The sequence below is a fragment of the Artibeus jamaicensis genome, unplaced genomic scaffold (assembly GCF_021234435.1).
Source record: "Artibeus jamaicensis isolate MK-2021 breed Jamaican fruit bat unplaced genomic scaffold, CSHL_Jam_final scaffold_474, whole genome shotgun sequence".
In the NCBI taxonomy this organism is placed as follows: Eukaryota; Metazoa; Chordata; class Mammalia; order Chiroptera; family Phyllostomidae; genus Artibeus; species Artibeus jamaicensis.
The window spans coordinates 26,434,908-26,506,996 of NW_026522046.1; the positions used below are offsets into that span (position 1 = coordinate 26,434,908).

The 72,089-nt window shown below is 39.8% G+C and overlaps 1 long non-coding RNA gene across 1 annotated transcript; it reads right to left on the reverse strand.

Annotated features, from left to right (window-relative positions):
* Window positions 1-8,689: 8,689 nt before the first annotated feature.
* Window positions 8,690-41,690, reverse strand: LOC128626273 (uncharacterized). The gene is made up of 3 exons (XR_008390193.1): window positions 41,606-41,690; window positions 12,744-12,912; window positions 8,690-10,969 (listed from the first exon to the last, which is right to left on the reverse strand). It is a non-coding gene; the product is annotated as an uncharacterized LOC128626273 (long non-coding RNA).
* Window positions 41,691-72,089: the final 30,399 nt, after the last annotated feature.

Here is a 72,089-nt window from a genome sequence, read left to right on the forward strand (position 1 = left end):
TGTACAGATGGAGCCAGAGAAGAGCACATTTTAATATTTTAGGATCAAGAGTATTTCAGACTCCCTTGCAGCAAGAGGTACCATGTGACACAGTTCTGGCCAATGAGAAATAAGCAGAGAGGTGCTGAGAAGGCTCAGGAGAAGTGTTTGCCTTCCAGAGCAAAGGGTAGCATTACATTTAGTGTGGTCCTTCGTTGCTTTGAACGGGGATATGAGGGCTGGGGGGGAGGTAGCTGCTACCTTGGAGCCATGGAGGACAGTCCAAGAGAAACACAGAGACTGGTTTTGATATCACTGAGCTGTAAACAAGTGCCCAAACCCACCTACTTCTGGACTTCTCTTTATGTGAGAAAAAGAACCCCATGTTCAGTTGTCTGTTATTCACAGCAAAATGTATCCCTAATTGCAATACCAAGTAATAATAAGAATAGCTGTATTTGTTGAACACTTAGTACAATCATAGTTTCAAATTATTTATCTGTAGTGATATCAATCCTTACAACAACTCTATGTGGAAGGTGGTATTATTATTGCCATTCCCTGTTTACAGATGAGAAATAGAAATTCACTTACTTAAACTTCAAATGGCCAGCAAGAGTCAGAGTCAAGATTCGAACCCAGGAAATCCCATGTTAGAGTTTGCCCTTCACCACTGTAAGTAATGCCAAGTGAAGGAGCTTGGACTTCATTTTGAGGGTGGTGAGGGGGTCTGGCAGGCAGAATAATGATCACCTAAAAAATGCCCATGAGCCTGTGCCATACATGCTTCAGATGGAATGAAAGTTACTAATCAGCTGACCTTAAGATGGGGAAGTTATCCTGGATCATCCAAATGGGTGCATGTAATCAATCATAAGGGTCCTGAAAAGTGGAATAGGGAAGCAGCAGAGGAGGTCAGCATGGGGCAGAGAAGGGCTCAGCCTGCTGTTGCTGAAGATAGAGGAAGGGCCTACCAGTCAACGAGTGGAGATGGCTTCTAGGAGGCAGAAAAGGTGAGGGAATGCCTTCTTCTCTAGAGCCTCCAAAAAGGGTTACCACCTTGCCGACACTTTGATCTTAGCCCAGTGAGACCCTTGTCAGATCTAACCTTCAGAACCATAAGATAATAAATTTCTACTGGTTTACACCATAACATTTGTGGTAATTTGGTGGTGCAGATAGCAAACTCATACAGGTGGCATTGAAGGATTTTCCTTAGAGTCTGGGCGTGATAGAATTTGCTGTCTTCGTGAGATCCCTGTGATGGTCCTGTACAGTCTGTGTTATTGAAGGGAAGGCTGAAGGCAGAGAGATGAATTAGGAGGCATTGTGAGGGCAAAAGCAACAGAGGGTCAGGTCTACCCAAAGGCAGTGGGTGTGGTTTTGTTTGCTTGTTTTTCAAGTCACTTTTGGAATAAATAGTGTGAAGCTGAAGAGAAGGAACCAGAGATGAACACAATTAAAGACTTAGAATGAAGAGGAAATGCTTGTTGGAAGTAGGTGTCAGAGGAAGAAGGAGGAGTGATGGATGTTGGCCTGTGGGGTGGGAGAGGTATGTTTGTAGGGAGAATGTCACACTGTTTGTGGTGATATTCATGAGCAAAATGGTAGCTATGGTGGTGAGGATGACAATGGTGGGGATGGAAGTGTTTAGGCACAAAAGAAGTATGATCCTGGCTTGATGGCTTCCCTGTCAACTAAAGGAGGGGGGTTTATCAACTAAAAGAGAGTGAGATCAGGTTCAAAATAGCCCCTGTGCAGAATGGAATGGGGCAGGGGGAGTCCAGGTGAGGTTAAAACCTTACCCTTTATGGCACAGTTTTGAAGGTTGTGTTGTATAAATCGTCCCCATCTTGTCTTCAGCAGCCTAGGAGTAGGAGCAGAAATGGGCATTTTAAGGAATGGGGATTTGGAAGAGTGAAGGAGTGAGACTTTTTACTTCTCTTCTTCGGGGGGGGGGATTTTTATGTGGAACAGAAGGAAAGACCATCTCATCCTGTCTGAGGCTGATTGTATGGATTTCCAACAAGCACACCCACGCACAGTTCTTTACAAAACCTCCTTCCCATGTCATATCTAGACCTTCCCTTCAGGTCAGCGTCCTTGTCTTGCGTTAAGATGGATATCTCCAGGGTGACACAGGAAGTCAGATTTCTCACAGCCTTTGTATGAGTGAGGCAGCTCCTTCCCTAGGAAGAATGCAACTGGCAAGGAGTAAGGGGGAAGACTGTAGTGAGTTAGTTGGAAGGAGGGGCTTCAGGGAATAGAAGAGTGAATTGCTGGAGCTCTGAAGGTGAATGGTATCCTAGCCACTTATGCCCAACTTCTGGGCTCCCAGTGGGGTGCCTGGGTTGGGTAGGCATAAGGGGATGGTGAAATTTCCCCCCCATAGATCACCTGGATGTTCCGTACTCTGTCAAGGTTTGCTTACATTTTGAAGCATGTGTATGTGCGGTCCTTGTGGAGGCAAAGGGGAGAAGCCACAGTGGGTGCAGGGAAGGCACACACTTCCTCTGGCCTGAGAGGAGATGTCCCTAGCTTGTCATGGCACCAGAGAGAAAGGAGGAGCAGGACCATCTGATGTAAGGCAAAGGGCGGGCGGGGGGATGGGGGCACAGAAGACATGGCGTTCAATCCAAGAAGTTCCTGGAGGGCTGGTAAACCTCTTTGGGAGGGCTATCCTAAAAAGAATGTGCAGCTTGCTAGGTTTAGAGTTCTGTTTAATATCAAAGGAAACCTTTCTCATCTTTTAAAAAAACTTTAAAAAGAGAGCCTGTAATCCCCAATGCCTCAGATTTATGTTTTCCAAATGTGGACCTCTATTTCTCCATGTGCTCAATATCTTTTTAATGGACTACAAATATTTGAAATGTGTAAACACCATGGGAGGATGAGTAGTTGAAGTTTATAGGGATGTGGCTGGATTAGGAGAACTAGGGTGTCATTACGGAAGGGGGAAGCTTGCGGCGAGATGTCCCAACCGTCTAAATTAGGGCAGGCCCAGTAGAAACAAACACTCTTGCATTTGAACCTGCCCAGCAGTCACCTGGACCGGGGCAGGCAGCATCTTTCTTATTGGAGGCATACTGTCTTTGGACTTGGTCCTTTTTCTATGGAGAGAGGAGATTGTGTTGCCCTTCCTTCTCTACTGACCTACTTTCCAGGGGAAGTAGGGTCAAGTGTGTCTGGGAAACATTCCCCTGGTGATTCTAGATACTCTCCTCTGCTTCCACCCCAGTCCTTCCCCGGTGGAAATTAACAGGTTCAAAGCCAAATACTGACATGATCAGAAGGAGTGCTCATTCTAAATTCAGTGATATGTTTTCAGTCAGAAGAATCTCTGGAGTCTTCTGTGTGGTTTTCCTTAGCAGACTCCCTCGGCTGGACTGGCCTCCACTGGAGCTCTTCCGCTTCCCCAGGTGCAGAATGGGATGAGGATATCCTGCCCGATGTTTTGGTGAAGATTAAGTGAGATACTCATGTAGGTAAATCACTTGCACATGGAGAGTCTTCAATAAATGTCAACTTCCTTCCTCATAATAGCATCAGTTGAAAATGGATTATTTCCTACTTTTCCTAATGCTTACTGCTGTTTTCATGAATGTATGTATACATTCGATAATTTAGAACCCGAGTGGAGGCCCATGAGTCTCTGCTGTGAGTGTTTTGTTTGCTTGCTTTTGCCTCCTTGGTAAGTGCTAGGATGTATAATGGTGAGGATGTATTACCCCCCACCCTTTTTCACTGAATCATCCCAGCCAAGTCTCTTAACTGCTTCATACCTCCTTTTCCTTGTTACAAAGTGTGCAGGGTGGGGGATAATAAACCTGCCTCACAGGGTTGTTCTGAGGATTAAATGAGTTTACATATGTAAAACAGGCAGATCAGGGCCTGGCACCAAGTAAGGCCTATAAAGATGATTGCTGTTATTTTTTCGTTTAATACATATAAGGCATTTATAACCATGTTCAGTAAATGTTAGAGATTGTTTTTTATTACTATAGGATCTATAAAACATGGTCAAAGATGGCTGATCCATGAACCTAAGTTCTAGCTGTTTGAAAATAACTTCAGACTCAGAATGATTTCTTGGACCAGAACTAACAGTTATTAGCAGTGGTTGAGGTGGCAATAAAAGTCCGTCTGTGGCGGGTGGTGGCTTGGCTGGCCGGGACTCTAAGGCCTCACCCAAGGGTCCCCTTAGCAGATGGTTACCTGTTTTTTTAAATACCACAAACTGTATTTGCTCCTGGGTGATCAGTGGACCCCGCTGTGCCCACAGACACAAATAAAATTAAATAGATTGGTTGAAATGTTTAAAATTTGGGCTATTTCATAGAAAACTCTGGATTTTCTGCCCTCAAACAGTTGGGGGATCTACAGCTCTGGGCTTGCTCTCCTGCACGGCACCTTCTGCTGTGCAGAGCTGTCCGTGTCAGACTGTTCATTCCCTTTCAGCCACGGTCCCCACCGGCCCCTGGGTGTTACATCTGGCCCACTTCACTCATCTGTCCTATTGCCTGATCTCAGTAGGCCTCTGAATTTGCAAGTCCTCCTCTTAACTAACATAAGAGAACCATCGCTGAGATGTAGGGCAGGTAGTACCTTTCCACCATGTTAGAAAAAGGTACGTATTTTCATCATGATGTGGAAAGAGATTCTGTTCTTGCAGCCTTGATTTATGACATGTTTCCTCAACCTACAAATGGGGCAGTTCTTATACACTATCATCATGTTTCTAAGTAGTGTTAATTCCTACCCCCCAGGTGGGCCACACCGATGTCCATCCCCTGTTACTGCCAGAAAATGTTCACCAAAAGTGGGAACCATCAGGAAGTGGTATCAAAGGCAGTAGCCTAAATCAGTATGGTATTTCCAGAGTTACACAAAATGTTTGAACACAGATATTTTCAGTAATTATGGCTTTGTAATATAATTCTTCTGGAAGTAATAGTTTTGAATACCAGAGGACTTGAAATCCAACTGTGAGGACATCTTTAGAAGTTGAACATTTGAGAACTCGGGTACCAAGTTTCCATTTCCAAAATTAGAAGCAGAAGAAATGATGGGACTGAGCTTTAGGGCATCCAGGAAGACCGGGGATATATTTTAAATCTCACATGCAGTTGTGTGTGCTCCCACCAAACCATCTCTCTGGCCCGGGCACCTCCTTTTGAGGAAAGCCTTGGGATAACAGGACGTGTTCAGACTACAGTTGTTTTGAAGGAAATGTCCTATAATTTAGGTCCGAGACTCACAGGTGTGTGTCAAGTGTGCCTGGGTGGAAGATGTGTTTTTCAGAAGTAGAGGACCTTCGATCAGTGTCAGAATGGAAACAATTCTCCACTTGCCAACAAGGCAGACGGTTCAGGAGCTGCGTGTTTTCTGGAGCCTTTCTGGACCAAGCAGCAGACCACCATGGTCAGGGGGCAGCGTCACGCAATGCCAATCGCAGGACATGTTTTTTTATCAGCAGAGCTGTATGTTAATGTAACTGTCACATTAGATATTTGCCGCTATGACTCAGTTAATGACTGTCATAAAAGTGTGGCAGTATCTGGCATTTTAAGTGTTTGTGGTGCCTAATGTACACTTTGCAATTGTCAATAGACCACACACATTTAGAACTAATCACATGCAAACTGTGATCATGGGTTTATTTTGTACAACTATCCAAGCTGTGATCAGCACTTGTAATCACAAAGCAAAGAAAAAACAGGCAGTGACAGCAACACCTTCATCTTGAAAGCAGATTCTTGTTCCAAAGTATTGGAAAGTGTTTAAGTGTTTTTCAATAGAAAGGGAATATAATTAGTCAGAAGCAGATTTAACTATGAAATAGTCTGAATCTGGCCTCTACATGTTTTTTTTTCTTTGATGTTTTATTCAGTCCAGTAAATACGCCAAACGGATCATTTTCTGAAGCACTATACCCTGAACATCCAGAGAAGTGGCCGTCTGTCTTTCTGAGTCTCGGCGGTGCATTGTTTTTCATTTGTGATTTTGGGTTGAAGCGGAGTTATACATTAGTTAAAACATAAAGCTGATAATCTTTGTCCCTCTCATCCCAGCAATGCCTCTATTTGTGCTGCCGTCCTGAGCCTTTTCCAAAGGCACCCTCCATGTCTGAAGGGAGAAATCAGAGATTTCTGGAATGTGGTTATAGACCAGGAAGTCTTAATCTGGATTCGATGGATTTCCTAGGGTCCATGGATGGGGTTGGAGGCAAGAGGAGAAAGAGCAGCGCACTTCCCCTAAAAATGCATGTAAGACTTTACAGGCATGTATTTTTTTTCCCCTGGGGAGATTTTCCAGAGCTTTTTTTTTTTGAGCCTGAGAAGGAATATTAAGTATCACAAATTTACAGCTTGCTTAGACTGCAAGGGACCACATGGTGTCTGCAGTCTTCAGTGTGCTGAGGCAAAAAGGCTTGTGACAACTGAGTAGGACTCCCTGAGGCAGTAGGTGCTCATTTGTAGAAAGTCCAGAACAACCTGCCTGCTGGGGTCCTTCTGAGAATGTTGGAATGGACTCGATTCCCCTCCTCTCAAGCCCGATGTGTGGACCCCACCGTGTGTGCGACAGGAGATGCAGCTGTGACAGCCACAGCAGCAGCCCCTACGGCAGCCGCTGACCACCTCCTGACCACCCCCTTTTCTGTCTGGCATCCGGCCTGGGAGACCAGAACTTTCCTGGCTGGGTGGAAAACCTCTTTCCCTTCCAGTGGGAGTTGTATAGCTGATTGGGCCGAATTACTTCTGGGGCTCAGGCAGGTGGAAAAAAGGACATAGGTCCAGGAGGGGACTTTGATACAGACTGCTGCGGCTGGCCAGGCAACCGGTAGAGGACTGAGCAAGGCTCTGAATCTCTTGCGTGTCCTAGAATCCTCATTCTTTTCTTCCCACATCTCTTCTCTTTCTGCTCACCGCCTCCTGCAGAGGCTGCGGAGTTAAATGCAAATTCTCCAAACCTGTTAATGCCGTCCTTCCCCCTCTCTGCTGTCCTTTTCCTGTTTCTTTAAATACCTGTTCCCTCTGTCTTTGTCTTCTTTCCCTCTGTTTCCTATTTCTGTTTTTTCTTATCAATGCCTGGAGTTTGGCGTCTCCTTGTCTTTTGGTTCTCCTTGTCTTCTTGTCGCCAAATGCAGTTCTTTGTTTCTGATGCATTCTCTCCCCCCACCCCACCCCATCTCTCTCCTTCACTCTTTTTGTGTTTTTCTTTCATGAGAAGAAGCAGATACAATGGGAGACTTGAGGGTCTTTGCTCTTTTAAAAGTGGTCTGAAATTTAGAGCATAAGCACCCTTATTTAATTTAACATTGTGTCTAAAGAGATGGCTTTCTGTCTACGGAGACCCCGGGGTAGAGCAGACACGGCCCCCTCAGGAGACAGAGCCCAGCCAGCCTCTGCCCTGGTCAGCTCCCACCAGAGCTCTGGCTTGGGACCGTTCTGGTAGCGCACTGGTTTTCGGAGCCATCACTGGGAACCCAGAGGTGGGCTTGGTTGCTTGTCTGCCTTCATACAAGTCAAAGAGTAACAGTCTTTGGAGCCTGGACTCTTCTATCCGCATTTCTACTGAAACATAATTGTAACCCAGAAAGATCTGCGAGAGATGTAGCTTTCTGGCTCAGTCTAGTTTCTAACTAGATTTTTGGCTAAACTCAAGCTCATCTCCTCATCTAAGTGCCTCTTGCTTAGGCTTTGTTCCTCAGACAGGTCTCACAGTGTGTGTGTGTGTGTGTGTGTGTGTGTGTGTGTGTGGCTTTGCTTCTTGTCTTCTGCCCCACTTGATTTATTGAGACCCTTCTCATTCTGTACTGCCACCTCCTCCATGAAGCCGCCTTAAATCCTCTACCAGGATGAGTGTCTTCCTCCGGCCCTGTGCTCTCACAGACCCTTACCTGTGTTTCTGACATGCGGTTGTCACAGACTGCTGTGCATTTTAGCTAGGCACGTACCTCAGGAGACAGAAACGTGAGGGGAGGAACAACATCTTTTTTTAAATCTTTGCCATGCCTAGGACCATGCTTTAGTAAATGGTTATTGAATTGACTTGCAGAGTGGTCAGTGAGGACATTTACCAATAACTCTCCACTTGTTTTTTCATGTTTAATAAAGATTCCCTTTGGTAAGCTTATCCACGTTCACAACACTGACTACAGTGGGTCCACTTTGCATTACAGGTTTCAGTCTCCCCATGAGCCCTGTAATGGGGTGGGTCACTCCCCCCTCGAGGACGCTGCATTCTCATCATGCAACCAGCCCCCTAGTCCTGGTCACTGGTCTCTAAGCCCCTGCCCCGTCCACTTTATTCTGAGATTTCTTGCGGGAACAGAAAGTGCGGGAGGCATATTCTGAGGCCTGCACTTTCCCGCAGCCACCGTGCCGTCCATGATGCTCAGCCACGCTGCCTCCTGCCAGGGCTCTGCGATGGGCCACGGGGCATTTCGCTCCGTTTCTTTTCTGGGGCAGCAGAACCCCCCAGTGCCTTTGTCCCCCACGCTGCGGCTGGGTGCCTCGTGCTCTCTCTGGCTGAGACAGGGTCCTGACCATCTACTTGGGAAGATCACAGTCCTTGTTTGCATGCAGCTCCCACCCTCAGCCTGCTCTGGGGCAGAAGCCTGCTTTGATCTGCACGCAGGCCTGGAAGGTTACGGCCCTAATTAATTCATGCATAACAATCTGAATTTCCTTTTCATTTGCAGTAAAGCATATTCATTTCAAAACTTTCACAATGCTGGCATTCTTAAAATTCCAATTGAATCTTATTTTCACAAGTACGATCAGGGTGATCCATGGATAACACTGAAACAAAAAGATAATGAAAAAAATGTTTCTTTTAAATTACAGAAAACTGTCTCTGTTAGAAGACTAGCTCCTGTCATATAAGCCAGTTGGTGAAAGACGGATACCATATGATCTCACCTATGAGGGGAATCGAATGAACGATAAACTAATGAACAAAATAGAACCAGAGGCACAAAAACATGGAACAGGCTGACAGTGACCAGAGGAGAAGTGGGTGGGGGACAATGGTGGAAAAAAGGGGAAGGGACTAGACAAAGAGCATGTGTGGATGACCCACGGACACAGACAACAGTGAGAGAACTGACTGTGGGAGTGGGGGGTGGGGTGGGATGGGTGCAGAGGAGGGCAAAGGGGGAAAAATTGGGACAACTGTAATAGAATAACAATAAAAATGAGTTAAAAAGTTATAATAAGCAGCGGAGTGTCAACCACTTCTTCATCAGAATCTGGTTTTTGTTATGTGAATGAACCAGTTTATTAATCCAACCCCGTCGATGGAAATGTCATAAAATTGGAAGAAAAATAAAGAGTGTGAGCGAGATCATGGATATGAAAGCACTTTGTAAACAGCGACGTGCTTTATAAATGTGACATATTGTTATAGCTTGACTTCTGCAGTTCCCTTCCCCACGGTTAGAAAATATTAGAGGTCCCTTGACTCCTGTCAGACTCCTTTTTAATGAATTTTAAGCCTTATTCCTAAAGGCAGGGCAGTGATACTGGCAGGAAAAGTGCTTAATAATTTGTTTATGGTAAAATGTGATCCTAATTAGTAGATCTCATTAGTTTCAATAAGGCATCACTCCAGCTCCTTCCCTCACCCCTCCAGTCACTCAGCCAGCACGTCCCAGTGCCTTTGCCGACAAGGTCTATCTCTTACCTGTGTGTTCGGTCCCACCGCCACCACCTGAGCGTGGGGCCTCTCATGCCACACCTGGGCAGTGGCCGCTCACACCCGTCCCCAAGCCACCTTCCACAGATCCAGAGGGTTCTTTGAGAAACAACTCATGTCATGTCACCCAACAGTGGGTTCCTCATCATGGTCCGCAAGACTCCACAAGGCGTGAAGGAGCCCTGTTTGCTTTCCACTTCTTGTACCAGCTCTGTCTCCCACGCTGGCCTTATTTTTCAGTCCCTCAAATACCCGAAGCTTCTTCCTGCCTCTGGCGTGGCCGCTGCTGACCCTGCTGCCTGGAACACTTCCGCCCCAGAACTCGTGGGCTGGGGGCGCATCTGTGGGGTTGCAGCTCAAGCGCTCCTTCCCTAGGAGCCTCCGCCATCTCTAGCCTCCTTACTTTCTCTTGGCTCTAACTTTCTGGCATCATCTCATTTACGTAATCACTTATTTATTGATCTCTTCCTGCTCAAAGATAAGTTTGGTGAGGGCAGAACTCTCTCTCTGTTGTTCTCTGCTGTTTCTGCAGAGCTTAGTCCCGGGCTTGGCACAGAAGGGGCTCTCATCTGTTTGCCGGGTAAATTCCTGCTAACTAAAGGCAGGAGTTACTGACTGAGAAGAAGAAGAGGAGGAAATGTTCCAATATGGTGATTTGGTTTTATGTTGACAGCATGCTAGAACAACTTGTAAAATTCAATGCCATGGAGGCAAATAGTCAAAATGACATTGTCACGAATTGCTGGTTAATTCCATTACAGAAGTAACTCGTTGAGAAAATAACAGTGGGTGATACAGAATTCAATAGCTAGCTATGTCTTTTGGTTAAATTAGCCATAAGTGCTTATGGGGCTTATGAGGCTTGAAAGGCTTTTTGGTCAAATTTTACAAATTAAAAACAAAAAACAACTATAGACTACAGATCATAGATTTTTACAGGAAATAATTGTTTCCAGGGTTATTCCTCATGTCCATTTTGAAATGCATGAGATTATAATTTCATTCTTTCCATATGTCTTATGCATTTATTCTAGTGTGTATCATCTCATGGTAGAATGTGCTCATACTACAAATGTATTTCATGCTCCTCCTGCATGCCAGGCCCTCCCTTTGCCACTGCACAGCATGAGGGACCGTGGCAGGTAAAATCCCTGCTCCAGGGATGGTCGGCTAATGGTTTCCCCTCCAGGGACCCAGGCACTGCCTCCTTCATGGGGTTTCAAGGAAGCCAGAAAGTGACAGCAGGTTGGCCTCGTGGTTCCAAGAAAAGCCCATATCTTGATTCTCGTATCTGTGACAAAGAAAGGCAGATGAGGTTAAAGGATCTTAAAATGAACTTCAGAGTTAGGCCATAAGAACACTTAGGCTCCCAGTAAAAGCCTGCCAAGAAGTGAGAGAAAGTTTTGGCGAATTCAGAGTCTTTTCAGACTCACTGGTCTCCGCGGGCAAAACCAGACCGGGGCTTGTCATTCTTGGTACCTTGTCACTGATAAGGCCACGCCTAATTGGAAGATAAATGAGCTGATGGAGTTTGGGATTAGATGGCAAATAACTGGAACTAAATTTTGTTTTGTTGGATTTCAAAATGGCTCAGGAACAATTGGACCAAATTTTCCCCCAAATTAACATCGGTAAAAAAGATTAAGTTTAAAAAAAAAAAAAGACCCTCCAGGGCAGTGTTGTATCCTGATTTTTGCTCGAACCAAACTTTTCCCAGTTTTTCCATCCTTAGTTGACAAAGACATAAACTTGAGGGTGTTGGCAGGTTTTGAAGCCTTTAAGATTATTGCGAAATCTGAGTTCCAAGTTTTAGAAATGTTTAAAGAAGGGGCTTTTTTTCTCGACATTTCTAATTTCAGCTAAGTATTGAAATATACCACCCATATAATAATTATGGGTCATAGAATTTCAGAGCTGGAAGGAACCCCAGAGACAATTTAGTCTAGTGCTTGCACTTCTACGGAGGTAAAAGCTCAGACCCGAGGAGGCAAGTGGGCTCGCTTTAGGTTGTACAGGAGCCTTACTGCGCCGAGCTGGAGCCTGAGTTCCCTTCGTCTTAGGGAAATGCCTGTTACTGGACAGGTCCTGCCTCACTTTCTTATTTATGAAGCTCTATAAAGTTCCTGGAATTTTGGCCTGCTAAAAATACGAGATTTTGATGGTCAGACAATTTAACAGTTAGTCTTACAATCATAGTCTCACTTTTTCCTCTGGGATGAGGCAGTTCAGAGGTAACAGGGTCTGAGGATGCTTGGAGTGGAATGTAAAGAAGATTTAAGGGGTTGGAACCAGACAGAATCAGTTCATGGCGTGAACACATTGCGGTTGGAAACCTACTTTTCCCCTCTGATGTTTCTGCTGATGGCAACTCTATTCTTGAGTTTTGAAGCCCACACTCTCCCCCATTGCCTCATGGGAGGCAGCTGACAGCCCAAAGCTGAGATGGCCAAATGAGTAAAATATCTTTGTGAACTTCTGCTTTCCTGAGAAGGGTGTGTCCTTCCAGGCTACCTTAGTTTCTGATTTCATTGCCTGTTCCTCACAGCTAGGAGCTACCTCGCACTGAACCACATGAATGGAAAGTAGAGAAAGTGCTTTCCACTGCAGCGGGGCTGCCTCAGGCCTCTGGGGTGAGGTGGGGTGTTGGTCATCAGCTTTCTTTGACTGCCAAAGCCAAGCCACACAAATACAAAGGAGGACCCTGCGAGCCTTTACTGCAAATTGACATGTTCTTTCTCCTTTGTCTTTTTTTTTCAATACAGGAAGGGACCCCACCCCTTATATGGTAACTGTGTCCAGACAGGGAGGGATATGGATATAAATGAGAATTTAAAAGGTACTAAGTGAGGAGGAATTTTGGCAGGAAAGAATCGGGACGTGTCGCCTGAGTGGTGATGGTGTGACTCAGCCCTTTGAAAATACTTAGGAGTTACCTAGTTGCAACCAGAGTTTTGTGTTTTATTTTTTAACTGCTCTTTAGAAAGCTGTCTTAAGTGTTTGAGGTACATGGTCACGTCTGCTTCACTCACCCCCAATGTGCATGCCCATCCCGGGCACATACACACCTTACAGTGGTGTTTCCTGAGGCTGTGGGCACCTCAGCATGTGCAAGTGAAGGAGAAAGTGAGCGAGTCGGCAGTTGGAAGGCAGCTCTGGAGGGAGCAAGTAACATCGGTGATCCGCAGGCCGTATCCCCTTCCAGGCTGCTGCTCCCAGCTCCTTTTGGAGCTGTGCCTGGGGAAAAAAGTATATTTGAATTTTCCTTGGAGACACTGTTAAACTGTATTTTATTAATTAGTGTCCACTTAAATTTGAGTCAATACCCAGAGAAATTAGTCTGGCTTTTAAATCAGGAAAATACATAATAGGGATAAAATATACTGATGATAAAATATAAAAATAATAGGTATGAAGTTTACTGTCAAAATTGCTTACATTTATTGGCTTTTATACATGCCTTACATATATACATTCCAGAATACTTCATTAGTTGGATTCTTTTTAAGACAACACATAGATTTACCACATCCAAAACATTCTGACGACTATGGAACCATTCATATTTAAAAGTACTTACTAAGTACTAATAACTGATAATACCAACAATATTGAGTTCACTCGACTTAAGTGAAGAACCACAAGTGAAGTTCCTATTTTCCATAAAGTTTATCTGGCAGACATTTTCTGCTTTGTGTTCAGGAGAGCAAGCAGAGCCTTTTGGTGTCAGAGTTTAGCTGGATAATCCACATTGCATCTGTGGAATTGGTCAAGGTCAGAGAATTTCTCTTCCTTTCCTGTGGCTTAGGAACTAAGTTGTTGATATAGTTATTCTCTCTGGCATCTAGATGATGAATTTTGCACAGACCCACATCAAGGGAAAAAAGAGGCCCTTTCTATGTTAGATTTGCAGAATGACTTCAGATGTTTTGACTGGATAGCTGCAAAAAAGAATGAAAACAGTACAAGTCATGATCTCCATTGCTGCCTTCCAAAACCCTCTGGGCTCTGTTATGGTTAGTTATCTATTGAAATGCCACACTGTGGCCCTTATCCAGAGTAGATTGGTTTTATTATTCCTCTTATGATCTTATTAATGTTTTGTTGACTTGTTTTATATTTTAGGAGATGTCTGTCATCAGCACCTTCTATCTAAAGTAGAAAGAGTTGGTATGGATGATTTTTTTTAATGAGAATTTTTTATGTAAACATTCTACATAGAAATGCATGCACATAACCACATGCAAAGAGTTTTGAGTTGGTTTCTTGCACATTCTTCTTCACTGACTATGGAAGCCATCGAATTGTCTTAGGACCCTTGCCCCATGGGATGGCCACGGCACCAACAGATCCTTTTGACGACAAATGTTATAGTTTCTGAAAGCTGAGCTACTGTCAATTCTCTCCACTCAGATACTGTGGGAAGATCACCTGTTGGATTGTTGGGAGAAGTTTACAGGGTAGGATAGAAGATAATTTTGCTTCTTGCTGATGTCTCTCATCTCTACTTGGTTACAGTGAAGTTGTATACTTGAGAAAGCCAACATTGGTGCGCACATGCATTCTGGGAGTCACCTTCAATTTTTCCAGAGAGTCTGCTCTGTGGTATTAATTTTAGTTGTGTCCAGAGATATATTTGAAGATCGATGTTACTCAGATTTTTCAGATTGGGTGGTGATGGCCAGAGTGGTCATGAGTCGGGTAGGATGTGCCTGTATGAACCAACATCACTGACTTGGAGAGCCACAAAGAACCCTTCTCCAGAATTTCTACTTTTACTTGACATTTAAGTGTACTTGCCCATGTTGTACAGTGGTGGGGTCCTTAGATGGCTCATTTGTGCCTCACCTTACCCTACCAAATGACCACCAAAGAATTGGCTGTGACGGCCCAACCTTTTCTTACAGCCCCCTGGCTTCTTTGTGCACACTCAGAAAGTGGGCAGTACCCAGCAGTCTGCTTCTGTCCTCATCTCATGGACCCTTTATTGGTGAAATGATCTTCCTGCTGTTCTTTACCAGTATCACTCACATGCACATTATCATAATGTATTCATATGTGGTTGTCCTATTTAGGTCTGAGGATAAGACCTCACCCTGTGAGTAAAGAACAGCATGTTCTCTGAAGGAGGTGGTCAGCTTAAGTTTCAGTCCCAGGGAGGAGACCTAGCCTGAGACAGGACTCCAGAGCAATGGACAATGCCCTTCCTGTAGTTTTCTCTCTTGGGCTTTGTCTCTTAGGAGCTGAGATGTTTTGGAATGTGCTCTGGATGGTGGGTACAAAGATGGCACCCACCAAGAGGAACCAGACCCAGGACTGGGGTAGGATAGGCCCCACATCCAGGAGAACGAGCTGTATTTTACAAGTTGGATGGATGATCTAGTTACATGTTTCCATCTTAACCTCTTTCCCTTAATTTGTGTAAAGCCTTTAGGGCTTTCTTACATGTACTGGCCTGGTCTCAGTTGGACATCAAGGGGAAGATTTGGGCTATACCGAGTCTGGAGTGTTAGAGGGGGCAGTGCTTTTTAGGCTGACTGGGACTGTGGCAGCAGCAGGAATCAGAGAGAAATACCCAAGATGGAAGGCAGGGCAGGGGGTGAATCTGAGCATCAGGGCTGCGATACTGCTCCACTGATGAAAGAAATTCTGTCCCCCGCACCCATGTTAGAGGACTGGGGAGTGGTTTCTTCAGGAAAGAAAACACTGACAGCTCTTTGGTACTTTGTTTCTAGAGTGTTTTTGGTGGTGTTGTAATTGTTGAATATCTTCCTGGTTTATTTATTTGTTTCAAAAATAAGTTGAGCAACAACTGTCTCAACTAACAGAGGCCAGGACATCTTGTTTGAAACAAATAGTCTGTATCGACCTCTACAGATAAAGCGACTGCTTGGCTCTATACGATCATCATAAGCAGGTATTTTTCTTTCTTATAGACAAAATTAAGGAAGCAGGTGTTACGTTGTTTGGAGACTGAACAGTTCATATGGAATGAAGCAAATGTCAGCTGAAATAATGAAGTTGCAGGCCCTTTGAATAGTTAACTGATCTTTTCCCCAGCATCTATAAATATGACATCAACACAAGACCACCCCTTTGCAGCCCAGCAGTATGTGAAAAGCTACCAATGATGACGAATGTTTAAGCCAACCAAAATGATTTGTTAACATGCTTCTATCTGTGGTTTGAACTGAATCCATCACTTAAGACAACTTAAAGTAATCCAGCTGCACAGCGCCACCTGTAGGAAAACTCCGTGTGGGTGACACAGGACTCCGCCACACTGGCAGTTTCCTTTCCAGAAACCTGATATTTATTTTTCTTAACTTCTGAATTGAATGACTATAGCATGTTATAAACTGTTTTCTTTCTTTTTTTTTAGAACTTAAGGACAAAAAATGCTTTCTAGTCATAGCATCGTGACTCATAGTTTTGGGGCTGAATATGTCTCAAGTGTTCTTAATTGATTTTAAAAGAAAACAACCCATTATTACCAACACATTTTCTAAAGCTTCGGTGAGACATTACATTTGACATTTTCACAACACTAGAAACTCTAAGGCGACAGAACCATTTCTGCCTTCTCCACAGGTGGAGTCCTTGCACCTAGCTCAGTGCTTTGTGCAGAGCAAGTCCTCAGTAGACGTTTGTTGAATGAATGAGTACACAGTCTCTTCGTCCACTCCTCTGTTAGGGTATGCCTTATTAGTGGTTTCAGTTCAGATGCCCTTCCATTGTGGAGACTTCCCCAGACCCCCTAAGACAGAACAACCAAGTACTGGTTGATCCCTTTCATAGTGACCAGGTCCCCCTCCCCCCACCAAATTTCTTCTTATATTGATTAATTTGTAGTTTATTTCTTTAATGTGTGTCTAATCCATTTGATAGAAAGCTCTGTGAGGATGAAGCTCAGGCTGTTTTGTTCTACACTCTAGCCAAGTGCCTGGCGCAGAGTGGTGCTCAGTCAATGGTAGACAGTTGGGTGGGCGAGTCCGTGTCACCTGCCCACCTGCACATTCCACAGTGCCAGCTCTGTGCTGGCCCTCTTCCAGCCTTGGGCAGTAAAGAACAGTTAAGGAGACTGCAGGGAATGGCCACTACACCTCTTATCTCAGCAAATTGTTAGAGACTGAGTGGCTACAAAGAGTAGGTTTTATTGTACAGCCAGGTTATATGCCAGGGTTTCCAGATTTGGGATAGAGGACTCCTCTATTTCAATGTGTTACAATAGGGCATTAGATAGGCTCTGGATGCAACTCTGGCTCTACTAACAAACCCTGGGCAGATTATAACAACCTTTCTGAAACTCTTTTTCTAATACGTAAATTTAAGACACAAGTCGGTCCTCCTTCATGTGGTTATTTAGAAGATTAAACAAGACAATGTATGTAAAGAACATAGTTTAGTGCTTGGCACAGAACAAAGAATAAGTACTCAATAAAAGTTATTATTAAATTAATAATAGCATTTGAAGTCCATCAGTGGGCAAGCAGTGTCCCAGGACTCGATTAGGTGGTAATTAAATGTATTCAACAATGTCTTGTGCTCAACTTCAGTGAAAGGAGTTATTGCTCTGCTTTTAATGGCTATAACATTCTACTCAGCTAAATAATGGAATCAGATGAATTCCCTACAGTAAAAGCTGGATTTAGTAAGATCTGGAAGGTTATGGCATAAGGTTTACTATCACTGCAGATTAAAACATTTCTGTGCCCCCAATAGTACTGTTATTTGATAGTGTATGATGGCTGGTCTTCTAAAATTTTCTTAATAAGAAAAATTAACCAGGTAAAATAGGAGTTTTTAAAGAAATCTATATCTATAACCTCAGCAAATTGTGCTATATAAACAATATCCCATGGTAAAAAAAACAATTATGTAAATACCCTTTAAAAAATCTTTTGTCAAAAGCATATTACAAATGTACTAGACTTTTTCCTTACTGGAAAATATACTCTTTGAATATAAATGTTTAAAAATGTTTAGTCTCATTGACATGGCACAATTATATATAACAATTGTGTATATATATGTATATTACGATTTAGATAATTTTCAGTGACAGGTGAGACCTAAATTACAGGAACAGGAAACCCAATTATTTCAACTTAAATAATCTTGCTAACCAAAGTCAGTTATTTCCAGGGAACAAAGGCAATGGCTTTTTAAATTTTCTTACTTACCAGTATATTAATAGTTTTGTTATCATGTCGTGTTAAATTACATCGGAGTTATTCTACATCATAAAGACTGTGAAAGCTAGACATCCATTTCTTTATCAAATACATTTACTTTGCTTAATCCCTTACTATGTGTTTATGTAAAAATCTGTAGAGACTTTTATTCCACAACAGTCAGCCTACAATTTTCTCATCACTCTTCAATTTGGACCAAAAAAAAAAAATACTATTCAGAACAAAGTTCTCCCATTCCAGACTTCACGGACATGTGGATGGTATACTGTGGAATAGTTTTCCTCTGTGCTACACTTGTCCTTGAGTTTTTGACAGGATAAAGGCATTAGTTAGCCACTAATCTCTTGTATTTGTCATCTCCTTCTTATTTAAGGGCTTGTCAGAGTATGTGTTTAAGAGCAGAGGGCTTGGGGGCCAGAATCCTGAGGTATGTTGGAGAAACCACCTCACCACGCTCTTCCCTTACATCTCTGGGATATCCAATAAGAAGGGGTCTCCAGGGGAGACAGAAGGTAGCGATACCAACAGTTGCCTTCATTGTTACTGGATTTGCTGCTACCCACACCCTGTCTTTTTGAAAAGGGCCATAAACATAAGACAGATGCAAGAGTGGCAGTAAAATATTGCAGTTTTAGATTGGAAAGAAGTCCTTGATTGAACTTGTGTTTTCACTTGAGGTCCATAATATGATGCAAATACGACCCTTAATGATTATATATTAATGTGCTTTCTAAAACACCTCAATGTTGGGTAAGTTTGTGTTTGCCTATCTCTCTCAGAGCACCAGCCCCCCTCTTGGTCTCTCTATTGGTCACACACACACCATTTCCCAGTGGAACGCCCATTTAAAAAACAAATCAAACACAGAAAAAACAACATAGTGCTTTTCAGATATTTCTCCATTTCTCCTCTCCTCATCACAACAAAACCCATGGAAGGAGTTGTCTCCATTTCTTCAAAACTCTTTTCCTGAGCAACCTGCTGCGTCCTGGCTTTCATCCTTTACATTGACCCTTATCAGGGTCACCAGGAATTTGTATCTGGCCCAAAGCTATTGGTCAATTTCCCATTCTCACCTTATTCTCCTTGTTAGTAGCACTTGACCTTACTGAACACACTCTTCTTTTTAAACACACCTTTTTAGTGACATCATTCTCCTAGTATTTTCTGCCTCAGGCAAAGACCTACCTCTTGCCTATTCCCCTAGCTCCTCTTTTTCTTTCTTTCTTTCTTTTTTTTTTTTTTTTTTTTACCAGCAGAAAGCCCAGGGCTCCAACCACAGCCATTTCCTCTAGCTGCACTTGCTCCCAGTTCCAGGGCATTAAAACCTCCATACACTACATGTCTCAAATGTGTGTCTCCAGTCCAGCTCTAAACTATTGATTCAACTGTCTTCTCAACATCTGAGAGGTACAAAGAGGGGGCAGACATATGGACCAAGTGACATTTCCCTCTCCATACATATAGGAGGGGTTAGTTAAGTTCTTTTGTGAAGCCATGAAGGGAACCAATGCAGGTAAATTCTTGACATGTAACCATTGTACTGTAGTCTCAAATCTAAGGACAAATATCAGGACCAAGAAACTTTAAATAGTTGTAAACATATATTTATATTGAAATTTGATATATTTATATCAAGTACCACTTAGGTACTTGGTAATCTCACATGCTCCCAACACCTCCAAAAGCTTTGTCTTAAACTGACAATTTACTCCTAGAACTCATAGTCCTCCCCTAGAACACACTTGCATCTCACCTGTAACTCCAACTGAGGAACTTTCACATACTTCTCAGACGAATATTGGAGGGTCCTCAAACTCTATGTACCTAAAGTAGCCATTAACCCGACTCTTCCAGCTTCCAAACCACGCACCATGATTTCCCCTCTTTTGTTCATAGAGAGGTGAAAATAGCAAATGTTGATATCCCCCTAAAACACTCCTCTCAAACGGCCCATTTTTATATGTCGAGAATTTTAAACACATGTGAGAATCAAACGTTAGACTTATAGAGAAAGGTCAAATTCTTTATCCCTTTTCTTATTTCCAGTGATTATTCTGGCATCACAATAATGTTAAAAGCATCTGGGATTCAGTGCTTTAAAGGAACACACTCTTCCAGATTCAGACATAGTGTTCCAAATGGTGCCTGTTCACAGTTTTCTACATTCTTTTTTTTCTATCCCATGACCACCCAAAAAAGAACACTTGGCCTGTAAAAGTGATAGGCAGAGTCCCTTCTACCTTTCCTTACTCTGCAGCTTTGTTGATGGAAAAACTTCTCTCCCTCCTCTCACGCCTCCTTAACTCACTCTTCCTCAGAGGGACAGAAATGCCTAATCTGACTGGAGAGAGCCTAGCATTCACTGGGTCACCTTTTACTAGTGGGTGATGTCACTGTGCTCCCAGTGGGCACGTGCCCTTCCTGCCCTTGGGGGTTATGAACTTCTTCCTGGCAACATGCTTAGGCAGGGCCAAGGTCTTAGTTTCCACTCTTTGTCCCCATTTTCTGAAGACCTGCAGGCCCAGCCGTTTTTGATTCGGAGAAGGAGGACGTGGAATGCTCAATACTGGCCTCAGGCCTCAGCTCTGCTCCTGGAAACGAGTTTACCAGAAACCTTGCTTTGAGGGCATTATCGATACTTGCCCAGATTAATAGTACTTCCTGTTTCATGTAGCTGTCAGGCCTTGGGCGTCTATACTACTAGGAAGAACCCCTGGAAAGAAGAGGAGTGAAGGGCCATAAACTCCTAACATGAAAATTGAAGCAATCTAAAAATTAAAAGCAGCATTTAAGGTGTATCTGTTTTCTATTATTGCTATAACAAATTTCCACAGAGTTAGTGGGGTCCAACCATGCCCATTTGTTGATCCACAGTTCTGTGGGTCAGTGGGGTTCACCTGATCCTCTTCTTAAAATCTCACAGGCTGGGTGGGGTCAAGGTCTCGGCAGGGTTGCTTTTCTCTAGAGAGGCTCTGAGGCCCAATCTCCAAGCTCTTTAAATTTGTTGGCAGAATTCAGTTTCCTGTGGTTGTAGGACTGAGGTGCCTGCTCCCTTGCTTGCTGTGGTCCGGTGGTGGTCTTCGCATCTAGAATCCACCCACATTCCTCATCTCATGGCCTTTGTCTTTCACCTTCAAAGCAACAATGGCAGATAGAATCATTCTCTACTACTAATCCCTCTAACCTGCTTTTTGCCTCATATTTCCTCTGCTGAATTGTTCTGCCTTCTTCTTCTTAAAGAACTTGGGTGACTAAATTGGGCCCAACTGAATGATCCAGGTTAGTTGCCCTATTTTAAGTTCAGTCGATTAGTAACCTTAATTCCACCTGCAAAGTCCCTTCACAGCAGTACCTAGAGTAGCATTTGGTCGAATAACCAGGGGACAGATAGCGTGGGGGTGGGGGACGTCTTTAAAATTATTCTTGCCACATAATATATCCACTTTTCAATTCCAACTCTCACACTCTCAGTTCTGGCTAAATTTTCACTTTTGCCCCAAATGTCAAGGTGTCAGATTTTACTCATGAAAATCCTTCTGTCTGAGAGTCAGCTACTCTGTAGTACTGTGCATGCACTATGGGGCAAGTCCCTAAACTTCTCTGAGTTTCAGTCTTTTCAGATAAAATATAATACCCTTCTCTGCAATACTGTTCCAAGCATGAGATGAGAATTTATTAAGTGAATAAATTCTGTAAGCTTCAAAATGCAAGTATCCATTGTATTATCTTATGTTCTAAATATATTTTTAAAAAATAGAATAAAATGTTTTTAAAATGACAGCTAAGAACAAAAGCTGACTGTTAATTCTAAGCTACTATATAAGTACATATATAGTGTGTATATATATATGTGTGTGTGTATATATACACATACACACACACACACACTAGTAGTATATAGTCATATATATACACACACATACATTGTTGTGATACAGTGATTTCTAAACCTAGTTCCAACTGAAGTCAGAAAACACAGACAGGCTAGAGAGTCTATTTGTTAGCTGGATGACCTTGGTCAAAATATTTAGTTTCTCCAGCTTTTTTTTTTATCTGTGAAATTAATGTGTTTAACAAAAGAACCCCCAACAGCCAATTCAACTCTGAATTCTGTGCTTCTATTTTATACTCTTTCTTCAAGATGCAGTAAGAATCAGGATTGCAAGAACCGATCTATTTATAGCCAGCTCTTCACAAGATGACTATAACATGCCCAGGACAAGCTCATAACACTGGGACTAGTGCTCTCTTCTAGGAAACCTGAAATATGTCTGCAAATCCTGGTGAGCTTTCAGTCCTTTATCATTATAATCAAGCACTTCTTTGGTACCCAGTGCCTAAATATTAGGCTACTGAATAGTTTTCATTGGAAAATTGATAATATTTAATTGACTACATGCTATTATGTTTTAGAAAAATACTAAATATATTGCACTAATCAAAAATTATTCTTAAATTTTTATTTCCAAAAGAAAAGTCAAGCATAAACATAAAATCTGGTGTGATATCTGTGAACTTTTAAGAGTTCTCCAATTTTAAAAAATTTGTACATTGAGCAATAAATTATAAATTTTACCTTTTCTCTCCCTAAGAATTCTGTTTCTGTTTCAAACAAAGTGAGGAGGTTAATGTAGGTGCCCAGTTAGTGCCTTGAGACTCACTAATGAATGCTTGCAGTTTGCTGAGAGTTCATCTATGCTACATCCTGGATCTGAAATAAAGACTACTTTTATAAATTAAAGCTTTCCATTTTAAAAAGGACATATTTTCCTCAAGCTCCTTTTTGGTGGGTTTCCCAACAATAGGACACTCATTTCTGTTGCAGTGCTGGTGCAGAACTTTAGAAAAAGCAGAGAGTGAATTTTTGAGTCCCTCTTCACTTGATAGGCAGGTTGGAGAGTACCACTCCCTGCAGGGGCCCTGCTAGAAGCAGGAAAATGACAGGGTTGGCTGAGTGTGGGCACAAGTCCTTGTCACATTTGAGTTAGTGTTTCTTAACGGGGGAGAAATGAGTTATTTTGACCATACTTGGTGGTCAACCAGCCCTCACTTAAAGAAAATCGTTTTCTTTGCCATGGTAATCTCCCAGGTTGTTGTAGCTGGCTGAAATGGAAATTTTACAAGATGAATGTGGCGTGCGGCGTGTTTGGCTCTAATCAGTTGCATGTGTGTGACGGGCTGGGCGCAGGGTCTGAGTGGAAACGGTAAATGGACTGAAGCGCTGAGCAAGGCAGGAGTGTGGGTGGGTTTCACAGTCCACCTGCAGTGTTTTTATCCAGAAGTTGGCAGTTTTAACCTGAGAATGTTCGTTAGACAACTGCAGAGAGAAGAAAAGACTAGAGGGAAGCTGGGACTGTAAACAAAGGAGAAAGAAAGAGATGCAAAAGTAGCTGCAATGACAAAAAAAAAAGTGTACCTTGAATTTGTTCTTGGAGTTGCCAAGAAAAAAATGAAGAGGAGGAAAGAGATGAATAGGGTAAGATGAACACTCGTTAATTTGTTTAGCATTTATTCAACAAACTGAGTCATATTTGCTTTGTCTCAGTACTGAGCTAGTTGCTGGGGATATAATAATGAACACAGCAGACTCCTTGCCCTTGAGCTTGAAGTCCACTGGGAAGGCCAGTGTCAAAAGTGCATTCAGGTACTACTTGCATGCGGATGGAGCCTTGCTCAGAAAGAAAGGAATTCAGCTGACGGGGGCGGGGGGCCTCCAAGTCCTCCCACGTTCATGTGAGCAATGGGTGCGCCCCTGTTAAGCACACAGCACTCCTTAGGCTGCTTCACTGGGGTTCTCAGCTGCAGAAGCCATGCGTTTGAGGAGTCACTTCAATTTCCACCGTTTTAAAGACTCTTGGCGAATCACAGTTCACAGATAATTCTGCTAGGCAGACTTGTGTGTGTTGGGTAAAGAACAATTACAGTGACATATGACATCATCCTTAGTGATGTCATATGTGGAATTGGAACACTTTTATGGGGTAGTCAAAGTATTTAGTCCCTTGATGTAAGAATGAGTGAGAGCAAAGCAGGACAAAATCGGGAAGGTTTGCTGAGTTGCTTTCTGTCCGTCTGTGGCACTCTGCAAACACTGTCCTTCAAACGCCTCTCCTGAGTGCTGTGTGGTGCCTCCCTCCTGGATCAGACACCGTTTTCTGTTTTATTTGTCCTGTATCTCAGTTCCAAGCAGGAAACATCAAATGAACTTACTCAACCTGGGTTATCACTAGCAGTGAACTAGGAGTAAATGCTCCCTTTACCAGCCAATTACTGGTGCCTCTGTGGCCCCAGTGTCTTAGTGATGGACATTACTTAGTGACGGGAGACTTTAGACACTCAGCCAGGTCCGCAAAAGACAGGGGCTTTGGGCCCCACTCAATTCTTTGCCTACACTAAGAATGCACAAAGTTTTGGATGTGTCTATGACTGGTGAGAGGGTGGAGACATTTGGGGGGAAATTCCGGCGAAGCTTCTCCTTCTCTAGCCATGAAAAAAATCAGAACTTGAATCTTTTGAGTCAAAATTCTCACAACTTAGAACCAAATTCTGACTTGAATTAAAACACGGTTTTTATTCTAAATCTGGGTAAATGCACCTCATATGTGATCATTTTGTCAGTTCCTCTCACATCAAAAAGTGTAGCTCTTGAGACCAAGCTCTGGATGAAGAGTGCTTTGAGTCTGAAACCCACCCCTCATTCCTTTCTTTTGATTATTTCGCCTTTAGCCTCTCCAGGAACCATCGAATGGTGCCAAACACCTGCAGCCCCCTCACTGGGCTCCCAGTGGTGGACTCAGTGGAGGGTGGCTAAAGGAATCCCAAGGTTATACTCCAGTCACTCATTGCTCAGGAAATAAAGTTTTGCTTATTTATTGTCTTTTATCTTTAGTCTTTGTTTCAAATAAAAATAGAGGAAATTGGAATTTGAAATGTGTACTCCTTAACATGTAATTTATAAATATATTTATCTACATGTATATGTTTAATGTTTAAAGATTATTTTACCTATTACTTATAGCATATTTTGCTATTTTCAAGGTCCTTTATATACAATTGTCTCATTCAACCCTCAAAACAGCTGTCTGGAGCCCATTATTATTTTCTTCCTCCTCCTTGAGAGGAAGGAAGAAGAGGTTCCGTATATGCTGCCTGAATTGTGCTAGTCGCTTATAGAACTATTCTATTCACATAGATATTATTTCATATAATTTTAACAATAGCACGATGAAGGAGGAATTATTTGTATGATTATGTTGTTACAAGTGAGACTTACCCAGCTTTTCAAGGGAGAAACAAGACCTAGAGCCCCTTGCTTTGGTTCGTTAGACCTGAGTGTGCTCTCCTTCCCACCCCCGTCCTCCCCGCCCAGGACCAGTGTGGTTTGTTCTGGCTTTAGTGGCTGTTTCCTCTGCAAGCACCACTACTTCTGTCTACAGAAAAGGCTTTGTTCCAGGTCATGTTCACAGAGACCTCCGCCTGCTTGGAAGGCACATTCAACCAATCCAGCAGGTCCTCCCACTTAATGAGGAACAGGGTGGATGCCTCACCGAGAGGGCCCCAAGCCTCTGAAATTCTGCGGTGGGGACGGGGAAAGGTGCTGCTTGATGCCTCTCTTACCAAAGGCAGACATTTTGCTGCTTTTACTCATATGCAATCAATTATCGTGAATGCCCACCCATCACCTCGGATGCATTTCTCAAAAGTCAGTTCACTTGGCCTCAGCACCTGGCAACCGTAGGCCTGGGGACTGTGAATTTCCGAGTCACCCTTTCTGCCTACTTCATTCTATTTAGTAAAATGTAGAGTTTGTCCCTACCCCACCCCCCCACCATACACACATCTCCATTCCCCTGATCTTTTTTCTTTAAAACCTAGAAATGTTGGCTGCAGTCAGGGTATGTAAGTCAGGGAAATGTAAGGGGGGAAAAATCAATGCTGGCCTCTGGCTATCATTTAAACAAAATAGAATCAACTTCTGTGGACATCTGCTATTCTCAAGATAAATTAGAGTGTTAAAAGACGTGAAGTAGGAAAAAGTACACCACAAAATCTTGTTTTATAAGTGGTACGCCTGTGCGATTCCAATTTTTTAAAACATATTTAATTCCTTATTTCTTGTCTCATCCTCTAAAACTAGGATCAGCCTAGGCTTAATAAAAAATTCATTGGGATTAAAACACAGCAGTCCATTTTAAAGCCAGCACCAGTAAAGTCATTTTGCAATAATTCTGACTATTTTTAATATAGTCTTGCAAATGTTGTCAACTCTAGTCTCCACTGAACATTTCAACATGGCGCCCAGAGGGAGCTTTCAAGACTGACAGCTATTTCCTATTTGTCAAGAACAAGAAGGAGGGGTTTTAAAGAAAACAAGGTCTCGCCATTTCAGATGGAGAAATAATAATAAAAATGACTACACTCCAAAGGGCTGGCTGGAAGGCACATCCAAGAATAGGCAGTGTGAGGGCCTAATAGGTCACGACAGCTCAGATATAGAAGTTATCTCCCCACAGTAGGGGTGGCCTCATTACCCACTTCTGGTTTAGTTTTGCTGCAGCAGCTGTGAGTGATGAGGCCACCCTTATCTCACAAAGATGAAGACCATATTCTCCAGTGCTGTGACATGTTCCTTCTGTGTAACCATTTACGGCACAGAGTTCGTTTTCCAACTACACACGTGCATCTCACACACACACACACACATCAGAAGAAAGAACTGCCTGTTTTTAAGTGACATTCAGAGATGAATGTGGCACTACTGACATGTTGAAAGAGAACACTTCAACCCCCCCAACACTCAAATGACTTTCAGGAGAACCAACTCCTCTTTCCCTATCAATATGGTTTTCATACCGCGTTGGCTCTTTATGCCAAGACAATTTAGAAATGGCAGCAGCATGCATTCAAACCCCCGAAGTGACACCCCTTGTCTGTGAAGTAAAAAACAAACAGAATCCTTGTCTGTAAAGTTCCAGCATATTGGCTCACCTCTGTCCCCCGAGCCTTCAGCTGCTCAAAGCTGACAAAATGCACATTCTCAGGTCACTTCCCTTCTAAAGCAGGACTCCTGTTGGGAGGCCTGGGTTACATGAACAGTGTGTAAGTCTGAGCCCTGCTTAAATCAACCAGTCACTCCATATCGTGCTTTCTCTTTTTGGTTTTAAATTATGTATTAAAAGACAACGCCTGTGAGGGCAACCTCATCAGGATGGAGAACATGGATTCGGTGACTTGCGCATAAAATCTGCAACTCAAATGAAAACTGTGGGGAAACTTTAAACAGGGACAGAGGAGAAGTCACTCAAAAGTGAGGTGCTCCCCTTTCTGATTTTAGTTCAGAATGGGGGGTGGCTTGTAAATATTTCGATTTCATTCTCCAAATGTTATTTTTTTTTCTTTTTTCACATAAAATGCTTTCAGACACCCCCCAAGTTGGCTTTCCTCAGAAAAAACACAGGAGTTTTGTAACTCCTTTTGGAGGTTCGCTGGTGTCGGTTAGGAAGTGAAGAAGGGCTAGCTGCTCTCTTCTGCTTTGCTTTGATGGATCCCTCCCCTCATAAACCATAGCCCTGCTCATAATTATAATGCAAAACAGCATCCCTACAGCCTGCTTGGTGCATTTCAAATCTGAAGTTCCTTGAAGTTCTAAGAATTTTTAAATATTGATATTCATTAATTGTGTGGCTTTTTGTGACATAAATGCACATTACATACTTTCATGTGCTAGCAACAGCTAAAAATGGCACAAATGTTTACATGGCTGTTGTGGAAAACGGTACCATGCTAATATATGTCTGCTTCTTAAATTCTGTTAGCAGTTGTAAGACAGTCAGATACCACCCGTGGGATCTTGTGCCCTCATGAAACACAATTACAATGAGAATATCTCATTATCTCATTGGCTTTAGCTTACTGCTCTGTTACCATGGTTTCAAATACACAGAGGAGTCTGAAACTAAGAGTGCTGCTAACAAAGAACATATCCTTGTACAATGACATCAGATCATGTTAGACAGAATAGACTTAATTAAATACCCCCTGATGGAGGCCAAAATACAGAAGTTGGGTCTACTTTTTAAAAAGGAAACCAGCCATTTAAAAAATTCTGCTTAATTTACTTAGGAATTCTGAATTCCTTTCTAACAGCAACTACAATAGTCAAAACAAACTGAACTCGGAACCTGTTTAATATTCACTGTGATGAGAAGTTAAGGACACAGGGAAGAAAAAGACCACCATCAGAAGAGAGTGATGTCAAATGTAGGCTCGTTCCTAGTGTCTGGTTACTGAGCCAACCAACCGGCAGTCTAAGAAACTGAAACATTTCTGTGGGTGCAAACTCCTGGGCCTTCTGCTCATGCCATGTCTGCAGAATTTAAAGCACGGACTCCCAAAGGAGATCCGACTCTGCCAGACACACTCACACATTTTGCCCTCTTTTCTGACACACTAAGGGTCTACTTTGCAAAATTGGAATTATACCATTTTTCATGATGGGAAACAAGTTGATTTATTAGAAGAGAAATCACAACTTTGGGCTCTAGGATTTCCAACTGCTGCGGAGCTTGCCACGGTTTGATAGATGTCCAGCCCTGGCTTACTCTTCACTGAGAAAAGCGCCTCGTGACTCCAGCCAACATGGATTTTGTTTAAGCCAGTCTTTAAAATAAACGTCAGTGCGAGAAATCACTTAGGTCTACATTATCTTATTGTGTAACTCTTTTCTCCCAAAGACTTAAAACAGCTTGCATTTTTTTATGTTGTGAAATTAATTTCTCTGTAATGAATATCTCCCTTGTCAATGTGAAGCTTATCCCTCCCCTCCCACACACCATATACATATCACACACACATACACACACACACACGAATCATAGCTGTAAAAAAAATTTAAATCACTTATAGGCCCTGGAGACTATCGGGTGACATAATGTGACAATAATGACATCCCTAGTGGTGTTAATTGATTTTGTCCTGGTAGAGAGTAATTTGGCTTCCACAGTGACTGCTGGATCATGGACTTACTGATTGGTCTGCCTAGGTAGTATTACCATTAATGAACAGAAAACACACTTTCCTGCTTGAAAGATACTGGTAATTATGGGGAAGGAAAGATGGAAAGCCATTGGTTCTTAGTCACTTAAGGAGAGTTAATTCTGAGCTGTTTGTATTAAAAGGGATATATAGTAAAAGACTGTGAATTAGCAATTCAGAGTCTCACTCCATAAAATCCAGCTGCTTTTATGCTACTCCAGGAAGATCTGTGAAAAACTCAAATGATTTGTAAAGTGCGCTTTAACAGGCAAAAAAAAAAAAAAAAAAAAAAAAAAAGCAATTGGCAGCCGCATGTGCCGTGTGATTAAAAGTGATACATCATCTGTCAAGCTGGCTTACTTTATTGGTCTACATTCCTTTCTTTATGGCTTCTAATTGGTGTGATTTTAAAAATATTTTTGAAATGAAAAACACATCTCATTCTAAATTACTTGTGTAGAATAAGATATTCAGATAATTCTAATTTTTAGAAGAATTGAAGAGATTTGGGAGTCATTCATGCTAACATCAAATAATTGAAGTTATGTAAATAGAAACGATGTTACCCATATCAGTTAAAGCTGCTATTATTCTCCATATTACCAAGCTGAAAACTCTAGAGGCATCTCAATTCAGTTTTCACCCAGTAAGTTCAACTTGTTGTCAAGTCCCATCCATCCTACCAGTTCTACTGATATTCTGCCTGTGGGCACCAGTTCTGCCATAGCAGTGTTTATGGCTGGTGCCCATTCTGATGGGTCAACATCAGCGCATACTAGTTGTTAAATATTTTGTATTCCATCCCTGTATCCTACCGTTGAAGTATCTTTGGAATCAGTCACTTTATCTCTATTGACATGGTATGGCCCTGGGTTAGATTTTAGTGATTGCTAACATAAACTATAATACTAAACTTTTTTTTTTAAATGTGATTATTAGTGAGTAATTTCTTTCTAGTAGTAGACATTTAACTGGTCTTTTTTACTCCAACTTTCTCTTACTCTAGTCCGTACTGTATACTCTGGCCATGGTTACTTTTCATATTTATGTAAACTATTTTTTAAAATTAGAAGTATAGAGTACTTAAAGTGAATCAGCTGTAAGCTGTATTGCTCTAAAACAGCTTCCCTGGAAGTGGAGCCCGAGACAGGGTAATACTGTCTGTGGTTTGCTGAGGGAGTACTTGCAACTGAAATCTATAAGGGAACAAATGAAGCCGGAGTGGTGGGAGAAGAAGTTGGAAGACCTGTGAAGGATCTGAGACTTTACCTTCCTTGCAAGCTAACAAATTAGCCTGCCAGTTTCATAGATGCTGGCAGAAAATTGGGTCAGAGATAAAGGGCTTTATTACTGACAGCAATAGCTGCAGCCAGAGTATCAACATTTGTACTGGTTCCCTGTGCCATAATTCCCATGAGATGGTGCAAGGAGGGCCAGGTAATGCTGTACAAGTAGAGGGGTATGTTACACAAGAGCAATCTGACCTCAGGGAACTTGAATCTTTTATAATGGGCAGTAACCTGTCTGAACTTTGCCCTGAACAGTAAACAAACATATACATTGCCCCATGGAGATGCTATTTTTATCTTCCAAGGCTGTCTACTCTACAGACATCCTTGCAAGGATCATGCAGAACAAAGTCATTCAGTGTTTCTGGCTCACAAGATATGCAAAAGTGTGAAAGACACATGGGATATTGTCTCCCAACAGAAGGATGCAGGTTTGCTAAAGTCTAGGCTCACTGTGACCCCAGGGGGAGCTCTGGAGCACTAGTGGCAACTTGGGCAAGGGGGCTGGTCTCTAATGAATACTTACATAACACTCAACCATTGTCTGTGGATCACCCTGATAAGAAGGCAGAACCTCAGGAGTTCCTTTTCCAAGGGAAGCAATTTCCTTTGGTCTAGGCTGATTCTTAGAACAACTGTATCAGTGAAGCTGGTAGAGGCCACCACTCACCACTAACGTCAGCTTAGGAAAGGATGCATTTAGAAAATGGGATCTGGGTGGGGTACCAATAGTGTCTACCACATTGATTAATTATCACAAAAAATATATACTCGGGTTATTATGGCTCAAGTTAGGAAATGGAGCATTACTAACCCTCCAAAGCCCCCTTTTGTGCCTCCTCCTGCTTGTTTTCCAGTCCTTTCCAAATATGACCACTATTCTGACTTCTGGAATGATTGATTGTTGTCTGCTGTTGAACTTTATACAGATGAGATCATATGCTATGTGCAGGTTTATTTCTAGTGTTTTTCAATAAACATGGTGAGATTCATCTATACTGATGTGTGTAGCAGTAGCTCATTTTCATAGCTGTATAGTATTTCATTTTGTGAATACTATTTATTCTTTCTCTTGTTAAAGACTTTAAGTTTATTGCGATTTTTGTCTATTATGGCTAAAGCTTTGTAGTATTCTTGCACATGACTTTTATGTTCACATTTCTGTTGAATTTGTTGATATAGGATATGCATACGTTGACAGTTTTAATACCTGCTGCCAACCACTTTTCCAAAGTGGTTGTCCTGATTTATACCCTTACCAGTAGTGCAAAAATGTTTCATTTGCTCCATAACTTTATCAACGCTTGATTTATTTTTATTTATTTTTATTTTTTAACCCTTGATTTTTATCTTTTACATTTTTGCTGTTTTTCTGGGTATATGGTTACTTCTCATTATGATTTCATTTATATTTCTCTGATGACTCACAAAGCTGAGCACTTTTTCATATATATTTTTGGCCATTTAGATAACTGTTTTTAAAGTGTTTGTTTCAAACATTTTGCTCAGTTTTCTGTATTGTCTTTTAATGATTCATAGGAATTTATTATGTATTCTAGATATAAGGTCTTTATCAGCTATGCATATGCAAATATGCAAATAACAGCCTCCTCCCACTCTGTGGCTGCCCTCTCACATTTTTAGTGATGTCATTTGTTGAGTAAAAGTTCTTCATTTTAATGTTATGCAGTTTATCAATCTTTTAAAAATGGTTAGTGCTTTTAGTGTCTCATTGAATAAGTCTTGTCTTCCTCAGATCATAAAGATAGTACTTTTGAGTACTCATCTCTGAAAGTTTTATTGTTTTACATTTCACATTTAAATCTAGGATTCATCTGGAATTGATTTTTGAGTACTATATGATGTAGAGCTCAAGATTCATTTTTCTCCATATGAATATCAATTAGCCCAGTACTATTTTTGGAAAGACAATCCTTTCTGCACTGCACTTATTGTCACCCTCATTGTAAGTCAAATGGCAGTAAATGTACTGTTAACTTCTGTGCAATAATCTTTGCTCCATGTATCTGTGTATCCCGCCTCCACATGTGTGGCCAGTTTCATACACTTTTAATTATTATGGCTTAATAATGCCACAGTATTTAGTAATATAAGAATTTCAACATTTTTTCTTTGTCAAGGATGTTTTGATTGTTCTTTGTTCTTTGAATTTTCAAATAAAATTTGAAATTAGTTTGTCAATTTCTAAGAACAACAAAACTTGTTAACTGACCCTTTGTCATTATGAGATGCTCTTTTGTATCTTTAGAAATGCTCTCACATTTATCTTATTTTCATACATTTATGCTTTATTAGTATTTGCTGATGCATTGGTCAGGGCTTCCCAAAGAAGATGGGATACCCCAGCTCAGCAAGAGGTGGAAAATAAAGGGGGGAGGGCAAATTAGTCCTTCCTCTACCTTATGTTTTAATCAGACCCTCAAAAGATTGGATGATGCCCACCTACATTGGGGATGGGCAATGTACTGCACTAAATTCGCCACTTCAAATTCTAATCTCATCCAGAAACACCTCCACAGGCAATACCTGAGAGAAATGTTTGATTTGGGCACCTGGTGGTCCAGCCAAACAGACACAGAGAATTTACCATCACACCTGCTACAGAGTTTTTCATCCTTTGATTTTTCTATTTTTTTATTTCACATCTGTCATTTGTAATTCACATATAGTTAGTTACCTTTTTATCCAGTCTGAAAAATTGGTCTTTGAATTGGCATATTTGGTACATTTACATCTGCTATAACTACTGATGTAATTGTGTTTAACTTTGCCTTCCCCATTTTTTCCTTTGTCTCCTCTATTCCCATTTCTTTTCTCTCCTTCTTTGTCTTCTACTTTTTTAATCCAGTGTTTCTGTCATTCTGTTTCTTTCTGGTTGTTTAGTTATGTTTCTACATTCTTTTACTACCCTTTAAGTGACTACCTTAAAACTACATGTGTCCTCAACTTACAAACTTTAATACAAATTAGTATTTTTACATTTCCTGAAAAAAGAACTTTTAAATTCCATTATTCCATCATAGCTTTTGTGTTTTCATATGGTTATCATATTTTTTTCTGAAGAATTCTCCTTTTGTCTAAAGAACTTCTTTTAGTATTTCTTTTAAATGTTGGATGTAGTGGTGACATATGATCCAGTTTTGTTTTTAATTCTATTTTACCTGATGCTTCCAACTATAGAGGTGTATTACATACAATAAAACTCACCAGTTTGAAGTGTGTAATTCAGTGAGACCTGACAGAAGTGCGCATTTGCGTAACCACCACCACGATCACAACATAAAACATTTCCATTTCCCTTGTGCTGTTTTGCAGTCAGTCCTCCCCCCACAGCCCCACTCCCTAGCAACCATTGATCTACTTTCTTTCTCTTAAGTTTGCTTTTGCAAAGATTTCATGTATATGGAATCATACACAGACTTTAGTGGCTGGTTTTTTTCACTTAGCATAATGCTTTTGAGATCCATCCTTGTTATGGTACCTATCCATTGTTGGCTTCTTTTTGGTTTGTTACATATCGGTAGTTTTAAAAAACTGTGCTGTGTATATCACTGCGTCATTTATTTTTGTTGTTTTATATACTCTAATTTATTTATACATTCTCAAGCTGATGGGCATTTGGGTTGTTTCTGGGTTTTGGCTTTATCAATAAAATTGCTATGAGTATTCACATGCAAGTTATTTTTTAAATGAACATATGTGTTTATTCTTTTGGGGTAAAAGAACATGGGAGTGTGATTGCTGACTTCTATGGTAAATATTATGTTTACTTTCTAAGAAATTGCCAAACTGCTTTCTAAATGGCTATATAATTCTGCCATCCTACAAGCATTGTATGTTAATTCCAATTGATCCACATCCTTGCTAACACTTGGCATTTTCAATCTTTAAAATTTTAGCCATAATAGTGAGTATGTAGTGGCATCTTAGTGTGATTTTAAATTCATTGCTCTGATTACTAATGATGCTGAGAATTTTTCAAGTGTTTATTTACCATTTTGTTCATCTTGGTTAAAGTATCTGTTCAAGTCATTTGATCATTTTAAAAATTGGATTGTTTCTTTTATTGTTATTACATTGTAAGAGTTTTTTATTTGTGTAGTCTCAATATAAGTTCTTTATCAAATATGAGTTTTGCGAATATAGTCTCTGAGTTTGAGCTGCTTTTGCATTTTCTTAACAGTGTCACTTGAAAAACCAAGATTTCAATTTTGATGAAGTCCAATTTATCAATTTTTCTTTTATGGTTTATATTTTTGTTTCTTTTTCAAGAAATCTCTGACCTTTGACTTAAGGACATACTTAAATTAAATGTAATTCCATTTTCTTCCATGAGTTTAATGGACTTAATTCTCACATGTGGGGTTGTTTTGCAATTTGTTTCAAGGTAATTTTTGTATAGGATATTTAGTAAGGGTCAAGGTTTACATTTTTTGCACATACATATCCTGTTTGTTGCAAAAGCTATTTTATCTTTATAGAATTACCCTGCCATTTGGTTGAAAATCAATTGAATGTATACAATATGTGTAGCTGGACTCTGTCCCCTGTCCATATGTCTGTGCTAAAGCCGATATACCATGCTGTCTTCTTACTGCAACAGTAGAGTAAGTTTTGAAATCTGGTAATACAGGTCACTCAGTTTTTAGAACAAAGTTGTTTTGGTTATCCTAAGCCCTTTGTATTTCTATGTAAGTTACACAATCTGCCTAAAAATTTCTGCAGAAAAAAAAAGGAAGAAATGCCAAGGTTTTGGAGAGGAGGGAAGATCATGCTAAATTTATAGATCAATTTTGGGAAAATTGACATCTTAAGTCTTCTAATCCATGAATACGGTGTAGCTTTCTACTCATTTAAGTCTTCTTCAGCTTCTCTCAGCAATGCTTCATAGTCTCCAGGGTACGGCTACTGCACAAATTTTAAATATTCTCCAAAATATTTCATATTTTCATACTTTTGTAAATGGAACTCTGAAAATTTCATGTTCTAATTTATTCTGGCTAACATAAAATATAACTTTTTTATTCATTGACCTTGAATTCTGCTACATTGTAAAACTTATTAGTTCTTGTAGGTTTTTTGCAGAGTACTGCTAGTAGCTTTTTCATAGGTGTTTTTTTTTTTTTTGCTTTACTACACAGTCTAATGTGTTTTATGGGAATCAAGATGATTTTACTTATTCTTTTCCTTTCTAGAAGTCATTTACATCCTTTTTGTTTTGCTGGGCTGATCAGAACCTCCAATATCATGGTAGAAGTGGTGAGAGTGAACCTCATTGTATTATTCCTGATTGTAGGAGGAAGCATTGACATACAATTTAAGGAATTTGCTGTCTATTTCTAGGCTGTTGAGAATTTAATGAGTAATGGATCTTTTATTTTTGCTAAATTCTTTCTCTGAATTTGTTGAGGTGTTAATATCATTTTCATTTTTTAACCCATTGATCTGATGAATTATACCAATTTGTTTATGAAGGCTAAGCCAACATTGTATTCCTTGGGTAAATTCCCTAGTCATGATACATTATACTTTTCATGTAATGATGGATTCAATTTCTTAATATTTTGGATAGGATTCTTACATCTATATGCAAAAGAATATTGGCTTGTTGTTTTCTTCCAGTAGCATTGTCTTGTCAGGTGTGTGTGTGCAATACTGGCCTTGTGAAATGTGGTAGATAGAATTGGTCCCTCTTCTATTTTCTGGGAGGCCTTTATTATTGAAGAATACTTTTGCTCAGTTTAGTGGGTCTACATTTATTTATTTTTAATTCCTTGAATGAAGACATTTTATTAAGGGGACTGTCCTTTCCCCATTGTATATTCTTGACTTTAAAACAAAATTAATTGACTATATAGGCACAGGTTTATTTCTGGGCTCTCTGTCCTGTTCCATTTGTCAATGTGTATGTTTTTATGCCTGTGCTATACTATTTTGATTACTATAGCTTTGTAGTATAGTTTTAAAGCAGGAAGTTAATGCCTTCAGCTTTGTTTTTCCTTCTCAAGATTGCTTTGGCCTATTCAGAAACTTTTGTGGTACCATACAAATTTAAAGACTATTTGCTCTATTACTGTGAAAAATGTCATTAGAATTTTGATAGTAATTACATTAGATTAGTAGATTGTTCTGGGAAGTAAGAACATTTTACTTATAATTTTTAGTAGGAACATTTTAACAATAGAAATTCTTCCAGTCCATGAGCATGAAATACCTTTTTCCCCATCCATCATTTTTTCAAACATTGGTTTTTCTTTATAGTCTTTATTCTATATTTCTTGAACTTTAGCTACATGTACATTAGATATATTCAGTGAGTCTCATGCAACTCTTCTTGTTTTATATATTTTTAGCCTTCAAACTGCTTCAAGCTGCACACTTCCTGCTAACTTACATTTTTAGATCACCAATTTTCTCTTCAGTTGGGTTTTAAGTTCTAGAATGCTTATTTAATTATTTTTAAAAAAAGATTTTATATCTCTGATAAAATTCTCTATCCTGTCATTTTCTTTTACAGTTACTTTAAATTCCAGGTTACTTATATGTTTTTATTTCTATTTTGCTCTTTGCTTTTATCCTGAGTATACCAGCTAATTTTTTATTGAGTTACACAGGCATTGGGTATGATAAATTATAGAGGCTATAGATAAAATTATCTCCCTCCAGAGGCTTTTGTTTAGCTTCTAGTAGGCAACAGGGTAGAAGCATATAGCTTTAATCCACTAACTGATTAACCTGAATTGAGGTTAGGTTTCAGTCTTTATAAGTCCTAACCTATTTATGGCTTAGCCTTATTCTCAGAGTTTAATCCATGTAGGATTCCAATCAAAACACTGATTTTTACCAAGCCCTCTTAATTAGCAGATCTCCATTTACAATTTCTGTATCCCTAGCACCCTGAGACAATTGATAGACTCTTAGCTGCTGCTTTCTTGTCAGTTATTTAAAAATGAACTTTAATAACTACTATAAACATTTGTGAACAGTTCTTTTGTTTGTGGACACAAGGTTTCAACTCCTTTGGTAAGTACTAAGGAGTGTTTAGTTCTAGTTTATATGGTAAGAATATATATAGTTTGGCAAGAAACTGACAAGCTGTCTTCCAATGTGGTTGACCCATTTTGTAGTCTCACCAGCAGGAAGGATGAAAGTTCCTGGTACTTCATATTCCAGCCAGCATGGGATGTTGTCAGCGTTTTGGGTTTTTTGCCACTCTAATAGATGTGTAGTGGTGTCTCATTGTCGTTTTAATTTGCAATTCCCCAAAGACATATGATATTAAGCGTATTTTCATATGCTTATTTGCCATCTGTATATCTTCTTTGGTGAGGTGTCTCTGAAGAAAATTTGCCTATTTTTAATTGGGTTTTTTAATTTTGTTGTAGTAGAGATTTAGAAAAGTTCTTTGTATATTTTGGATACCAGTCCATTATCAAATATGCATTTCGCAAATATCTTCTTCCAGCATCTGCTTTTTTTTCATTCTCTTAAGAGTGTCTTTCACAGAATCAAATTTAATTTTTGGTGACATCAAACTTGTCAATTTTTTTTTCACAAATCATGCTTTTGGTATTGATGTAAAAAAATCATTCCCAAATCCAAGGTCAGCTAGATTTTGTCCTCTGTTATCATCTAGAAATGTTATGATAGTTTTGTATTTTTTATTTAGGCCTGTGATTTCTTCCCAGCTTTTAAAATTATTTGGCTACACAACTTACAAAGCATAAAATAACCTTGACATGAATGGATTTGGGGATACTGTTTTGACCTGTCTGCAATTCCCTTCACTCCAGCATCTTCACTGACTACCTTAGTATCCCCGGATTCCAATTTTTTTGTCTCTCCCAATCCTGTAGGATTGCTGAAAGCTGGACTTAGGTTCTATGCCTTCTAGCATCTGCTTTTCCCTCTTTCCCCAAGATATTTATGAACTGGAAGTACCTGGAGGGAAAAGAAGTGTTGAACACCCTGTTTACCTCGGTGGGTTTCCATTCTTTCGGAAACAGTCGTTCTTCAAGTCCTGGATAATTTGGTGGCTCTCCAACATGTTCCAAGTGAAATTTTAAGAAAATAGTAAATCTATCTTTTTCAGTTCTTTCTGAAAAAATGAGTGATCTGCTGTGCGTCGGTCGATCTTCAAAAACTGGAAATTACAGTTTAAAAGTGCAATTCGTACATTTCTTGCCTAAAAACCTCTGAAGGCTTCCGCTGGCCGCAGATCCGGCATATGTCGTGTGGTGTCGCTATTGCAGATATTCTCTATAATCTGCTTCCTGTCTGCGTTTCTGGGCCCAGTCCCCACCTCCTGCATGTTGTTGTCAAGCAGTATCATAATTCACAGTGTTTTCTCAGGCTTTGGGTCTTTGGCTATGTTCTTCCTTTTGCTCCCAGCAACATTCTTCTGATGGTCATCCACATTGTCTAATTGTTTATCCCACTACCCCAAACCAAAGTCGCCTTGGCTGGGAAACAGTCGCTGACCTCTTTCCCTCGGCCGGATCAGCACTTTCCTCATCTATATTCTCACTGAATATTTTATAAATCCAGTCATGGTACTTTTCACATTGCGTTTGGTTAATTGTTTGTGTTTCATCTCCTACTTTAGACTGTGAACTTTTCTATCATCAGTGCGTAACAGAACATGGCATATAATAAGAGCTTAGTAGATAGCTGTTGAATGAATAAGTATATGAACTATTAAATCATCTGATTTACCTTGCTATCATTTCTTACATTCTTATGTTTTCTCCAAACATCTGTCAGTAATACAGTTAGTCTAATTTTTTTTCATTCATTCATTCAACAAATGTTTACCTGTCACCAACCAAGCATCAGGCACTTTCCCATGAATCACAGGGCATACAATAATGAACAAGATAGAATCAGTTATTGCCCTCATGGAGCTTATAGTCTAGAGATGATAAGCAGTTCTTTAAAAAACATGTTTCTCAGCTGGTTGGGAAAAAGAAGTTTTAGCCAGAGTGTTTCCCTCTTGGCTTCTTTACTCTCGGTCCTGGTCTGCTAAGCTAAATGTCAGTATCTGCAGCATTTTATGCTCTTAACTATTATTGCACCCTATCTAGCATGAAAAATAGAAAGGTTCACATGCTGAGACTTCCCATCTCAAAGAGCAATTAAAATATTTTAGGTAGATTCTTTCAGTCAAGTTAGAGAGTATTTAATTAAACGATGTATTTTATCTTCATGTTAAGTGACAAAACATCAAATATTTGATGTTAATTGATATTACCAATAGAAAGATCAAAAAATCTTTCACTTGATGCTAAATAGTTATTTTGATATTGACCTTTTTTCTTATTGAATTGACTCATTTGGGGGTGAAGGCAGGAGGGTGTGAAATATCTGCACTCTATAGTAATTTCATCACATGTAACAGCTGAGATAAAATCTTGACCATACTATTTCAAATACACGATAGTTTTCTGTATGACATTATGATTTTCTTTGTTCAGTTTACTAAATGTATCTATATCTCTGGAAATGACATATTCCATGGAGGTAAGGACTGTAGATCATATGAAAGAAATTTTTCTAAAAAAATTTTCTTAATTTAAAATTTAAAGCTCCTGAATTTTAAACTGTGATTGAAACAATTTTTATACTTAATAATTCTTGCAGCATTTTATTAGAACTGACCCATAAACTTACATGAAGCAAACAAAGCTGGGAAGTTGCTATTTGGGCTATGTGAACTACATACTGTCTAAAATAAAGTTCTCATTATGCAATAAAAGTTGTGTTTCAGATTTGGCACACTGCTTAAGAAAACTATTGAGAACCTTAAAAGATGTGTTTAGTGCAAGTCAGCATGCAATAATTAGAAGAACACAGGGGTCATCTTTGAACAGGTTGAGGAGAAACTAGTTAGCCCTAGAATTTGTAACAGGTTTGTACACACTAAAACACTAAAGTGATGTTTATGAGAGAAGTAGAAAATCAGATCATAATGTCTGAGGAACAGTAAACAATGGGTGTTAGAGGAAGGAAGCACTTCCGGAAAGAATGAGTAAGGTATCTCTAAAATGCACACAAATATCACCTTTCTTTAGAGTTTATACTAATCACCTTAGGTAAGTTAACATTTGGGCAACACATTTCCCAGTGATGACTCTACAAAGAGGGGCAAGGAGCGGGGCCCAGTTCTATTCCACAGCACAGGAGATAGGCGCGGAGTGGCAGGTCGAGCACGGGGAATGCATTTCTGTGTGCAGATGTTCAAGATAATGAGATCAGAATGCAAGAAGAATACAGCTTATTGCAAAACACGGTGCAGTTCACCTTCAGCTGCAAGACAGCTGCAAAGCCTCATTTGGCCACAAGTACGCAGCACCAAAGTACACACACAGGCCAGGGAAACCAACTGGCCTGCATTGTTTAGAAGCTGCACAGAAGATAATAGATTGTGACTTCTGGGATATTTACACTTCACCTTGGACTTTTCTTTAAAGTATAAATTTTCCTCAGTTTGAACCTGGTAAGGGATATGAATAAAGCACAAAACCTCAGTGGGATATTGCTTGAGAAGACTCATTCTAATTAATGGGGAAAAAAACACAACTAAGGATCAGCTTTATGGAAGGAAAAACTTTAAAGTAGGGACATGATACTTCTCTTGGATAGAACTTATTGCCCTTACAAACTTTCCTCCCATCAAACTCTAGCTCTGTTGATGGGATATCAGGACCTGTGTGACTCCTACTCATGTCCATACATATTCTATTTCCCAGAGTTCTTCAGTTCTAGGACTCTAGACCATCTCTCCTGATGGCCTTGGCCCTCTATCCTAACACCTCTGCCCCTGCCCCAAGGTCTCCCTGTGGCTCCTCCTGTGCCAGTCAGTCTGGACACCTATAATCATGCTGCTCTTTCTGCAGAGGTGCTTTTCTCTTTGACCCTCTGGAATGCTACCCATCACTTGGGTGGACCTCAAGGCCCTGTGTTTCATGACCATCCCCTAGTCTCTGAACCCTTTGGGCTCATTCTGCTGTATTTTATATTCAGTGGTATGCTCTGTGACATTCCTTTTAGATTATATGAGTTCCTTGAGAGTCTAAAACATAAGATGTGCATATTTTATCCCTCGTAGCTTCTAACCAATAATTAATAATAATAATAACAACAACATTTAAACAGCATTCTATAATCCATAACACTCTCACACACATTATTTGTGCCTCACAACAATCTTATAAGGGCAATAAAACCAATTGTGGTATTTCTGATTTGTAAAAGAACTTGAGGTTCAGAAAGATTAAGCAACTTATCTTCAGTCACACAGCCAGGAACTAGAAGTTTCTAACCTCGAATTTAAATCTTTTGACTCCTACATCTTAACACAAAGATAATAAGCTTTAAATAAGTACTTACATTTACCAGGTGCAAGCTGGTAAATGAGCTTATGGAGAAGGGCCTTGGGATCTTCAGCTGCCCAAAATGTGGAAGTGAACTTGACTTCGAATCAGTCAAAAGGGGGTAGTTTCAGTTTCATTTTGCTTGGGGTTTGTGTAAACTCTGATTAAATGCAACCAATCTCTGCTCTTTCCTATTCATCTTGTCAGATAAGAGGCTTTCCTTTCCTCCCAGAGAGGAACACTTGAATCTCATCAAAGTAAACATCAGGGGTTTTGCTTAACACATATGGCAAACTGAACAGAGAGGGCAGGAGAGATCCAGGAGCGAATGCAGAGAGGCTTCCAACAAAGAGGACAGTCTAGTTGTAAGTGTAGGACTAGAGGGAAAACTGTCAGCAGCCCTGGCAATATCAACTGAAAACACACTTTGAAGGAGATGAGTGGTGGTCTCTCGGTGACGGGTAGCAGAATGACATGGATGCAGAACTCAGAAAGCGCACGCACAGGGTTCTTTCCTGGTGCAGGTAGGTGAGGCCCTTCCCTCTGTGTGCCCTTTTGTACGCAGTCTGTAGAGCTAGAGCGCCCTGGAAGGGCACTCTTCTGTGGGACATGCTTTAATCCCCTTTTATTGGAAACTGCTCTCAGGCAAAAATAAGAACACATCTTCTTTTGATGTTGAACATCTGACTTCTCCAGGATGTAGGGTCTAAGTTAGGACATTATGTCTTTTATTTGCCAATGTGAGTTTCTGTAGGACTAATACTATGTTGCTGAAGACACAGTCAATGAAAAATTCTCTGTTAACAGTTGGTAGAGGAGAAAATTAGAATATTTGCCTCATAGCCCCCTTGTCTTAGGCTTACATCTTGTTTAGATACCACATTGAAAAAGGTGGCAGTCCCAGGTACAAAGTTCCCAGGAAATGTGGCCTCATCCTGATGTCATCAATGTATTCTTCCTTTTCTTTTGTGCCTATCGTTTGTATAGTCCTGGGTGCTCTATGATAAACCAGGGGACCCTAGGCCAACCGGCCGAGGGTTCAAAGTGGCTCATGTGAGGAATGACAGCCTTGCCTCTCACCTGTTCATGCAGAACCACCAGCATCCACAAAGTTCTGTTCAGTGATTTCCAGGAGCTCTCAGCTCTTTTCACAAATGATCACGACCAATATCACTAGGCATCTGTCAGGTACTGCTGCCTCTTCAGGACCTCAGTTTACTGTATTTCGGTGCCCCTGGTAAGGTCTCCCACTTGCAAATGACTGTTTCTTCTGGGCTTAGCCATTTATGCAAATGTTGGGTGCCACGGTCCAAGTCGCTACCGGACCTCTGTGCGGTGTATCTGAGGCTCCTCAGCCCCTTCAGTCTGCTCCGTGGGAGCAGAAAGTAGGCAGGTCTCTGTGCCCTCCTTGCATTAGATCCTGCTAGCAGCGCTTCAAAGCAATGCTTCTTTGTGCCTGCTGCTTTATGGTGGTTTTATTGAAAACAGTTATTTCAGTTATTACTTTGTAGCCCCCAGGGGACTAGACTGGGAACAAAAGCCAGTGACAAACACCATGTGCTCTCTGGCTCTCCTCTCCTTCCTCCAGCCCATGAGGTTTTGTCACGAGGCCCATCATGTCTGCATCATTCCCTCTAACACAAGTTCCAAACTTACTTGAGGAAATGTTAAGGATCATTTTCTTTGGGTGATTTATTTGTTTAACAAATTTGTATAAGTTTGGTAGCTTAAAACAATGCAAGTTGAATGACTTGCAGTTTCAGAGTCAGAGTCTGAAATGGGTCTCCTGGGTTAAAATCAAGGGGTTGCAGGGTTGTGTTCTCCTGTGGCGCGCTTTGCTGGTAAGCTAATGTCCTTCTCTTCACCCGCTTCTACAGGCTGCTCTCGTGCCTTGGCTCGCAGCACTCATCCATCTTCAAAGTCAGCAAGGGTTTGTCAAGTGTCTCATGGTACCATCTCTCTGGTTCTTTCCCTTCTACTTCCCTTACTTCACACACAAGGACTCCTGTGATTACCTTGGGCCACCTGGATAATCCAAGATAAACTCTCCATCTCAAAGTCAGCTAATCCTTAGTGCTATCTGCTACATTAATTTCTCCTTAACATAAAATGTAACCTATTTACAGGTTCCAGGACATTATGGGCATTTTGTATTATTTTACTTGGCCACAGGTACTTTTCTGAAAACATACTCGGTAATGGCTATTCATGTGATATGCATGTATAATAGTAAAATGGGCCAGATGGGTGAACATAGATCACTATGACTTGGGGTTTCTCGACAGATCTGCCCTTATCTTTGGAGCACATATCAACCACAGTTTAGCTACCCTAACTACAGTGGCCAATTTTTGTTCTTGCAAAGGCTCTCTGCTGCCCCACATGTGACCTATTCTTTCCTGTGTGGAATCTTCCATCCCTCAAGCCTTCTGACCCCATAATCCAATCAGCTGCTATAGATGCTATTCTGACTTTGGCAACCTTTTTGCAAGGCTTCCAGACCCAAACGGATACTCTCATCCACATACTAGATGCCAATAGGTGGACAAATGGGGCTGCTTTATGTCTAAATAATATCTCTTTGGCTGATCAGTGTGTCCTAAGAATAATTATTGTGACTGGGAAATATCGCATTAGTTCAATCAGTTGGTCCTTACTTTCACCCAGGACAGCCCTTTGTCAGGAAGTAGGCATGGCACAATTGGGACTTCCATGCTCTGTCTGTCCATTGAATTAAAGACCAACAGATGTCCAGGTTACCTATACTACCTATACTGACCTCAGTAACTCACCTCAACACAAGAGAACTTGATAGCATAAGAGAACCAAGAAGGTGCTTATGGAAACCATGATAGGGAGATGGAGTCAGAACCATGGAGAATTTGTGGAATTCTCCCCCTGCACTGCCACCATTAGAGATCTATAGGTCTCTAGGTTGCCAGTTTATCTCAGCAACAAAGGCCATTTAAAAAAAATTGATTTGAGAAAGAGAAAGGGAGGGAGAAAGAGAGAAAAACATCGATTTGTTATTCCATAAATGTATGCATTCACTGGATGCTTGTTGTACATGCTGATGAGGGACCAAACCTGCAACCTTTGTGTATGGGGACAACACTCTAACCAACTGAGCTATCTTGCCAGGGCTTGAACAAAGACCATTTTTGAATCAGTGATAATTTATAAGATATTTGTGGTGCCTACATGTACCCTTTTACCTACAGAAATACATTTTCAGGTTTGGTTGATGAGGTGTTGCCAAGTGGCTTTCCCTTGCACCTTCCCCGAGATCTTCCTTTTGTTTCATCAGGTTTGATGTGCACACATGCACACTCCACCAGTACCAGGGCTAATCCTCGGCAGCATATGTTAAAAACAAACCCAGTTTAAGCCAAACAAACATCAGCAACTTTCCCCTGATTCCAAGATGAGCAGCTCATTTTCTCTGAAAGCACATAATATTCAGAGTAAGTTTCTCTTGAGAATACCAGAAATCTTGCAAAAATTCCCATCTTGGCATAATTTTGATCTAATTTATATGGAAAATATGATAACTTTAACTTAATTTAAGATAGAAATGTAACCCATTTACAGTATCTGTACATCCTAGATAAATAATAAGTTGTCATTCTCATGTGGTGAAAATGTACCTCCCGAGTTTGAATTTTGAGAATTCCTCATTTTGCAAATCCCTTGAGAGAGAGATGCTTGAGAGAAAAGTAAGAAATAGCAAGAGGCAGCAAGTGGTCCCTGCACCCCACAGCTAATTTGAGCATCAGTGACACCCTAAGCAGCATCCTGCTGCCACCTGTAATGAAGAACATGCTTATTTCTAATTTGTAGCATTTCCCCCTTCCTGATTATACAAGATGGGTTCATTCATTATTAATCTGGTTTGTCAGACAGCACGGCCCTCCAAGTGTCAGGCTTCCTTGTTTCCAGGCAGTGCGTTTGTGTAGGAGCAATGAAATTTCAGAATGCACAGATCAGCAAGCTCTCGTCTGCACCTGATTAAAGTTAGATAGACCAACTTAACGGCCTTAAAATAGTTCTACATGAAGCAGCAGGACACCTTTCTATATTTGTCATTATTATTGGAAAGGAAATGGACTGAAAAATCATTACTTTTCTTCCAAACTGCACTTGACTTGAAAGAGAGTGAGGAAAAGAAAATGATCCTTCTTTGCCTACACCAAATAGCCTAGAAATTAAAATAGCAAAGGAGACATAACTCCAAGTATACTGTAAAGAAAGTGAATATTTTAGCACACAACCACACACATGCATGCATACATGAATATACACGTACACACAGTGATCCTTGATTTGTAGAGTTTAAAGCCATTGGGCTTGCCACATGAAGATTCAGATTGATATGATCCTCTGGGAAAAAGCTTAAAGTGATCCATTCAGGGGTCATATGAGTGGGCTCCAGGACCCAGCTGGGAGAAGCAAAAAGCAATGCATGATGGGAAACAGACACAATATGTGCATTTCCAAACAGTAATTAGTAAGTAAAAGGCTGAGAAATAGATTCTGGCTGATTTCCAAGTCATCTGAATGAGCAATAGAAGTATTTTTTCTTTTGTTAGGACCTAGCTTTAAAGGCAAATAAAAGGACTGGATGATAAAAGTTTGAACTCAATACAACAAACTCCATCAGTGCTTGTCTAGAGTTCCTTGATAAAGGTGTATCTTGATCTTTTCCTGTTTGTGCTTATCAGGTTCTTGGTGGATGGAGGTTCCCAAATACATAGCAGCAAAACCATTCACAATTATGATTTTGGAGCTGGCACTGCCTTGGGTAGTATTTGGGGAAAAGGATGAAACAGTGGTGTGAGGGCAATGAAGAATTATTTGTGTGAAGTTACCAGTCAGAAAAGTTAAGTGGACACTATGTAGAGTCTAAAGCTGGCACAGGGACAAAGAAGGCAAAGTGCAACTACTGGGAACATGCGGGAGGTTCCATTTGCTTAAAGAGCGTAGTTAATAAATCCTTGGCACAGGTTGCCCAAAATTTCACCCTCCAGATTTAAATGAAACAACAAAGGTAATTTCTACTCTACACCAGTGGTTCTCAACAGAGGGAGGATGGGGCAATTTTGTCTTCGAGGGGACATTTTGCAGTATCTGAAGACACTTCAGTTATCAAAACATAGAAAAAGAGCCTTGCTGTGAGTGGAGAAAAACAAAGGAAACCTCTGTGAAGAGCTTTCCAGTCTTTGCTACAACCTCACCGATCGTCAGTTTTCACATCTATACAATGGGTGCCATTAGAGTTACCCTATTTCATTATTATAAATATTAAATGAAATAATGTATTTAAAGTACGTATCATGATGCCTGACACATAGTAATGCCTTAACAAATAATCACTAACATTATTGTGTAAATCTTAGCGATGGAGTTCCATTATCAAGCCAAGAGAAAATGACTTGGGAATTGGGGAGGTATTTAAAAATGAATTTTTGACAAACCCCAAGAAAAAGATGCTAAGGAAAAATTAAGTCGGGAGGAATATGCAGACTCAATGCAAAAGTTCCTGACTAAAACCTATTTAGTAGAATGTACAGAGAATATAAAAGAACATATTACAAAAGAAGTTTTTTAAAAAAGAATATAAAACTGAGAACAACCTTGATTACTAAAGCCTAGAGTAAGACTATCTAATAGAAATAGTAGTTTGACTCTTACTTGCAATTTTAAAGTTAGTATTAACCACATGAAAAAATAAAAATGTAGGAAATTTAACTGTAATAACATTTTTAACAGAACATATCAAAAATATTATTTCAACATGTAAGCAATATAAAAATTATTAACCAGATAGTTTGCATTCTTTTCTTCACTAAGTCTTTAAAACTGAGTGTGCATTTTAAACTTACAGCACATTGCAGTTTAGACTAGCCATGTTTCAAGGGCTTAATAGCCATATGTGGTCAGTGGCTACCATATTAGAGAGCAAATATATAAAGGATGGTGGCAATAATGCCAGAGATGACAAAAGTAAGTCTTTAAAGCCATGTCTAGGGCAAGGAAGGTAAGAAAGAAAATACAAACCTGCTAATATGGGGAGATAATTTAATGTTAGTGTTCCTCAACTATTTTTTAACTATCATTTCTTCCTTCATGCAACTTATTACCCAGTAGGTATGGTTCAACTTTGCCTCAGTATAAGGTGTTTAAAGGCCAACGTATGTGATAAAATATGAGGAGGTTATTTTCACTGCTAATAATGAATTAAAATATCTGTTGCTGGACTAAGTATGTTTAGGTAACTGAGAGACTCTTGAGTAAATTGGAAGAATTATAAGTGGCATCAGGGATGTAGAGAAACCAATATGAAGAGTAAACAAATATGCCTTTCAAAAGGAGAAGGATTTGTGGGCTCTTGTGCAAACTTTATCTATCCCTTCGTGAAAGACAACCTCTGGGTTCTAGGTTTCTCATCTATAGGTTCAGAGGTTGAATTACATGAATCTATAGACCCTTTGTTTTCTTACAGCTTATGAATCTGTAAGATTATCCAGAGTTGGGATCTGAGTATTGAGAAAGGAAAAAGATAATCAGTAAGGTCATAAACAGTAGCTTATGAAAAACAAACACCAGCCTAACCTCATTTTCTTTTGCAAGAGGGCATCTACACTTGAATTATCTGGGAAGTGCTGGGGTTGTCGCACATCTGAAGTTCAGCAAAAGGTTTGGAGCTCAAATTTAACAAGTACCTACTATTCATTTAACATCAATTCAACAGACACTGATTGAGCATCTACTATGTTTTAGACATGAGGATACAGCAGTAGATATGCTTTTTCTTATGAAAATAATTGCACAAACTTGATTATGGAACAATGTAGAAAGTGCAAGAGAAGTAGATTTGAGGGGTCATTTAACTCAGTAAGGAGACATTACAGGAGGTTTCCTCTAGGAAATGGTGATTTTATATGGACAACGGAAAGTGTTAGAAAAGACTGGAGTGTGAGATGAGGAAGAATATTTCAGGAAAAAGAAATGGTAGGTGTGAAGGCTCAAAAGTTAGAGCAGATCTAATGTGTAGAAGAGCAGCATTTCTCAAGCCTTAATGTGCACATGAATCCCATGGAGAATCTTGTTAAAATGCAGATTCTAATTCTAAAAGTCTAGGTGGGGTCTGAGATTCTGCATTTCCAACAAGCTCCTGGGTGATGCTGATGCCTGGCCTGTGGTCCTCTCTTTGAGTAGCCCCAGTGTAAGGTACAAAAAGAGAAAAGCAAGAGTGAGTGCTAAAAAGGTGGGCATGGGGTGGATTATAAAGGACTTCTTCAATCATACTGAGGGCTTTGAACTAATATTTCAAGTGCATTCACTAGGGACAAGACAGGAATTATTTGTGCATTTGAAAAAAGCACTCTAGCGGCATTGAGAATGAGTTGAATTAAGCAATCTAGAAGAAGTTCAGTTGAGAGTTGAGAGGACCTTGCATAAACTCCTAGAGATAGGATGGGAGTTTGGACCATGAAGATGATATTTGTGGAGATGAGAAGAAATGAGTGGATTCACTGGAGAATTTAGGAAAGCTATATTGAGTAGACTTGATAATGAGGAACTTAGTGTGGAGGCTGAAGGAAAAAAAGATGTCAGGAATGAGACCCTAAAAGCTAGGGGACTCAGCTTGGACAAAGAGGAGGAGGGTAATTTAATGAATGGAGAAAACAGGAGAATGAGAGGGCTTGAGGGGACTATGATTAGGATACTTTGAGACATACTGAAATGGAAGTATAATGGAACAACTATGTAGTGATGCCCAGTAGGCAGATGGATATACAAACCTGGCACTCAGAAGAGTATGGGTTAAAAGTATCAACTTAGGAGTCATTAGCATAAAATGAGTACAGAAAATTTGAGAGAGAATGAGATTTCCCAGAGTAAGAGAGGATCTGGAAGCTGTCCTCAAATGCTTGAAGAACTGTCATGTGTTTGAGAGTTATTCTGTGCATTACCAGATGAAAAAATCTGGATTAATAAGAGGATATTACAAGGAGGTAGACTTTGCTTCTTTATAGGGGAAGAATTTTTTATGGTATTAGCTGAGTCATAATGGCATGGATTGCCTTATAGGGTAGTATTTTTTAATGGTGGTTTTCTTTTTTTTTTCCAAGTTTTTATTTTGTACTAATTCTGATATTTATCTCTATAAGTCTTCACAGCATTTTTAATTTTTTTAATATAAATTTTATGTAGTTACTTTTCAAGTACATTTTTTTTATCTATTTCTCCCATCCCACCCCACCCCCCCACCCGGCCTCCCCCTCCCTCCCATTCCCCCCCAGTCCTCATCTCTGTGTCTTTCATACTTGTTCCTCAAAATCCCTCCCCCTTTTTCCCCTTAAGTTCCCTTCCCTCTCCCCTCTGGTCGCTGCCCACTTGTTCTCTATTTCAGCATCTTTGTTTTTATTCTGTTTGCTTGTTTGTTTTATTCTTTAGCTTCCTGTCAAAGGTGAGATCATATGGTATTTGTCCTTCAATGCCTGGCCTATTTCACTCAGCATAATGCTTTCCAGTTCCATCCATGTTGTTGCAAAAGGTAGTAGCTCCTTCTTTCTCTCTGCTGCACAGAGAAAGAAGGAGCTAATGGTGGTTTTCAAATATGATAAAAATCCACTTAGGAATGTTGGAAACATTTCTGTGTTTCACATGTCTGCTAAGGAGTTGGACTAATAGCCCTTAAATAGTGAATCCAAAATTACATTACAAGAATAGAGGGTGGGAAGGAGCTGGAAAGAGATTTTTTAAAAACGTTTATTGTTGTTCAATCATAGTTATCACCATTCCCCCCCCATTACTCTCCCCTGCCCCACTCATCCCCCCTCCACACTCAATCATGCCCTCCCCCCGCTGTTGGCTTTGTCCCTGGGTCCTTTATGCAGGTTCCTTGACTTGACCCTTCCTCTTCTTTCCCCTGATATCTCCTTCCCCTCTCCCCTTTGATCATTGTCAGTTTGTGCTTTATTTCCATGTTATAGAAAGAGATTTTTTAAATACAGAGTCCATCCCAAGCAATTGATTCCATAGATCTGAGCACAGCCCTAGAATTCCTTAATTTTATTAAGCTCTCCTAAGAAAATAACCTGCTATGTACAATGGAAACCCCATTAGACTGTAAACAGGCTTTTCAGGAGAAACTTTGTAGGCCAGAATGGAGTAGCCTGATATATTCAAATGCTGAATGAAAAAATTTCAATCAAGAATACTCTATCCAGCAAAGTTATCATTCGGAACTGAAAGAGCTTATTCCAAACAAGAAAAAGCTAAGGAGTTTATTACCACTAAAATGGCCTTACAAGAACTATTAAAGCTAATGAGAAGAGGCACTAATTAATATTAAGAAAAACACATGAAAGAATACATATCACTGGAAAGGTAAATATACAGTAAAGTTAGTGGATTACTCACTTGTAAAGCTAGTGTGAATGTTACAAGACAAAAGTAGTAAAAATAATTAGAATAAGGATGCACAAGATAAAAAGATGTAAAATGTGACATCAAAAACATAAAACATGGAAGAAGAATAAAAATATTGAACTTGGGAATGAGATAAAACCTAAGTTGTTGTAAACTGAAAATAGACTGTTATAGATGTAAGTTATTATATGTAAAGTTTATGGTAGCACAAAGCCATTTATCCCATATGTCTCCTTCCGCTTCCCCTCCACTTTCCTTCTCGTAATCACCATACTGTTGACTGTGTTTATGAGTTTTGGTGGGGTTTTTTTGCCTAACTCCTGCACCTATTTTACCCAACCCCACCTACCACCCCCAAGCCTTGACAGCTTTCAGTGTGTTCTCTGTATCTATTTCCATTTTGTCTGTTAGTTTATTTTGTTCCTTAGATTCCATGTATGAGTGAAATAATATAGTACATGTCTTTCTCTGACTGCCTTATTTCACTTAGCATAATAACTCTCCAGGTCCATCCATGCTGTTGCAAAGGGCAAGAGTTCCTCCTTTTTTACAGCCAAGTACAATTCTATTTTATAACTGTACCACAGCTTGTTCAAGCACTCATCTACTGATGGGCACTTAGGCTGCTTCCAAATCTTAGCTATTGTAAATAACACTGCAGTGAACATGTGGATGCATAGGTTCTTCTGAATTAGTGTTTCATGTTCCTTTAGATATATTCCCAGACATAGAATTGCTGGGTAATAAGGCAGTTGCATTTTTTAATTTTGAAGAAATTCCACACTACTTTCTGCAGGGGCTGCACCAGTCTGCATTCCCACCAATAATGCACAAGGGTTTCCTTTTGTCTACATCCTCACCAACACTAGTTTATTGATTTATTGACGATAGCCATTCTGACAGGCATGTGGTGATACCTCATTGTGGTTTTATTTTTATTTATTTTTTTGTACACAGCAGCTCTATCCAAAATGGACCCAAACTGGAAACATCCCAAATATCTTCAGTGGGTAAATGTGTCAACAAACTGTACCATTGTTCCACAAAGAAATACTATACAGTGATGAAAAATACACAACTATTGACACACACACACACACACACAAAAACAGGGATGAATCTCAAAAATATAATGCTGAACACAAGAAGCCAGACGTCTAAATGTTCATATTAGGTTCTAGAACAGGCAAACTAATTTATAACAGTAGGGAGAAGTTTGGTTACATGGGTGTACACATTTGTTCTCATTGTGGTGTTAATTTGCATTTCTTAGATGTAAAGATACACAGAAACTAAAAAAAGTGTAGAGATGGAAAAGGTATTGCATGCAAATGGAAACTCAGACAAAGCTGGAGTAGCTATACTTATATCAGATAAAATTGACTTTGAAATAAGATTGTACCAAGACAAAGAGGACATTACATAATGATAAAGGGGTCAATCCAAGAAGAGGACATAGCATTTGTAAATATTTATTCACCAACACAGGAACACCTAAATATATAAGGCAAATATTAAGACCTAAAGGTAGAAATAGGCAGAAATACAATAATATTAGAGAACTTTAATACTCCACTTGCATCAATGAATAGATCACTCTGACAGAAAATCAGTGAAGAAATATCAGCCTTAAACAACACTTTAGACCAGATGGACTTGACAGATATATACAGAATATTTCATCCAAAAGCAACAGAATACAGTCTTTTCAAGTACATGTAAAACATTTTTCCTGGGTGGATCATATGTTACAGCATAGACCAAGTCTTAAAAAATTTAAGGTGATTGAAATAATATCAGGCATATTTTCTGACCTCAAGGGTATGAAACTAAAAATCAATTACATACAAACAACTGGAAAATTTACAAATACATGCAGATTAAACAATATGCTGCTGAACAACCAATGGGTTGAAGAGGAAACCAAGATAGAAATAAAAAATACCTGGAGTCAAATTAACATTAAAATGTAACATTCCAAACTTTATGGGTTGCAGCAAAAGCAGTTCTAAAAGAGAAGTACATATTAATAAATGCCTACCTCAAGAAATAAGAAAATTCTCAAACAACATAACTTTACACCTAAAGAAGTGAAACAGAAAAAGAAGAACAAATGAAGCCCAGAGTTACTAGAAGGAAGAACAAAGATCAGAGCAGAAATAAGTGAAAATAGAGACTAATATGACCGCAGAAAAGATCGATAGAAGTAAAATCTAGTTCTTTGAAAAGATAAACAATATTGATGAACTTTTAGCAAGACTCACTAAGAAAAAGAGAGAGAATGCTCAGAAATGAAAGATGATATGTTACAACTGATACCACAGAAATAGAAAGGTTTATAAGAGATTACTATGAGCAATTACATGGCAAAATTGGAAAACCTAGAAGAAATGGATAAATTACTCAAAACATAGAACTGATCAAGATTGAATCATGAAAAAATAGAAAATCTGAACAGAACAAATACTGATAAGGAGATTGCATCTGTAACCAAAAGTCTCCCAACAAAAAGAAGACCAGAACCAGACACTTCTCTGGTGAATTCTACCAAACATTTAAGGAAGAATGAATACTAATCCTTCTCAACTCTTCTAAAAAATAGAAAAGGAGAAGTTCTTTCAAACTCATTTTGGGAGACTAACATTACTCTGATACCAAACAAGGATGCCACAAGAAATAAAAGTTACAGAGCAATATTCCTGGTGAACATTGATGTAAAAATTCTCAACAAAATATTAGCAAACCAAACTCAACAATATAGTAAAAGGATAATACATCATAATCAAGTGTGATTTATTCCAGGGATGAAAGTGTGGTTCAACATGTGCAAATCGGTCAATGTGATACACTACATTAAAAAAGTAAAAGATAAAAATCATATAATCATTTCAATAGATGCAAAAAAAAGCATTTGATAAAGTTCAACATCCTTTTGTGATAAAAATGCTCAACACAGTAGCTATAGAGAGAATGTACCTCAACATAATAAAAACCATAATAAAGCCCACAGCTAACTTCATATTCAGTGGTGAAAAGTTAAAAGCTTTTCCTCTAAGATCAAGAACAACACAAGGATCTCCACTCTCACTATTTTATTCAACATAGTATTGTCATTTCTAGCAGAGCAATTAGGCAAGAAAAGGGAGTGAAAAGCATCCAAATTAATAAGGAAGAAATAAAACTGTCACTATTTGCAGGTGACATGACATTATGTATAGAAAACCCTAAACACTCCATCAAAGCCCCCTTTTAGAACTAGTAAATTCAGTAATGTTGCAGAATATAAAATTAACACACAAATATATTGAGTTTCTATACACTAACAACAAATTATCAGAGAGAAATTAAGAAAATAATTCCATTCATAATTACATCAAAAAGAATAAAATACCTATGAATAAACTTAATCAAGGAGATGAAAGACCCATATACTGAAAACTATAACACATTAATGAATGAAATTGAAAAAGACACAAATAAATATCTTTATCTTTCATGCTCATGAGTTGAAAGAATTAATATTGGTGAAATGTCCATACTAGTCAATACAGTTTACAGACTCAGTGCAACCCTTATCCAATGGCATTTTTCACAGGAAAAGAATAGTCCTAAAATTTGCATGAAGCCACAAAAGACTCTGAATAAAGTAATCTTGAGAAAGAAAAACAAAATTAGAAGTATCACACTCCCTGATTTCAAACTCTTTACAGAGGTATTGTAATTAAAACATTATGGTGTTGGCATAAAAACAAATACATAAACCAATGGAATAGAATAGAAATCCCAGAAATAAACCCATGCTTGTGTGGTCAAGTAATTAACAATGAAGGAGCCAAGAACATACAATGGGGCAAGGACAGCCTCTTCAGTGAATGGTGCTGGAAAACTGGAGAGCCATATCCAAAAGAATGAAACTGGACCACTGTCTTACACCACACACAAAAATCAACTCAAAATGTATTAAAGACTTGAATGTAAGACCTAAAATGATAGAATTTCTAGAAGAAAACAAAGACAGGAAAGTCTTTGGCTTTGATCTTGGCAATGAGTTTTTGAATCTGACACCCCAAGTGAAAGCAACAAAAGCAAAAATAAACAAGTGGGACTACATCAAATTAAAAAGCTCTGCACAGCAAAGGAAACCATCAACAAAATAAAAGAGCAATCTGCAAATGGAAGAAAAATATCTGCAAATTATATCTGTATATTATATACAAATAAATAAATAACCCATGTAACTCAATAGCAAAAATATAAATAATCAAATTTCAAAACGGGTAAATGATCTGCAAAGACATTTTCTGCAAAAGACCTACAGATGGCCAACAGGTACATGAAGAGGCGCTCAACATGATTCATCGTCAGGGAAATGGACATCAAAACCCCAATGAGCTATCATTTCACATTTCTTAGAATGGCTATTATGAAAAAGATGAGAAATAACAAGTGTGAAGAAAATGAACATTCGTGCACTATCAGTGGAAATGTAAAACAATGTGGGTGTTCCATACAAAATTAAAAGTAGAACCACCACATGATTTAGCAATTTAACTTATGTTTATCAAAATAAATGAAAACACTACCTTGAAAAGATATATGCACCCTATGTTCAATGCAGCACTATTTACAATAGCCAAGACATGGAAGTAATATAAGTTTCCATCAATAAATAAATGAATAAAAATATTGTGATATATGTGATTTATATATATGAAGATATGTGCATATAATGGAATTGTGATATATGTATAGTAGAATATTAATCAACCATAAGAAATGATATCTTTATATTTGTGACAACATGGTTGGACTTCCAGAGTATTATGTTTAGTGAATAAGTCAGAGAATAAGTAGTGAATAAGTAGAGAAAGAATAAATACCATGTAAAGTCTCTTATATCTGGAATCTAAAAAACAAAACGAAACAAACAAAAAACTCATAGATAGAACAGATTTGTTGGTGGTTGCCAGAGGCAGGAGGTGGGGTGTGGGAGAAATGGATGCAGGGGGTGAAAAGATTAAAAAAAAAACACCTTTTATTCTGTGTGCAAATGGGTTCTTAAATTTGGACTAAGTCACCTACCAACTCTGAATTTTTGAAGTAACCTTTAATCATCTCCAGGATCCCAATGCATATACTTGTGGAGGTCAAAGCACCCACCAGTATCATGATAAGACATTTTTCTGCCTTTCTAGTTTGCATGATCTGGGGCACAGCTTCCCTTTGCACATGCTGCCTAATGGGTAGCCAACTGTTGCTTTATGCACACAGGATGGTGTCCGGGGCCTTACTTAGAGGGCTGGTTAGTGGGAAAGCCACACCATTAACAAACACAAGGCTCAGTGGCACCGAGGTCAACCAGCTTTGCCTTAATTGAAGAAAAAGCATACATGCATGTTCCTTGTATAAACTCTGATATTTAACATTTAACTCAACCCTCATGATTCATTAAGAAAAGGAAATTCAATAAAGTTGGGCAGATGTGACTACAGGAAAACCTACCTCCAATGAATCTGGCCGCTTCCAGGACTTGGGATAAAAGAAATCAATTTTTGAAATAAAATTCTAAATGTAGACAATAACCATCATTATAGGTATTATTATTTTTTTGTTTTTGTCTTTTATATCTTATACAACCTTGTTTTTTCAGTCCCTTGGGCTACTTATTAAAGAATCTCATTGTGAACTTTAAACTCTTGGGTCAGAAAGTGAATAGTGATGACTAAGATCCAAGCTATTTCTGATTTCCAAAAACAAAAGCCGATTTTTAGGAGACACATTATGTGGGTCAGAATTTGTGGGAAATGAAGTAGGCACAATAAATTGGCAGCAGAGAAGAGGCAGAAAATAATAGAAAACAGACATAAGAACTGGAAAAACATAGCCGTCTGGGACCATTTAGTGAAGGGGCAGACAGTGCTACACACCTCCACAGTCCCTGGGGCCTCCCTGGTCAAAGGGCATAATCTATTTTATAAAGCTTTCCATCCCAATAAGTTTTAAAATATGCCACTAAATAGTGTTTGTGCCAAAAGGCATAAAAGGTGGCTTACAGGGAGAAAACAAGGTGCTTGGGAGGAAGGAGGCATGTTGGGATTAAAAAACCCAGAGATTTCAATAGGGACATCCCCCTATTGTTTTCATTAAACAAGAATTGGTTGACAAAAGCATTTGCATGACCTAATGTTACAAAGCTCTGGGCATATCGTCTTAAACCATCAGTTGTGCATAAATTATAAAGAAATCACGAAGTGCAATCACACACTGAAAAGTGGCGAAAGCTGAAACACACTTATTTCTGCCTGTCTGGGGAACTAAGAACTGTGCAAGTGGCAGGTTTCATACCAGCTTTTCCAAGACTGCCCCACTAGGCTTCAACTCACTGAGCCAAATAAATAAATACCATTGAGGTCATTTTCCTTTTTCTTCACTCTAATGCAAGTAGGGACAAGAGGGTGTGAGCTTGGAAGATCAAGGCCGACAGCTGAAGTCTGAAGGACTCTGTCAAGACAAGGATTGTGATGCCAGCCTACCAAAAAAGCAGGTCAGAGACTTACTACAGAAATAGAAGCTCTCCCCAGAACTGATGGCTGGTAAAGTGTCCGTGAATGGAGCCATGCCAATAGCTCCATCTACAATGTGACCTTAAGGACCATTTTAAATGATGCCCACTGTTTCCTCCATTATTTGGATGGTTTTGTGCAGGTTGTGTCTTCCTAGCTAACCTTGAAAACATTCTAAAGAATGTGATTAGGACCATTATAATTCATTGTAGTTGATTGTTCCATTGTTTCCACCAGCAGAAGAACATCAGACTTAGAATTCTTAGTTGTGCCCAAAAAGTACATACTGTACTTTTTGTTTAACCCTGCTTCATACACTCAAAAACCATGGGGGCAAAATTGGAATGGATCTCGACCACATGAACAGGATACAAAAAGTATAGATGGTATAAGGCTTCCAGTTAAATGGTCAAATACTCAATGTACCAAGTACCCAATGTTCCTGTTTTCTTTCTGTTTAAGTTTCAGAGGGACCTCCATCATAAACCAAAGTGAGCCAGGATACTGTGTGACTCACTGATGCCAAAATTAGAATATTTTAGTGTATTTGGGATTCATTGCTGGAGGGAAAAATAGTGAACTCTTCTCTTGCTTTCTGTCTTCTTTCTTCCTTCCTCCCCTCTTCCCTCTCTTCTCATTTTTTTCAACTTTTGTTAATCAATGTGTTCAATCTAAAAAACAAAAATCTAGGCCTCTGATCAAAACCCTGCCATAACATGATCAGACTTGTGTTTTATGGGTGGTGGCTGTGCAGAGGATTAGGCTAAAAGCTGAGCTGAGCTAAGATGGTCAGACCTTCATGCTGTGCCAAGGAGCGTGGGCTCTCTCAACTAATACAGTGTAGGAAATCATTGAAGATTTTATATACAGTGCAAGTAATTATGCCACACTGAGATTCTATGACTTTCGAAACTGATCATACACTTTATATTACTTCAATTCATGCTCTGTTACATTTGCTAACAAGAAGCGCTGTATAGGATGGAATAAAGTGTTCTTTTTGGCTTTTAGTTTCCCATGGCATTCTCACATCCCACACCCTGAAACTCCCTGTGAAAATGTTAACTTTGGTAACACTGCAAAAATCTATAGCACTTGGATTTTGTTATCAACGATTTGCTAAAAAAGGGTTAAAGATTGTTTACAATGTTGAAAAGAATTATTTCTCAGGGCATCATTAATGAATTAGATACAGCCCTTTAGTTACAAAGAAGCAGCAAAGTTGCAAGGGGGTCCAACCTGCAGCCTGCTGGCCGCGTGAGGCTCAGGATGGCTATGAATGCCGCCCAATACAAATCACACATTTACTTAAAACATTGAAAGATTTTTTTGTGTGTGATTACATGTCACAATGTATTTAATGTGTGGCCCAAGATAACTCTTCTTCCAGTGTGGTGCAGAGACACCAAAAGTTTGGACACCCCTGAGGGGGGAATGAGAGGGACTTCAGAGTGAGCTGGGCCAAGTTCTGAATTTTCTAGGTGACACTATGTGAGTTGCTTATTTGATTTCAGAGTCATTTTTAAAACTGTAAAGTTAGGACCACAGGGTCACCTTGAGTATGACATAAAATTGTGTCCATAAAGCACTTAGCACAATGTTCAGCATGTAGTAACAGTGATGACGATGATGGCGGTGATGGTGGTGACAGCGGTGATGATGGTGTTGGTGAGGATTAGGGTATACCTTCCAAGAAGCAGTGTGATGTCAAGTGTTAAGAAAATAGACTCTGGAGCCAGACTTGTTGGGTCCAACTCCTAGGTCCACTACTGACTAGCTACATAGTCTTGAGTAAGTGTGTTAGTTCTATCTTTTGCTTCATAATGCATGGCCTTAAAACAAAGTGGCTTAAACAACATATTATCTCAGGGTTTTTGTGGATCATAAATTGAGGCATGATGGACGTAGTTGTATCCTCTACTTCACAGTCTCTCAAAGGACTGCAATTGCATTGTCACACGGTCTGTGATCTCATCTGAAGCTCAACTGTGAAAGGATCCATTTGCAGTCTCCCGTGGAGGCAGGAGACAGAACGGAAATGAGGAAGTCCAGAGACACTGCAGGTGTCACTAGTCGGCATGCTGATTTCCGAGGACCACCCTGTGACACCTGGCCAGGAGCCGCACTTGTGCACCAGAGCTTCAGCTGACCGCTATTTCAGCTTTGCCTCATTATCCTAAATTAGCATTGTGGTTTCATCCCTCGTGTGGGCAATGAAGAAGAATCATGGGGCCCAGTCAAACCTGCACCCTTTCAGCAGAAGGGAGCCTTTCTCGGGTCAGAAATGGCTCCCCTATCTTGGGTTTAATACATCTTGCTCGCTTCACTTCTTTGCTTATCTTTGTTAGTGTAGTTCTCTAAATTCTTTGTTCACAACCACCAAGACCCTGGACCCCGGCCACATCTGCAGCAATGTGATTGTTGGCAAGATTTCATTCCTTGAGGACTGTTGCTTTCAGAGCCTGAATTTCTTGCTGACTATTGGCTAGAGACTGTTTGCAGTTTCTTGCCCCAAGCACATTTCCAGTGTAGTAAAGCCATCAAAACCATTGGAAAAGACTCTGCTAATAAGACAGATGTCACAGGCTTTTGGCACCCAGCCATGTAAGTGACATCCCATCACTGTTTTTTTTTTTGTTTTTTTTTTTGCTGTATTCTACTTGTTTGAAGAAAATCATTAGGTCTAGCCCACAGCCAGAGGAAGGGAATTACACAGATTATAACTACGCGTTGGGGGCCACCTTAGAAATCTGCTCCATAGCAAATTACTTTACCTCTCTGTACCTCAGTTCTCCCATCTGTTAAATGGCATTAATAAGCATAACTACATAGTAGGGCTATTGCAAAGATTAAACAAATTAATATTCATCAGGTATCTGTGCCTATCACACAGTAAGCACTCAATGAATGTTTGACATGACTTTTGAGAGTATCCGTTTACAGCCGTTTTACCGGTTTTCAAAGCATCAGCCTGATCTGCTTAACAGCCCTTGTCACTGAGTCAAAAGCTGGCTGTTGAACTACCATTGTATACAGAAGAATAGCAACAGAGTTCAGAGCTAGAGGGTGGTGTGAGAACACCAGAGGAGCACTGTACAATGAGTCTCAAGTTCAAGGTCTGTTTTTCTCTTAACAACATATGCAGGCAGTTCACTTTATCTGTCTGGGTGACTGTGTTTTTATCTGTGAAATGAGTGCTTCAGACCTTATCAGGATTGATATCCGTGATATTTAGTAACAAGTTGGGGGACAGGCACTGGCCGATCAGAACAGGGGCTGCCATAAGCATGGGGAGGCTACGCTTGTGAGGACTGGCTGCGTGACAGCCTCAAGGAGCTATCTTTGGGGTCCCTTCTAGGCCCGGACACCTGTGCTCCCACGACCTATTTCCAAATCACTTATAGTGACTTTGTGGTTCACATAGCACTTTAGTTTTGTTTGCCTTATTTTCTATAACTTTTTACCAGAGTGGTTTATCAGCCAGTATACTAAAACTGTCTGAATAAAAGTCCATTTAATCAGATATCATTATCCTGTTCTGTGGGTTTAAACAGTGGGAGCACTTGTAACTAAATAGAATCATAGTGTTTGGTTCAGGAGTTAATCCTATTAAATGTGTTTTTAAAACTCAACAAATGTTGTTTCAGACTCATTACCAGAATAAAAATTTCAGTCTGTGTTCACTCCTGGCAAACCTTCCAGATCCTCCTCCAGAAGCTCCCATATGCCTTCAAACAGAAATGTCACCCAGTGAGGTAACCACGTCCTTGCACGGGCCCGTGGTTTTCCAGCCCCTCCGGGTGACCTGCCTTTTTCCTAATGCTTGCTAAGTACCTGGTACTTCCCTATGCAGGAAGCTGATACGAATTAATTAACATTTAATGAGAGGAAACCAGCTGATTAGAATGCTTTCCGTGGTACTCCAGCTAATAAATGTTGTATATACTTTTGACTTCATCCAGTCGGCACCCCCCCACTTTTTTTTTTTCACAGTTCTGCCACGCTCTAGGCCTACGGCTTTCTGAAATAACCTGGCTGAACAGTGTGCTTTAGTTAATTTGAAGAAAGTTTTGGACCAAATTATTGAAATAAATATTTTGATTAAATTTTGCTTAGAGCACCACGTCCATGACGCTTCTGAATCCAAATCAAGACCAAATCATTCCCACCATGCTTGATGGAGAACAGCAAGGGTTTGATGAAAAGAAGGATCTGCCCCGCAGAGGCCCAGGCAGCTGAAAATGATTTCGCCTGTGTTTACGAAGGCAATTAGGGTTGCACTTGTGCACCTCTGGAGGCTCGAAGGGAGGGGTGGGAGGTGTAGCTTCAGAGGCCCAGGCATTTCCCCTGGAATATCTGGATCAAGTCAGCCAATATCTACGAGTGACTTCTGATTTATGGGAAGCGCCCTGGGATGGGACAGATTAAGGTCTTCTGTATTAGTGGTCTCCACGTTTTTTTGGTCAGGTATTATTATGCGTAAAAGATTATTGAGCAGCACCCCAAATTTATTTATGAACTATATGTAGTTCAGTAATTCGTTAGTATCTCAAAGAACAACACCCACTTGGGTTGAGGTGTATCACTGATGACAGTGAACAGCTCCACGTTTTATAGAGTCCGGATGATTTCTATTATTTTAAGTAAATCCTTGTGGTTTTCTTATGATGTGGCTGAGATCAAAACAAATGTTAAGAGGTACCAGTGACACAGGTCAGCTTGGTCATTTTTTTTATTTACCCGTGCATGCCTCATTAATACTATCTTCAGCATTCAGATACTTTGGCAGAAATATTTTCAGCCATCTGACCTTTTTATTCTTTTCGAGATTGATTTTGTTAAAGACAGGTGACAACTGGTTTTGTTAAAACCAGTGTGATGGCCCTGACTGGTGTGGCTCAGTTGGTTGGGCATCGTCCCACAAAGCAAAAGGTCACTGGTTCAGTTCCCAGTCAGGGCGCATGCCTGGGTTGCGGGTTCTGTTGTCTGTCAGGGCATGTGTGAGAAGCAAATAGGCAAGCAATCCATGTTTCTCTTTCACATCAATGTTTCTCTGTCCTTCTCCTTCCCTTCTCCTCTCTCTGAAAATAGATAAATGAAATCTTTCAAAACACCCAATGTGATGGTTAATTTTGTGTGTCAATTTCACTGAGTTAAGGGGTGCTCTGAAGCTGGTAAAACCTTATTTTTGGGAGTGTCTGTGAGTGTCTCTGGAAAAGCTTAGCATTTGATTTAGTAGACCGAGTAAAGACATTTTGTGTTTTTACCAATGTCGGTGGGTATCATCCAATCCACTGAAGGCCAGAATAGAACAAAAAGGCAAAGGAAGAACAAATTCCTTCTCTCTTTCTCCTTGAGCTAGGATGTCCATCTTCTACTGCCCTTGGACATTCATTGCTCTTGGTTCTCGGGCTTTTAGACTTTGGGTCTTATACCAGTAGCTCCCTGGTTCTCAAGTATTTGATTTCAGATGGAGTTACACCATTTGCTTCCCTGGTTATTGGGCTTTCAGACTTGGACTGAGTCACACCACCAGCTTTCCTGGATCTTTAACTTATACATGGCAGATTGTGGGACTTCCCAACTTCTTTAACCCCATGAGTCAATCCCTATAAAAAATCTCATATATTTCCTCCATATAGCCTGGTGGTTCTGTTTGTTTGGAAAACCCTGACAACAGAATATGTAAATCCACTTAAGCAGGGCCATGTAAACTGAAACAGGGGCAGAATAAGAGTGAGCAAGGGCCCTGCTGTGACGCTGCTGTCCATGGAACTCCGATCCTCCCCTAGTCATGCTGGTCCTGTGTGACATAAGGAAGGAATGAGAGCACTGGTACTGGTCTATTTATGTGATGTTAGAAAAGCTTAATGTCTGTCTTTTTTTTTTTAAATAGAATGACCATGTTAAGAGAAGTTCTTGTGTTTTTTGCCCCATTCTTCAGCAGACTACGGTGAACATCCCCCTCAAAGACCATTGGTTTAGATGCACATCCAAAGATGCAGTCTGGCCAGTTCTGTTTGGAATAGGCCCCTAATGGGCTCATTTTTTTCCTGTCAATTCCCAGATCCTTGACCAAGCTTCCGAGAGCTGCGCTGGGCACTCTGCTTAGTTGAAAGTTTGGGATTCCTTCGCCACATGCACAGCAAATGGTGACTGCAGCCTCCACTGAGCTATTTAGTTAAATCCTGATCTTTTTCATTTCCCACAAATCACAGATGAACTAAAAGTTCGACAAGGCTTAGTGCATAATGGGGGGACGTCCATGAATAGGCACCATCTTATGATCTGAGGGCTCAGAAAATTTTCTCGGTATATAGAAATCTAAACTTTTTGATATCAAACATCTTTCCTTGCCATCAGGAAGGAACATAATGTCATAGAAAAAGTGTGGATTTGATCATAAGAAAAATATGAGTGTAAGTCCTGGCTTTGACACATCTTAGCTGTGTGACCTGGGGCAAATTCCAACCTCTCTGAGCTTCAGTCTTTTCATCTTTTAATGTGTAGTACTATCTACTATACCATATTGTTGTGAGAATTACGGATAATATATGTCTGATGGTAGACCCTCAGTACATGCTAACTACTGTTACTCATTGTTGGTGTTGTTATAAATATTCAAATTATTTTCTTGGAAAAAGAGTGTTCTCACATACGTATATTAAATAGTTACCAGAAATAAATTTTATTTATTAGATATTACTTACATCCTAAGGCTAAAATATATTATAGATCATGTACAGGGATCTATAAGAGATTGGTGGAGAAGGACTGACTGTCAGATAGGTCCCAGGGGCTTGGTGGGACTCCATTACTGAAAAGCATTGAGTCAAGGGTCTAAACATAATTGAGCAGAAAGACAAGGTCCAACGGGGTTAGAAACACACAAGTGCAGCAGGACTGTGAGGAGAGCTAAGCCTCATAAATGCTCTGTGGTCATGGAGCTTAGTGCTTGTTTGGTGCTGGATTTTAAAGGAGCTGAAATAAGACCTGAGATGAGGAGAGCAGAGCGCCTCACTTTGGCACTTACCATTTTATCAGCCTTATATTAGTTAGGATACGCGAAACTAAATGTTATAACGAACAAATTCTCCACTTCAGTCACTTAATATAAATGCTTATTTTTTTACCCCCTTTACAGTTCAGCATGGGTGGATGGGCAAATAGCCTTCCCCAAACATGTACATGCAGAGATGCAGACTCCATCTATTCTGGCTCCACCTTCTTCTGGAACCTCTTGATTTGGTTAAAAATGGGGGAAAAACAAGGATCATGTGTGGAAAGTTTCCATGGGCAAAATTTGGAAGGAATGCATGACAGTTCTGTTCGCATTCCCTTGGCCAAAACTCAGTCACATGGGTACACCTAACCACAGAAGATGTTTAAATGCTTTAATGATCTAGCTGTGTTACCAGAAAGGAGAAAAATATAAATATTGGTAATACTTGTAATTTGCCATTAATGGCTTTCAAGCTATTTGGACTGTAACCTATATAGTAAGCAATCACTTTTCTATCAATACCCACACACCCCTAATAAAACAATTCTTTTTCTATCACATATAATGGCCTTCAATATTTTCTACTTTACTATATTTTACTTAAAAATACTGGTTGTCCATGTTAAATTAATTTCACAATGTAGCAGAGTGAAAAAAACACTGTTCTGGATTGTAAGCCTGAATATAATATCCCACTAATAATTACAACAGCTAGAGAATGAGACTCTGCCTTCAATAAGCAGGGTCTTGGGTGTCTGAAAGCATTTTCTGGAGAGCCATGTGAGATAAAAACCTGTTGGTTGGCTCCAGAGACAGCAGAATTCTGTGATACCACCTGTACAGTGCAGGGTTCAACCTGGGATGAGACACAGCATTCAAACATTTCCTTTTCAACACCACAGCTTTGAAAAGCAGTTAAAAATAAAGGCAGGACAAAACTAAACTTAGAGCCTTGATGCTCAGTGGATGTTTCTCCTTATCTCTCCCAACGTGTACAAGTTGTGAAACAGAATGCCTTTCTCATTAGCTGTGCTTCGGGCCTCATATCTCCCCACCCCCACCAGCTAAGGAACTGGTCTCTTCTACTTCAGATGCCACTATTTTCAGAAGGCAACCTTTACGGGCCAGTGAAATGAAAAAATTGCCCCCTTCAGATGAACTGTGGACAGATGCTACGCATACTCATAGGTTTACATTGCAGTGTAAATGCACAGTCCTCCATAGTTCATTACGCAGAACTTTCTTGGAATTACAGCGGTACTGAGTTTTCCCACGAGAATGACTGTTGTGAGCCTTATTAATAAGGGAAGATCAGATACTGAAAGACTGCAAATAGAGATTTTTGCTCTATGCAGAGAAATTCCAGGAAGTACTAAGTCTCACTCACACCTCCATATCATACAGTTGCAGGTAAAATGAGTCGTGCAGCTGTTTAATCTGGAAATACCTTTTTGAAAACACTCCCTGCTCTCTCAACTCATTTTAGAATTGAGGTTATTTTTCACATTGCTGCTATAGTTTACTGTTTTGAATAATAAAGCAGCCTGGTTTTATATATGGGTATCTGTTTTTCTAATCTTGAGAAGCCCCGCACATAAAAACTAATAGGTGAGAGGCAATGCATAACAAATCCAAATTATATGTATATTAATGGCAGCAGTGTGTATAATGAGTTATACTGGTGAATTAGCTTTCCCTTAACAAAAGTTGACTTTCAGGTGTGTGTTTAATGAGTAGATGACTTATAACAATAGAAAGAGTAAGAGCTGAAGTTTTAAGTGACTGAGATGGCCAAGCCCATGATTCGCTGAGCAGAGACCCTGAGAATGTGACGTACGGCACCGCAGGCTCTGGGGCTCTATAGTGTACCACCAGGAAAATGCTTGAATTAGATCATTCTAGTCTCCTTTTTTCTATTAAGTATAATGTCATAGCAAATAGGCACTAGATGGGTTAGCCATGCTCAAATGTCTCTTTTGGGGCTGACTTCACTTCATTCAAGTCAACCTGAAATTCTTGGGACTTTGCTTTTATGATGAACAGCATTATATTCAGGGTTAAACTGGCTCAACAGAAACCTTCCCCAGGCCCCTGCTTGCCTGAAAACACCACAGGCTACTTTGTCTTCATTAATGACAATACGATGGTCATAACAACTGTGGGGTCTTCAGTGTAAACTGAGACTCACACAGTCCTCCTTCCCTTGCCTTTCAGTCTTTACAGCAAAATAAAATAACTTGAAGAGGTAGCAGCTGATAATGAAAAATTTTGAAGCTTTGATAGTTAATGGTATTATTTTACAAATGATGAAAAGATATTAACATATGCTCTATCAATGAGCCTTTCAAATATCCAGTTCAAGAAGTGAAAACATAAGTATATTGTTAAAGTTCAATATTATTATGTTATTATGTCCCTGCTCTCAAATATTTATTCATTCATTCACTTATTTACTTATCACAAATATTTCTAAAGCCTACAACATGCTAGGCTCTGTTGCAAAGGTCATATCAGTGAACAAATCAGACAAAAAAGCTTGCCCTTCAGGACCTTATACTTCAGAAGACAAAAAAAAGCAAATAAAATGTTAATATGTTAGTGCTGAAACATGAGAAGAATAATAAAAAATAAAGAGGGAGAGGAAAGGGCTGGGTGGAACTGCACTTTTAGATGAAGTGTCCCGGGAAGGATTTGCTGATAGCATGACATTCCAGTGAAGACCTTAAGGGGGCGAGAGTGAACCATGTGAAACCCCGGGGAGAGCGTTCCAGGAAGAGGGAACAGCCAAGGTCGTAGGCTGGGGAGGAAGCACACCTGGTGCATCTGAGGAACATCAGTGAGGTAAGGTGACTAGAGTGGAATCAGTGAGAGGAGTAGGGTGGATGAATGCGATGCTCGAGATCAATTACCTGGGCTTCTGTAAGAAATGGAGGTACCTTGGCTTTCATTCCGAGTGTCACAGGAAGCCAATGCAGGGTTTTGAGCAGAGAAATGATGGATGCTTTTAGTTTTCACAGGATCACTCTGGTCACTTGGTGAAGAATAGACCCACCAGGAGCACAGGGCAGCAGTCTAGGAGAGATGATAGCAGATTGGGTCTGGGTAGTAGCAGTGTGGATGTGAGGAGTGGATTTTGGGGAGAGTGTGAAGGTAGAGCTGCCCAGATTTGCTGATGGATCAGATTCAGGCTGTGCCATAATGCGAGGCATCAAGCATGAAAGGGTTTTCCGTCCGGGGAGGCTGTGAGAGGAGCAGCTTTGGGGGAAGCTGAGTTTGGTGCTGTTAAAATTGAGTGGAGATGTCAAGAAGGTGGTTGGCCATGTGAGTCTTCAATTCAGGGCACATTATGGTTTATCCCCAGGCTTTTTCAATCCTCCCATGAATTGGGCAATAGATCTGTGTCCTTAAAGAAGGAGGGTCTAACCCCTGGTGAAAAAGTCAGGTTTCCTGCTCATAAAGAATAATTTTTTGCAAGGTGCATTTCTTAGGATTCATCTTCACAGCAGGTCTCCCTCACCCAGTTGCATAATCATAAGGTTTCATTTTCCTGCGGTCTCTCTCATGATTAGTAGGGTTTGCTTCTGACCACAGTCAAATGAGTACCTACTACTTCAGATGCAGATACAAAGGTCTGTGACACAATCTAGGCATCATGTAGTCCATGTCCATGATGCAACGATTATGAGTTAGTCAATATGACTTCTTATCAGAACCTGTGAAGGGATGTTATTTGGGTTTCTGCAGGTTTTTGGCCAACTACTAATTGAAATACAGTTAGCACCCACAACTTGTCAGGTGTTTTGTTCTAAACCAAGCCAGCCAGGGCACCAAATGTGGGCATCTGAGGTGGCTGAGAATTCACACTCGAAAACATTAGAGGACCTTGGCTCAGCCCTTATGATAACACACAGCACCAAGTGATTGCCTTGCTATCTTGGAGTGTGGATTTTTTTCTTTTGTGTATGATAGGAGGCTGATGGATTGTGTCTGTTGCAGAGACACAAGGAGAAAAAGGTGACTCAAGTCCCAAAATAGCTCTTGTAAATGCATTAAGAGAAAGCATCTTTGACACAGACAGGAAGAAAGGGAAGAGGGGGCAGGAGTCAGCGACAAAATGTTCACAGTGCGTTGGTCACCAGCATTGATTCATACGTCATTGTCCTCTGCCGAGAATGACACTGTCCTTTGCTTTCATGTTAAATTATAAAAACCCTCTAAAACTTTATAATTACCTCAAGGATTGAATTGATTGTCCATTATCTGTATTTTAACAATCTTCCTGGTAAGTGTTTCCTATCATTTTTTCATCACTTCACACCCGGTTGGGGTTTGGAGTGGGTCATATGCAGGACTGTTTGATAATGTGGTGGTTACATATCTGGATTCTCTATAAAAGTAAAAACATCATTATAGAAGTGAGACAAGAAAATTTCATTTAAGTTTACTTTAAATAGACCAACAATATCAAAAAGAAACTTTAATGGAAGAAATTATGCCAGTTACAACAGCAGGAAAACCCATTGCACATCGCAAATTAAACTCAGCAACAACCACGCAGGAAGCATATAAAGAAATTCTAAAACTAATAAAGGACTTGAAAGGAGACAATAAATGAGCAGAAAAACTCAATAATGTAAAGATGGAAGTTATTTCTAAATTAATCTATAAATTTGAAACAATGCCAATAAAAATCCCTCTAGTGTTTACTTTCTTTTCCTTGTGCATTGCTTGTTTATTTTGGAACTTGTCAAAAATAGTGAAAAAAAGTGGGAAAAGACTGTTGAGAGAGACTTGCTCCATCATACATTAAAATGTATTATAAAACTATAATAATGAAAACTGTGCAATATTGGTACAGACTAGAAAGATTAGACCAATGAAGCAGGATTGAGAGTCTAGAAATAGGTCTAACTTTACATGGAAATTTCATACGTGACAAACCTGTGATTTAAATCAATGGGGGAAATAGATTTTTTAATAAATGTTTTCAGGAAAACTATCTAAGCCTCTGGGAAAAGCATAAAATTGAAATTAATCTTTTTCCTAACGGCAAAATGAATTAAGGATTTAAACATTAAAAATGAAACCATAGGAGTAAGAGAACTAAACACAAGGTTTCATGATAACTTTGAAATGGTGAAAGCCTCTCTCTAAGCAAGAACAAACTGGGAAGCCTTAAAATTAAAAGTTAATAAATTTTACTACCTAAAAATCAAATTTTCTGCACAGCAAAAGTATTATCATCAAAAGACAAATGGCCAACCAGAGAAACATTTTTAAAAACATATATTACTGAAAAATGATGGATTTTCTTAATATATAAATGTTTCTCTCAACTTGATAAGAAACTGGAAAACAAATTCAAACTTGATAAGAAACTGGAAAACAAATTCACATTAAAAAGAAGAAAAATTACAAATACATGAAAAGATTCTCAATCTCACTAATAAAAGCAATTCGCTTTAACAATCAAATAACATTTTGCAATTTTCAGATTGAGAAAGATTTAAAAAATACATGGAGCACGGATGTAAGCATGCTCATTCCGTGTAGATAGGAATGTAAATTGGTTTGCCCTTTCTATTGGTCTGAATTGTTTTGTTCCCCCAAATTCGTATGTTGAAATCATAATGCACAAAGTGATGATTTCAGGAGGTGTTTAAGTCTTAAGAGTGGCGCTATCATAAATGAGATTAATGCCCTTATGAAACAAGCCCCAGAGAGATGCCTTGCCCCCTTCTACCATGTGAGGATCCAGCGAGAAGTCCGACATTTGGAAGGGGGCTGTCACCTGACCGTGGTGGCACCTTGGTCTTAGATTTCCTCGCCTCCAGAACTGTGAGCAGTAAAATTCTGTTGTGTGTAAGCCACCCAGTCTAAGACATTTTGTTATAGCAGCCTGAATGGACTAAGACAGCCCTCCTCACAGGATAATGTGGTATTATCTACCAAATATAAGAGGCATATACCCTTTTGGTCCAGCAGCTGACACTTTTGTGAAAGTATTCTCTTGTACTTTTTAAAATAAATTGGAGCATGTGTCATTTTATTCCACTTACCAATTGAGTGAATCCTGGTCAGACAGGCAAGCAAAATAAAGGAAAAAATAAACAAATGGCACTATATCAAACTAAAAAGTTTCTGCACAACTAAAGAAATCATCAAAATGAAAAGGGAACAAACTGTATGGGAGAACATATTTGCCAATGATACATCAGACAAGGGTTTGAACTCCAGAATACTTTTTTTATAAAAAACTCACATGACTCAACACCAGGAAGACAAATAATCCAATTAAAAAAGGAGCAAAGGATCCGAATAGACACTTCTCCAAGGACATACTGATGACCTATACACATATGAGAGGATGTTCAGCATCACTAGCCATCAGAGAGATGCAAATTAAAACCGCAATGAGACATCACCTCACACCTGTCAGAATGGCCATCATTAATAAATCAACAAACAACACATACTGGCAGGGATGTGGAGAAAAGGGAACCCTAGTGCACTGTTAGTGGGAATGCAGACTGGTGCAGCCACTGTGGAAAACAATGTGGAATTTCCTTGAAAAACTAAAAATGGAACTGCCTTTGACCCAGCAATTCCACAACTGGGATTATATCCTAAGAATCTTGAAACACTAATTCAAAAGAACTTTATGCACCCCTATGTTAATAGTGATGCTATTTACAATAGCCAAGTGTTGGAAACAGCTTAAGTGCCCAGCAGTAAATGAATGCATAAAAACTATGGTACATTTTACATGATGGAATTCTACACAGAAGGAAGGAAGGAAGGAAGGAAGGAAGGAAGGAAGGAAGGAAGGAAGGAAGGAAGGAAGGAAGGAAGGAAGGAAGGAAGGAAGGAAGGACTCCTACCTTTTGTGACAGCATGGATGGAACTGGAGAGCATTGTGCTAGGTGAAATAAGCCAGTTAATGGAAGACAAATACCATACGATCTCACCTATAAGGTGAATCTAATGAACAAAATAAACTAACAGTCAAAATAGAACCTCAGACCTGGCAACATGGAACAGACTGAAAATGACCAGAGGGGAGGAGGGTGAGGGATAATGGCAGAAGAAAAGGGAAGGGACTAGTCAAAGAACATGTATGAATGACCCACAGACATGGACAAAAGTGTGGGAACTGACTGTGGGAGCACGAGGGGGATGGGAGGGGCCTGAGGGCCAAGGGGGGAAAAGTTGGCCAACTGTATTAGAATAGCAGTAAAAAATGATTTGACAAAAAATGTAGAGAAAACTGAATGTCAGGAAAACATGCTTACGATTTATTAAATAGAGAAATATAAATCACAAACTAGTATGTACAGCATTATCTCATTTTTTAAAAAAGTACAGAAATATATATCCACACATACATTTGTAACTGGAAGAAATTAGCTCAAATATGTTAAAAGTGGTCATTTCTGCATGGTGAGATTTTTAGAAGATATTTTATATATATTCTTCAATGAAGTTGTATCACTTTT